Source organism: Phlebotomus papatasi, chromosome 2, assembly GCF_024763615.1.
Source record: "Phlebotomus papatasi isolate M1 chromosome 2, Ppap_2.1, whole genome shotgun sequence".
NCBI lineage: Eukaryota > Metazoa > Arthropoda > Insecta > Diptera > Psychodidae > Phlebotomus > Phlebotomus papatasi.
Window position 1 is genome coordinate 46699414 of NC_077223.1, and position 57946 is coordinate 46757359.

The 57946-nt window shown below is 32.7% G+C and overlaps 2 protein-coding genes across 10 annotated transcripts; one reads left to right on the plus strand and one right to left on the minus strand.

Moving 5' to 3' along the window:
* The first annotated feature begins 2174 nt into the window (after positions 1 to 2174).
* LOC129801332 (SPARC-related modular calcium-binding protein 2) lies at positions 2175 to 34573 on the plus strand. 9 transcript variants are annotated; one of them, XM_055846265.1, is made up of 10 exons: positions 2175 to 2512; positions 11418 to 11574; positions 24462 to 24618; positions 24687 to 25016; positions 26190 to 26414; positions 26831 to 26998; positions 27393 to 27511; positions 30809 to 31218; positions 31284 to 31417; positions 33644 to 34573. In XM_055846265.1, exons 2-10 carry the CDS (start codon positions 11482 to 11484, stop codon positions 33712 to 33714), a joined length of 1707 nt encoding a protein of 568 aa, XP_055702240.1. In that variant the 5' UTR covers positions 2175 to 2512; positions 11418 to 11481; the 3' UTR covers positions 33715 to 34573. The 9 variants fall into 9 exon arrangements, with proteins under 9 accessions (XP_055702240.1, XP_055702236.1, XP_055702237.1 ...); XM_055846261.1 differs by having other exon boundaries at positions 2213 to 2512; positions 26792 to 26998; XM_055846262.1 differs by having other exon boundaries at positions 2213 to 2420; positions 26792 to 26998.
* Positions 34574 to 37998: 3425 nt separating this feature from the next.
* Positions 37999 to 45534, minus strand: LOC129801334 (uncharacterized). The gene is made up of 3 exons (XM_055846269.1): positions 45099 to 45534; positions 42525 to 43349; positions 37999 to 38769 (listed from the first exon to the last, which is right to left on the minus strand). The coding sequence occupies exons 1-3, from the start codon at positions 45509 to 45511 to the stop codon at positions 38364 to 38366; spliced, it is 1644 nt and encodes a 547-aa protein (XP_055702244.1). The 5' UTR covers positions 45512 to 45534; the 3' UTR covers positions 37999 to 38363.
* Positions 45535 to 57946: the final 12412 nt, after the last annotated feature.

Genomic DNA, 57946 nt, shown 5'->3' on the forward strand with positions numbered 1-57946 from the left:
TAAATTTCACGGAGTCTGATTATTTACCTTTAAGTAGAAGGTCCAAACTTCACTCTTTCATAAAAAAATTTCTTTAAATTTTACTTTTAAAGTGATTTAAATCGAAAAAAACTAGGCACTGTTTGTGTTGACATCTGCAAAATTGACTATACACTGATGGTTTAGTAAAAAATGAAATGTGACACGCGTATTTCACGCTTTAAATTAAATAAAATTTCTGTAGTTTTATGCTTATCTGATACATAAATAGCTTAACATTTCATATAGAACTTAAAAATAATTAGAAAACAAATATAATATTTATAGGATTTTTCATGTGTCCTAAAATACCCATATTATGTCCCGAAAAGCACCCTGTCCAGAAATACCACACGTTACCCTAACACACATAATAAAATTAAGGTTGGTATCCTGAATTACTATATAAAAAGAAAAATCGATGTTTTATTACTTAAATCGAATGATAATCTGAGAATACACCATAAAAAATTTAGAAGCTGCTTCAAAGTATTCTTGAAGAGTACTTTGAATAAAGAAATACTTTTATTGATTAATTACTTAAAATCAATTAAGATTTAAAAGGAGTGGCAAAACGTCCCAGTCATTGCGTATGGCTTGCTTTACCTCAAAAGTACTTTCGCATCTTTAATTGTTTACCGGTTCTCAACCGATTTAAACCGATTCATCACACAAAATCACATAAAAGTTCCCACAAAATACAGTTCTGTCTCTCTATATGCACACTCTCTATATGCACAGCTTTTGTGTCGGTTGCATTCAAAATCAATTTGTTTACATTTTGACAAAGTAATAAAGAAAATTATTTTCTTGGTAACTAATTTTTCTCGTTTTTAATTATCTTAATTTTATTTTTTCTGTCTCATATTATAGTTAAAATAACACGGGAAATTCTAGAACAATAAAAAAATAATAATTTATTAAAAGAAGGAGAAAAACCGTTGGGACTTTCAAAAAAAGTTGTGCATATTCAGAGAGAGAACTGTCAAAAAAAGTACCCAAACTGTGCATATAGCGAGACAGCACTGTAGTTTTAAGAGCTTTGATTTTCGGACAAAAATTACTTATCGGTTCATAACTGGTTCATTATACCGGTGCACAACTAATTTGTTTGAATCACTCAAAAGATCGCCTAAAATAACTTACGAGTAATACAATTGATTTTCCGATAAAAGTTGCTCATCGGTTATGAATCGGTTTATTACTGGTTCACAACTGATTAAAATTGGCTCAGGCTTTCAGGAATTCCAAGACCTTTCCAACTAGTCCAAACATAGAGAATTTTTAACATTTGACCTTGAAAAACCGTTATTAGGATATTAGGAATGATTCAACAGTATTTTCGTATAAGGGCGCAGTGTTCTCCTGGATGATCTCTAAGACATAAGCCTGAAGATTATCATATATTTTCTTTATTTTATTAAAAAAAACATAAATTTATAATATTAATTGAGGAGCTCAGAGGAAAAAAACGCTATTTTAATAGGAAAATGCATACGACTTAGAGTTTTTTTGCTCTGAGCGCCTCAATTAGAAAAATGTTTCTTCTGATATTCAATTCAAATGTATTATTATAGAATTTACCAATTGACTCGACTTTTATCATATCTGTAGGGGAATTCTGTAACAGTGTGACAATGTCATATGACAAATTCAAAATTTAATTTTTATTGGGCTTTAGTAAACTTTAGTATTATCCTATTCCGAAATTACCACGAAAATTTGTCATATTATCATATCGTTACAGAATTTTCCAACTGATCAACGTTAAGGTAGCCAAAGGGGCGACATTACCATATTGCAATAACGATCATAATAACCATAATAACCAATGAAATTTTATAGCAAACGTAAATTTAAATTTAAATTTTATAGCAAAAATATTGGGAGAGGGATTTTAAAAAATTGGTATGTTAATCCCTAATAAAATTATGGTAAAATAAATATGTCTATAAACATTCCAATCAAAAGCGAGTAATTCCATTGCTGAGGAATCGAAATAAAATGCTTGTCCTCATCAAATTGAATACTGCGAAGATGTGTTTTTCTGCATGTCAATTTATTTTATTAGCCATGGAGATTCTAGACACTTGGAGGATTATTTGACGCGCTAAATCTCCAAACGAAGCTTGTCACATAAGACAAGTTTATCATTCATTCAACCGGAGATGTGTTCGTCGTTACTCGTCGATTTCTCACTGTCCACTTTGGATGTTGGCGAGGCGTTACACGCGTTGTCGTCAGTTGCTTTCAAGTTGATCTTGTAGTCGCTTGCGGAGTCTCACGGAAAAAAAGAGGTGTCTGTGTCTCTGAGGTGTTGTGAAGAAGAAGTAAAAAGTACTCACAATTCCTATTTGGTGTGTTGGAATAGCAGGGAGTGTGTCTGATTTCATGTGGATGAGGTTGAAAATTTATACAAGACATGCCATTAAAATTGCCCAACAACCCATATTCGTGAATGTGCTTTTCGTGTTAGTGCGAAGAGTCAATTGAAGTACGATTGCATTGAATTTAATTTATTTTATTTTGCATACGAAGGCATCATTTGCCAGTATTAAGCCAAATTAAGAGTGATTCTCTGCAATTTTTCCACCCAAAAAAAAAATGCACAATAGACACATGCAGTGAAGTGCGCTAAAAATCGCAAACTTTTGCCATCTCCTCGTAGCACGCCCAATTGCATTACGAGTTAATGAATTAAAAGGGCAATTTTTTCCTTGTGCCTGCAATTGTGTGCTGTTTCGAGGGATATAAGAATGCTTTTAATTTCACTTGAATGTGAGAATTTAATTGCTTTCTATACAACTCACAGTGTTCTATTTATGATGACTTCAACAAGAAGAGTGGCTAAAACTGCGTAACATTTATTTATTTTTTTTTTTGAGTGAATACACACAAAAAACTATTCCCAAAAAACCTCAATAAAATTCTCAATAAACGCGTCGTTTTGCCGCCCAAGAGCCACTTTCTTTTTTCCACTAAAAAACTTGATTTCTTGGATATTTATTTCCTCAGGTTTAATGATATTTTAACGGCTAAATTGATCTGGGAATTTATACTGTATCATTTCAGCATGCAATTTGAAATAAATGTTGCAATTTTTTGAAGATTTTATTGAAAAAAGACTATAAACAAGATGCAAATGTTATACGATATACATGTTGTACGATATACATTATGTTACATATATTTTTTTTAATTTGATTTAAAAAGCATATTGTTACAAAAGTTATTACCTATAAAAAATCGTGCAAGAATAATCAATTTCAAAGAATAAGATAAAATATCTGAAAAAAATTGGGTAAGTTAGTACGATAGAGAATGTTGACTTGTGGGGGGGTTATCGAAGACCGAAAGTCAATATCTCTTACCGTTTAGCATTCAGGATGGAGCGAAATTGAAAAAAAAACTCGATTATGAAAACTGCTCTCTCTTGAAGTTTGAGCAGTTAAAAGTGAAAAACACGGACAAACTGTTAAAAGCATGAGATAAATTTTAATTGCTAGTCTCAAGTCACGCATTTCCTGAAAAAAATTAGGTAAGAATTATTACCCTAAAAAAAGGTTGTGCGATTAACTTTTCTTCCTCAGAACTTTAACACTTTTAAGGTGTAAAAATATATCAACATTTTTTAATGTTAATTTTACAGCTTTTAAAGGGTAAAATTAACATGAAAAAGGGTTAATTTAACCCCTAATACACCTAAGAAGCATAATATTTACACCGATTTTGGATCAATTCTGCAGGGTAAAATTAACATTTCCGGAATGTTATTTTAACTTTTTCGGATTTCTCTCAGTGTAATAAAATACGGGAAAAATATTAAGTGTTCGAAGCCAGAGTATGTGCGAAGCCTGAAAGCTTTCCCCTACACAAACATAATAACTCATTATGAACACAATTCTTTGAAGAAAATTGTTGCGAAGAGAAAAATACAAATTAAACAAAACCTAAAAAAGTTTATAATGATATTAAGCAGTTGGAAAAGTTGGATTGCAAGTTGTACATAAAATGTTCTGCTATAATTATAAAATATTTTCTATTCATTTTTAAGATAAAGAATAATAATTTAAATAATTATGAGTAATTAATTTAATTATTATGAGTAAAAATTGTGCTGCAGTGTAGAGTTATGCATCAATTTATAGATTTTCAGCCAAAAATTTATGAAATATACATATTCTAAGGCGTACTAATTGTAATTTCTCTAAAGAGAACTTATCCAAAACATGGTTATACAATTTTTCTTTATAGTTTTCGATCTTTTAACATGTATTTATTTAAAAAAATAATCATAAAGAGTTTCTACACTGACTGAGAGAAACTCGAAAAAGTTAAAATAATATTCCGGAAATGTTAATTTTACCCTGCAGTATTGATCCGAAATGGGTGTAAATATCACCCTTTTTAGGTGTATTGGGGGTTAAAGTTAACCGTTTTCATGTTAATTTTACCCTTAAAAAGGTGTAAAATTAACATTAAAAAATGTTGATATATTCATTCTACTTTGTATATTTTATTTAAAAAATTTGAAAAACTAAAAATGTGAATTTTAGAAGCAAAAAGAGTTTCAAAAAATTTTTATATTTTCTCACCTAGCGCCTAAACTAAAAAAAGATAATGAAGAATGGATGGTTTTTTCGACTTAATTGGATCATAATTATCCTAGAAAACATTGTTTTAGAACTTTTTTTCGCATATTAAAGAAAACACCGTTAGAGGGTTAAATTCTATTAATTTCATAGAGTTGAGTATAAAAATAATGCTGGATAGGTTAGTTAGGAATGGTAGGGTGGTTTCATGCAGTTATGTTTGTAGAAAATAGAAAATATCAATTTATATTCTTTAGATTAGATTTTATTTACTTTATCCTCAATTAATTTGTGAATTTTTGTAAATATGGCAGTAGCTACATTATTTAGTCTACACAAATGGGCGAAGTTATGTTTTTTTTTGGACCATAATCATATGTCAACATTATCCAGTCGCAATATCAACAGATATTGTATCTCAAAAAATGTTTTACTAACAACAAAGATGTTAAGTTTTGTGCCAAAAGAGTAGCATTTGCGGGGAGTGCTACTTTAGGAGTTTGATATCAGTAAAAGATCAAGTAAAGCACATCATTTGGCTAAAGAGACCAACAGAGAACATTCATAATCGAAAACCTCCTAAGAGAATCGGTTAAAATATTTCAGAAATAGCATAGAAACATTTCTAAATAGAAATTTAGAAATATAGAAGAGGGCAAAAGGACCAAAAAATAATTGATAGCGCCGATCTGCAAGCATTACTGAGATAAGATGATCAGATTGGCTTCAAGGACATTAAACATGATTCGGAGAGGTATTTTCAAGCGTTTATATGCATAAAGAAAATCAAAATATAGGAAAATCGGTTCAAAAAAAGGAAAAAGAAAAGAAAGAATTTCCAGCATCGAATTGATACAGATGCAATGGTTATGGTCAGAATATATCAAATCAAAAGTAGTATGATAACTTTTATCTGGTAAGGCATCAAAACTGAAAAGACAACCAAATTTCTTGGGGAAACAACAACTAATTAATTTTAACCAGGAATTGCTCGAAAAACGGTTGGAATGGGTCAAGAGAGACGTATGAATAATACAGCAGAGCCTCGCTATAGGCCATATTTGGTTTCAGATTTGACACTTGTGTCGCACTAGTCACTAGTCCATGTCATTTTTTTAAAATTATCAACGACTTTTAGTATTGAAATTGCTCGACGGCTTACACTTTCTTTGCGATTGTGGTACTTGTCCTCGCTCTCTTCATTATGGATCACAATTATCACAACTACTCAATTAAGTTTGCCAAAAATATTAAAATAATTATGACAGCATTGCATGTCGCGTATAAAAAAACATAACCTAACTTAAAATCAGTGTTTTGAAATCAACGGTCGATAAATTGTGGACTATAGGGCGATGGCCTATAGCGGGGTTCCACTGTACTGCAATAAGACAGCGCCTCGTGACATTACAAATGGTACAGATCATCATCAAAACGCTGAATTGGGATGTGCTACCATCCCCGCTGTATTCTCAAGACCTGGCCCCTTCTGATTATAACTTGTTCCGATCGATCGTGCATAGCACTTTTGGGCTACACTTGGCCGATTTCGAAGAAGTGCAAAATTGGGATGAAAAACGGATTCGCTCCAAAGACATAGGGGAAACTGGGGCACCACCAAACACGGGGTACCACCAAACACTAATTTTTATTTCTAAACTACTTGGACTATCTCGATCATTTCTTCAGTGGACAAGGATCCCTATAATGCCTATAAATTTCTGTAAGCCTTGTCCTCTGAAGTCGAATATCCGATTAAAAATTCGCAGTGTTTGGTGGTACCCCGTGTTTGGTGGTGCCCCAGTTTCCCCTATAGTGGATATAGTGTTCATGAATTGTCAGAGGGATGGCAAAAATGTGTGGCTAGCGTGGGCCGATAGTTTGAATAAACTATTTTTTGTATTTCTCTAGAAATTTTCCGCCTTTCGATGAACAAAAATAATTCATAAATTAGTTCAGAACCTTTTTGGAAATTCGTTTCTCTGGAGTATAACACTTAAACCGCTAAAACCCTAAACAAAGACATAGGGCAGTAAAATATTTAGTTCCGTCTGTAATGCCAGGAATGACAGAAAAAAAAATCATGAAATCAAAATTAACATTTTTTTTCTCAAAAACTTGCATTAGGGAGAAGTGGGGTACCTTTTAAAGTGGGGCACCTTTGAAATTAGGATTTTTCACCTATGTTTAAGTGGAACTGATCCATATCATAACGTAATTTAGCTTCTCAATCTGTTTGTGTAGTTAAATTATATCACGATAAGGCTCAATTTTAATAAAAATAAGTGAAAAAATCCCAATTTCAAAGGTGCCCCATTTCCCCTATGTACAACTTCACTTTTTTCACTCAAAATTAGATTAAATTAAATTAAATTTGTTGTGATATTCACAAGTAGAAAAAAAGTGCGAAAGATTCTGATAGACATATGCAATTTTTTAAAAAAAAAAAGGAATATGAATTTAGATTTTATGAAATTTTCCTGAGCTGAAAGGTTTGCTGTGAAAGACACATAATATTTAATTCTAAGCAATTAAATTTGAAATTTTATTGAAATGGATTTAATTTATTTAAATGATTATTAAGATGGATTCATGTAAAGTGAAAACCTTTTTATATTACCTTGGCCAAAACTTACGCAGAAGTTTAACTGTTTTTAAAATTCTAAATTAAATTGCAATAAAATTTGGTTTTTTTGTGATCAAATTTATTTTTTTTACTGATGTTTTGCACAGAACCAAGAAAATTTGAACTGTGTGAAATTGCGTTATATTCTATTTCTAATCTTTCTAATCTCAAAGTTATGGAAATTTCTTAACAATTTTGGCGTCCTATGTTATATGTTAAGTCCAAGATTGTGTAAAAAGTAAGAAATTTACAGAGAATGAAAAAAAAATGTTTAAGAGTCCACAAAAAAATTGAGAGAAAAGTGTGCAAAATCGCTTTAAGAGTGGAATAATAAATCTCGTGGGTTTTCAAACAAATACCCACAAGAGATTTGTTAAATATTTCCCTCTCGAGCCAATAATTGAGGCGCCACTTGTATTTAGCGAAATTATATGCAATTAATGGAGTCGAATAGTCGCGGACTTGACGATTTTTTTTCACAATTTCTTGCCACTTTTTTTGTATCCAATACGAGTCTTTCAAGAGTAAATTCCGTTCTATTTGCCGATTGACGTTCACTCGACGGGCTTCTTGGGATATGTTTATTTTTAATTTCATGTCTATCGTTGTGATACTTTCCATGTTTTGGGCTTCTAATGGCGTGTGTTTTTTAGGAACAATGCATTTATATAGTTTGGTGTTTATTTCACTCTGGAGAGCCAAATGTCTGCCTCAAGAAATCAAACTTGGGTGAACCCTCTGTGGTTTGGCTTTCCCATAAGACTTCAATACAGCCTCCTTCTATGCTGAGAGATGCACACTTTGGCTTGGTTATGTATGTGTGTTGAGGGAATTTGAGTCAAAATGAATAGAAGAAACGACAGACAACCAGACGCCAACTCACAACATTACACCAGTATCTTATCCATTGATAGATTTTCAGACAATTTTACATTACGAAGTTAAGCATTGTACTTATTATGTAAATTAGTCAGAGAAAAGATCAAAAATGAATTACGACCTATGAATATGCAAGAGTTTAAGATAGAAAAGAATATTTTAGAAAATTATATTTCATCCTCGGAAGTATACTTCTTTTAAACCCAAGGGGGACATATCTTGAAAGAATTTATCATAACTTTTGTGGTACTCACGCCACAAGGTGATATCCTTCAATTGTCCAATTCCAGGGAAATGATTAATAATAAATCAATACTATCTGGTAACTATTTATTCCTTGCTCTCGTTCTGTCATATTTATAAAACTCTTCAAATGTTAAATCATATATATATAAACCTGTCAAGGTACCACAACTTTTAAAATTTATCATTAGTTTAGTTATAGGGCGAAGTGGGGGGGCACCTTTGAATTGAAGCAGCTTTAAAATAGAGCATATTTTTGTTTTATTTTTAAATGGAACCGGACCTTACCATGAAATAATTTGACTCCACAATCCAACTGTGACGGTGTATTTTTTGATGTTGAGGTTCAGTTCCATTTGAAAACATGAGAAATGAAAAGCCCAATTTTATAGCTGCCCCAATTCAAAGGTGTCGCACTTCCACCTATGTTAATAATAATGCTGACATATCTCATACTTTTGTTTCCCAAAAGCGGAATTTTTAGACATGCATTATTATTTTTACTATTTGAACTCAAAGAGAGAGCAGTTATATAATCGTCTGTTTTTTTCAACTTGTCACCGGCCTCAAGCTTAAACGGTAAGGGATATCGACTTGCGGTTTTCAATCACGTTTTTTCCATCCGTCACCCCCATCCATTCATCCCCTCCAAAACCATTTTTTTTCAAAATTGGCCCAAGCTTTTTCAATGATTTTCGGATATGTTTTAGAGGTAGTCCAGGCGAACATTTCGTCCAAACATATCTATGACCGGAAAATTCGTTATTTTGAATTATTGAAAGTCAAAGGTCAACCACTTTGGAGAGGGCCCATTTTTCAACTAATTTGATTGAATTTGAGTTTTTTGGAAAGGTATTGAAATTCTGAATCTGGCTGTATCGGCCTTCACCGGTAATGAACCGGTTAAGTACCGTTTCTTTTTTAATTTCAAATCCTTTTGTGATTTATGAATCAATTTGATCTTTAGTAGACCAGTAAGCACCAAAAGATCATGCGAAAAACTAATTCACAGAAAGCTCTATCTCGTGAGTTCGAGAATTCCGCAAAGCTGGGACCCTTTTCCATCTCTTTCTCTTATACAGTGATGAAATTGTCAGTCCTATGCCCCTTGGAATTAAGTAGGGTGAAAGGAACACCTATTGAGTTTTTAAGAATTCGTGTAAGGACTTATTGACACCCTACTCTGTACCATTTGGAATATGAAATTCGAACACTTATCATTATCGAAAAACGCAGAATAATGACAAAACGTTATACTTAGATTTTATTGGATGCATTAAATAAATTTCAACATATTGATAAAAGCGTCAATAGCGGTTCCCTGTCGGAGAGGTGTTCCTTCAACCCTACATTGAAGTTCACTGGATGCAATCCGAATTTCGAACAACTTTAACACCAAAAAATTTCTGGTCACTTTAAAAAGAGATTCTAACCAGGGAAACTTGCATTATTTAGTGAAAACTAGCATTGGACCCATTGAGTGTATCTTTAAATTGAATAGTTAATTATAATTTGTAGAGATTGAAACTTAAATTCAAGTAATGACTGTTTAAATTGAATTTTGATATTTTCTCGCAAATTTGGAAACCAAAAATTCCCATTATACTGCAAAAGTATATTTTCATGTTTTATTTTAAGAGAATTTTAGGAAAAACAAATATTCGAATTTGTGTTAAATAAATATTGTTTAGAAAGAACAACGATGAACGGAATTTAAGGGTGTTAAACATTTGTGTTTATATTAAGAATTTCTTTTTCTGAGTTAGGTAATGATACTTTGAGGCTTAGGAGATGCTGATCCCAACCATTAATATTAAACAAAATTAAAAAAAAAACTTTAATATGTCAATTTCAGTTAAGTTAGTGCCAAGTTTCTTGCGTTTTTCATTAAAAGCTTAAAGAAATTTTACTCTTTAAAGATGTGTTTTTTTGAGTTAATTAAATAATGACTTAAAGATTTATGATTTATCTCAGAATTGAGAAGATTGTTTAATAAAATACATAATTAGGAGTAATGATAATCTTTATAAGAGAAGAAGAATCTTTGTTTTATTTAATGGCCTCTATACACTATAGAAAAATTTATGTATTACACAGTTTTTCCTACACAATCATAAACAATTTGCTTCAATATGGATTTAAATTTCTTTAGCTCGTATAGGGCATAAAAGCTCCTCGTGGAAAATCTTAAGATCCTAAAAATAGTACGCTGCGATTATTTTTCACAATATTGTTTTAATAAATTTTCTGAATTATCTCCTTTGAGTTCTCCAATGTCTCTAATCAAGGAAATTTTATCATTTCAATTAAATATTGTTAAAATGTATAATTAGATATTGACTTATAATTAAACGTAAGTTTTTCTGTAATTTTTCACAATATTTGAAAGGTTTAAGAATTTCCATGACCAGCTGCAAAGTTAAATAGAACCTAAATAATTTCTATATTTTCAATTTCGGTTTAATTACTGTAATGTAGTTTAATTATGTCTTAACTTAGATAAGCGATTAAAGATTAAACGAAATCTTTTTCGGAAATGAATGTAAGCATACAAAGGTAAATGTTGAGCTTAAAAGGTTTGAAAGCTTAAAGGAATTGAAGAGAACTTTTGCAAATATTCAAGAAGAACATACCCAAGCATCCAAGTATTTTCAGAATATTATTTTTCTAGATGTCTCTCCCTTGTCTGATATGCTTCTTCTTTTTTTTTATCTTACCTGTGTTCTTTGGTATTTCTTTCGTACGCTGAAGGAGGATCGTCTCTCATCTATAGGCACGTCTCACACTTTCAACTTCTTTAAGAGCCAATATTTTACCTTCGACTTCATTCTCAATTTGACCTTAGAAGCGTTAACACGGCACACTATCCTCCTTCAGAGAAGCCATTTTCTCAATATCTCTGCCATCGCGCTGCTTTTTTTTTCTTGAATCATTAGTATGTAAATGTGCAAAAATTGTGGAAATGATCTCTATTTTCTCAGTGGTCACATTCTTGTGATATACCCCAAATAGTGCCTTCGACTTGCAAAGTTTAATTAAATGTCTTTTGACAATTGAAGGTGGGTGCATTAAGCAGCATTTGCGATAAACAGTGTGTATAAAAAAAGTGTATGTGAAAGGAAAATGCAGAAAATGCTAGTATCGGTTTGTTTTCTTCTATCAACATTGGTGCACTTGGGAGTAACATCATCCACGCTAAAAGGCACAGAACCAACGGTGAGTTGGGATTTTTGTCTCATTTAAATCCGGAATTTTAATCATAAAGTGGTCGACAAGACTAAAAGAGTGGGAATACGCTTTTACAGCATTTTAAGGCGGAAAATATTTTTTATGCAGACTTTTTACACCGTTAAATATTTAAAACATAGTACTAGTTGGACTGATATATATATCACACTGAAGGAGAAGCATAGATCATCTTGCAATAGATCAGATTTTTTACACGAGACACTTCATTATTTATGCATTATTTAGGAGTTGTAATACTTGGGTTATGCAAACTTTAGACCTGAGGTTTAGCTTTCTGGTTTTAGTTTGACAAATTTAATATAAGGAAAAATGCCCTCAATCGACCAGTTTCCTCGACTCGACCGGTCAATTTTTCAATGTTTGATGGTCAATTTCTATATGAAATTGTCACCGATTCGTATTATTTATGGAATAATTGACCTATTTAATATTAGATTATACGCTAAACATTAGAGCAAATATAAATAAAAATTGGAAAAATAACTCTACCGGTCATGTGAGAGCACTTTACTTAGGCAAGTTTTAAATGAAACTGGTAAAATGAACAATCTATCTCGTAAATTCTTAATAATTAATGATTTTGCTTGTTCTTTAAAAATTAGACACATTCAGAAGCGAGATTAAACCTCAAGTCTTCTGAACATCGACTTACACCAGCGTGTGTTCATACATTTATTGAACTATGTTTTAAATTATGGTTTTAGATTTCAGAATTTTGTCTTGTTTAATTGGACCTAGAAATAGTTATTTATTTATTTATTTTTCTAGTATATTTTTTGTAGCGAAAAAAATAATGAATTAATGCTATTTTTTCACTCTTGAAAATAAACACTTACAGATTTAACAACGAATAAAACCAATTCTTAATATTTTGATAAATAAACCGGACAGAAAGATTTTGTACTTTATCCACTTACAGACTTCATATATAGGTTGAACTTGGGTTAAATAGAGTGGAGTGGTGGAGCGCGTTTGTCTGACAAGACTTAGGGGAAACTGGGGCACCACCGAACATGGGGTAGCATCGAAAACTGGAATTTTTTAATTAGATATTAGACTTCAAGGGACGAAACCTGTATGAATTCATAGATACTAGAGGAATGCTTGTCCATTGAAGAAATGGTTATTATAGTCCAAAATAGTTTAGAAATAAAAATCAATGTTCGGTGGTGCCCCAGTTTTCCCTGTTGAACAAACTCTTTTTTAATTAAATATAAATACATATCAATATTCACTGAAATCAATCCCATACATTTTTTTACGCCAAGAAAAATTTGCTTTAGTCAATATTTACTTTTAATAATGTTGGCATTGAGCTATAATGTTTTTTCCTTAGAGAGAATAGAGATCCTAAGATAGCTACAAAAATTATAATGAAATATTTATTTCGTCTTTCAATATAATTGCAAATACTCTACGAAAAATTTGAGATATAAAGAAGTTGAAAATTTTAAAAGTTTAGATTTATGATTATTAAAATCGTACCTGATTTTAAAATTAGAATCGCGTAAAAAGTTACATCGCGAAAATAGAATCGACTAAAAAAGTTTCCTTATGGCTCGGGCACACCTTTTAGATCAAGAAAATTTCATGAAGTCGAATTTCGTATTCATTTCTTTCTCATGTGTTTTGCATATGTCTATCTCATTCTCTCGCACTCTTCTTCTTCTCTTGAACATCACTCCAAATTCAATTTAGCTCAATAGAATTTGGTATGCGAAAGAATGAGATAGTCATATGCAAAACATGTGAGAAAGAAAAGGTTTCGAATTTCTACTTCATGAAATTTTCCTAATCTAAAAGGTGTGCCGGAGCCATTATGGCTTCGACACACCTTTCTTTCTTAAAAGCTTTGCATATGTCTATCCCTCTCTTCCGCACTCTTCTTCTTCTTTTGAACATCACACCAAATTAGATTTAGTTCAGTCGAATTTCGAGACCGAAAGAGTGGAATAGATTTATGCAAATCTTTTGAGAGATAAAGAGACCCGAATTTTGATTTCATGAAATTAAACCGAGCTAAAAGGTGTGCCATTGGTTTAAAGAATACTTTGTTCTCGAACTTAGATTTTATTCTGAAGCTATGCTAAGCTCAATTGTTTTTATTACATGAAGACTTCTGGACATGATACCGCTAGCGTTTTTCTATTTTTAATTATATTATCTTATTTTGATTTTTCAAGGGGTAAGTCATCCCTATTTTTATGGACAAAGACTTCTCGAGTCTAGCGATGCAATTTTAGGATTTCTCAATATGAGTCACATTTTGTGAATACTCAACAATTTTAAAATAATTAAAAAAAAAACAACTTTTTATAAATATCGGAAAAGATGGATAAGGAAAATATAGATTTCTTTTAATTTTTTTCTGAATAATTAAAAAATCATTTTCTTCTACCAACCAATTGCCGATTAGGTTTCAATATCTTCTTTTTTTGTCTTTGCTGCATAGTCTCTGGGATAAATTCTGCAGGTGCGCAGTTCATGAAGAAATTGTGGTGGAATGGAAGAAGTTAAATGGGTGATTGGTTGTGAGAAAAAAAGGCATGAGAGGAGCAGAAAAAAAGAGATACAAAAAATACCTCTTCATTTGGTTGTGGTCAATTCTTCTTCTCACATAAACACTCTGCGAATATAATAGAAACCTCTTGAAAAATTTGTAGTCACGACGTTCTTCGAGTTCTCGAGCACACCGTATTTAAAGTGTATGGAATTGAGAATATAAAGGACAGAGGAGAGGACGAAGATGAACATCTGGCCGGAGTCAGGCTGTCTACAAAGTTACTTTCGTCTTTCCTCCACCTTCCCAAGAGAGTTTCTTGCCCAAAAGGGATTTCTCCTTGGTCTTTTTTTTCTAGTGTTTGAGGCTGCAGCACTCTCAAAAGATGGGGCGGCATCCTTTGAAGGTGAATTCCCACTCACCTTCAGCTTTGTTCAGAGAGCATTTCGTTGAAAATTCTGGTCAGATGAAGGAACTGGATTTCGTACTCCTTTCGCGATTCTTTTTATTTTTCTATACAGCTTTTTTTCTTCGTCTTTCTTACTCTTCTCTTTTTTTTCCTCTCAAACATCACACCTTTTTGGTGCTAAAGAGGATGAAGAAAAATTGGACATAAACATTGGAGGGAAATTGTTTCTGTGTGCGTGATTAAGAATCAATTTGATTTGTATTTGGAATGAAAAAGTTGAAAAGCTGAAAAAAGATCTAGGTCTTGTTAACATTTTTCTTTAAATGCTCTCATGTGTTAATAAATCTTTCGTGTGAAATAATGAAGAAGGAGAACAGATGACTTCAATCTTCGATGAGGGTTTTTTTTTTGTTCAACAAATACTAGAACACTTGCTGACTTCTGTCAATAAAACAATATTAATTTCACTTTCCACTCTAGGAACATCCAGAATTGAACTCTGCTCCATGCTCGAAACGTTCGAAAACATTGGAATTACCACAAGGAATAGCAATCTCCTATAAAGCTTAATACTTAAGCCAATTTGAATCAGAATCATTTTTTTTTTTCATTTGGGGCACTTGAGTTACTAAGAAAAAATTGTACTGTATTTATTTTATTTCATTTTCAAAAAGAAATGTAAATTGAAACTGAAAAGCTGAAGAATGATTTATGAGAATTTTTGTTTAGAATATCTGTTTATCAAAGTTTATAGTGCGATAGGTAATAAAATTCTTGAGAAAAATGTGTTGAAAATGCGTGAGAATAAGCAGTTTAGTTACATTATTTCATTACAGTTTTGCAAAATCATTACAAAAAAAGTTTTCAGAGTATAGGGTAAAGTGCGTAAAGTGATATAATTTGGAATTAGTGTTACAAGTTGGACAATTCGCCGGTACAAGTTGGACATGGCTTTTTTCTTGATAAATACAGTACAAAATTTGTTTTTAAACACAAGGAACCAAATTATAAAACTAAAGCATTAAAAATATATAAATAAAAATGAAGTACTAAATTTATCAAGACAAAAAGCCCTGTCCAAATTGTACCATTGTCCAACTTATACCACTTTACTCTAAGTTATTCAGTCAGTTAATCAATTTCTAATATAATACAATTAATTAATACAATTAAAATATAGTGACTAGCCCTCATTATTTTGTTGTAAGTGGGATTTTTAACGTTAACAAACACGAAATGTGGGCAAATTTGATTTGGAGTTAAAGTCAGTTATAATATTCCACAAATTTGAGAATAGATGCAATTTGCATGCATCATCCGATGCTAGTCCTCGGCGAGTGGACTTCAAAGTTGAAGCCAATTTGTTACTTTCACATACAAATACGTATGGGAATTTTTTTGCACTCGTGATCGTTATGCTAAATATTTAAAAAGTGAGAAGTTTTTCCGTATTATAAGATACCTTTCCGTATGGAGGGATAAATATACTAAATTTTTGTTTAAATATTTTTTTTTCCTTGGAGCACTGTGAGTTGAGTCCGAGATGAATTTAGGAATTGGCTTCAAATAGCTTCATATAAAAAGGCCAACTCGCCAGCGCTTGATCCGATTTAATGGTAGGGGGAGGTGGACTACTTTTGCTGTGGGGCTCCATTGATATACGAGTTTTTCGCGTATTTATGAAATAAAATAATTGTAAGGCTTGGCTTCATTTACAAATATGCAAAAAAAATTGTATATCAATGTAGCCCCACAACTCAAAATAGCCCCACCTCCCCCTATATGGAATTAAATAACCTAAAAATATAATAGGAAAATCTGGGGAGCGGTAAAAATGGAGTAGGGTAAAATGAGGTAATTTGGAACCATTTACAATTTGGGACATTTGACATTTTTTTCATTATTTCAGATGAGCAAAGAGAGAACAAAGACTGCGAAATAGAAGAAAACGACGATTAAGAAGAAAATGAAGAGCTTTTCTTCCTTTTACAAATATCTAAAACAGTGAAAAAATTTCAAATGTCCCAAATTGTAAATGGTTCCAAATTACCTCATTTTACCTTAGTTCTAATTATCAGGTATCTTTCTAAAGGCCTCAACCGCTTCAACACATTTGGTGCAATTTTCTTCAAAATATGTTTTTTTTCGAAGAAAATCATCTGAACTAGTTTATGGGTTTACATTCAAATCCTATCGAAAACATATTTTTTGACGAAAATTGCTCCCAATGTGTAGTGTAGAAACCTCAACAGATTCCCCTTAGGAGATGTTGGTAGGGAGTGAGTTCGGGTTAGTCAAGAAGCTGGAAGAAGAGATTCAAGCGAACTTTATACATTTTATATACAAATTCCTGTTTATTTGTATAATATCCCAAATTAACAATCAAATTGCTTATGGAAGAGCAAAATTCATTGCTGTCGGTTTCTCTCACACCTGAATAAGTTTTTTTTTTAACAAAAATATACCTTCATTCTCAAATTCATTATGATTCACTAACTAAAATACAAATGGAAAAAGTCACAATAAAACATAAAGGGGGATTATACTAAAATCTGAAAGAGTTCTACTATTATAGAAGGAAACACATCATTTCTCACGAAATTGTGATGTTTTGTGCTGAAAATTATACGGGATGTCCATTTTAGTAAATTTTCTGCTTAGAAATGTTTGCTATTGGCATATTCAATCAAATATTTATCTATTTGTCATAGCACATCAATTACATCATCCTAATTTATGTTTTTTTTTCTACTTGGACTGAAATAAAAATTCATGCTTCTTTTATTTATTAACATTCAATGTGCAAAAATGGTAATTCTAAGATAATATGTCTATTTTCGGGACATTTTATGATATAACATTACAAACACGAATTCTCTTTCACACGAATTTGTATTTAATTTTCTTTACATTTAGTGAGTAAACATCAACATTCTGTGAATTTATACTATGGATATTTCCTGGAAATAATTTATTAAAGTTAAAGAGTTCAACATTGCGAAAGTATAACCTTTTAATTGAAAACTAAATTGTATTACTGTTTAAATGTCAAAAAAAAAAAAATAAAAAAAATCAAATATTTAAAATGTAGCGACAAAACAACTTTTTTTCTTTTTCGGTTTAGATTTTATTTTTTTAAAATTCTTTCTTATCTCCCTACCCAAAGTCATATCTTTCAGAAATTTCTAAATCTTAGTTTCACATTGTTGAACTGTCTGGAATGTAAAGTTGCGTTTAGAAGCCAATGGTCTAATCATCTCTCATTAAGTTTATCCAAGGTCAAATGTTAAACATCCAACTGTAATATTCTAATATTTATTTTAACTGCTCAAACTCCAAGAGAGAGCAGTTTTCATAATCGAGTTTTCTTTCTCAATTTCTCACCATCCTGGCTGCTAAACGGTAAGAGATAGGCTTCCGATCTTCGGAGACCCCCCCACAAGTCAGCATGCTCTAGCGAACTGACTTACCTAATGTACCCCCCACCCCTTTTAACCCCTCCAAAAACATGTTTTTTTGAAATTTCAAAAAATTGGCCCTAGCGATTTCAATGATTTTAGGATATATTTTGTAGTTAGTCGAGCTGAACATTTCGTCCTTAGGCACTTTTCACCGGTTAATTTGCCGTCTTGAATTATTCAAGGTCAAATGTCAACCAACCTGGAGAGCCTAATTTCCAACGGATTTGGTTAAATTTGGACTTTATTGAAAGATCTTTTAATTCTGAACCCGACTGCATCGGTCATAATCGGTGATAGATCGGGAAAGTAACGGTAATAGATTTATTTTGAAAATACTGTTTTTCGCACTTTTTCAGTTTTTTGATCCATATAAAATTTAAACGGTAAGAGATATCAACTTCCAGTCTTCGATTACCCCTCCTCAAATGACGTTGCCTCGAAAGTAATCTCTTTAGTTTTTCCCCCTTCCCCTTCATGCGTCCCCTATCTCCCTAAAATACGTCAAAAATGGGGTTTTTCTAACATTGCAAAAAATTGACTATAAGCGATTTCAATGATTTTCGGATACGTTATGTTAAGATACCTTTCACCGGTTAATTCACCATCTTGAATCATTCAAGGTCAAAGGCCTTATTTTCGCGCGTTGTGCAATTCATTAATTAAAAGGTTAATGATTTTTTGAAACCCTCTTCTTGAACAATTTTCAACTTCAAGCTGGTTTTGAGGTGATTTATAGACAAATTTAATTCGACTATAATTTTATATGCACCAGAAAAATTTGCGAAAAGGAATATAAGGCAGAGCTCTTTCTCAGGAGTTCGAGCAGCTCGCAAAGCCTCGGACGATTTGCTACCCCTTTTTATTGTTTTTCACGTCTATTTTAGTGATTTTAACCCAAGTAAATGTAACGTTAGAGATTAGGAAGGTTTCCGAAATTTTCACTTTCTAAAAAATTATGAAATTTATGTGTCTTTTAATTTTGAAAAATCATATTTTTTTTAATCTATTGAGTTTGGTTAATTTATTGAATTGCAGTCCATAATTAATGATCTGAGCCTAATAATGGACTTCAGACCTGAAAGCCTACACATCGGTAATAGTTTTCGTCAAAAAATGCATTTTTGACAGAATTTTGACGTTTCCACTTACAGCAGTGTTGACGATTTTCTTCAAAAATGCAATTTTTGATGAAAATTGGTTCCAATGTGTAGAGGCCATAAAGCTTAGCCATATGCTTTAACTGCTCATTTTTTTACGAATCAAGATTTTGTGGATTAAATTAATTCAGGACTGAATTATTAAGGGCAAATGTTCTATTAATAATAATAATAATAATACTGGCACAACATTCCATGAAGGAACTAGGCCTTCCCGCAAGGGGATTTCTAGACATGCATTATTATTTTTTCTTGTATGGGATGAGGTTGTTAGTCCCATGCCCGTTTAATCAAGTGCAGTGAAGCTCACTGGATGCAATCCGAACATCTTTAACGCCAGAAAAATTCCTGGTGATCTAAAGGGATTCGAACCCGGGACACTTGCATCATAGAGCGAGTGCTCTACAAATGTTCCATTAAATTCTAAAAGAAAACTAATGAAATTTCTGGCTATTTAAGATTTTGAGAACTTCGGGAACTGGGCTAAACCTTTAGTTTGAAGACTGCTTAACTTATCGTAAATTTTATTGAATTCGTTCAGGAAATCTGTAATGCCAGAAACCCTTAAGATTATTACGTGGGTGAGTATCTTAGCCATCAGATTTCCTTAGAACCCTCAGCATTCCTCTAAGTTCTCTACGATGTTCTCACATGATCTAACTCTTAATACTAAACTTCTTTATCTTTACGATAGTCCTGAAGGAGTAAGTCACAGGCTAAAACTAGGAACGCTCTTAGGAGAAATCGGCGCCATTCCGAGAGACACCTATAATCTAAATTCAAACCTCAAATACCAACGAGGGTTTAACTGTTAGAAAGAAGCTAATGCTAACCATTTTTACCTTTTGAAAATTTGTCTTAAAGATAAAAGTAATTTTCAACTGGATGGAAAGACCTACACTAAATCCTATTTTTTTTAGTTCTTATAATCATGAATAGTTTATTTATACTAATAAATAATTGCAAAGTTGTAAATATTCCATGGGGGAAGAAGTTCCTCTTATGATTTTCAATAAACATAACAGGAGTTTAATTCCAATCTCTAGAGGCGCAAGTATAAAGTTTCGTTGAAAGTGTCTTAAACAAACATTTGGAACAAACGCGCAGAAAAACGAGAAATGGGTGACTCAAATGTTAATTTACTTTTAATTTAATTCACGCAATTTTGGGACGAAGCCTTAACCACCACCTAAACATTTCCTGCTTACGGTTAAATCATCAATCTTGATGCGGAGTTGATCCATTTAGTCCCTTGCACAAGAATGAGTCTGCATCATGGAAAAAAAAGAAGTCAAGAAATCAGAAAGAGTGAGAGTAATTGTCGTGCTTCCGGCGTCTGATTTGCTCGTGGGTGGTTTATTTCCAATTAATTTAATGATTAATTCTCATTTACTTTTATTAAACTCGTCGTGCAAATGTTATGTATGACTGCAATTATAATTTCCATATTTCCATATGCAAAATACCCAAGCGATGGAATTTTTTACACTTATAAATAGATGACTTGTAGATTATAATTTAATTTACTTTTTTTTCGGGATGTTAGTAAATGTTGAATGATTTATGTCTTTTAGTAAAAATAAAAGAGATTGTAAAAAAAAAGCTTGAAAGGAAAAATTTCTTCAGAAAATTAAATGTTTATTTATTATTGGAAATCTTTCACCAAATACAAATCTTGTTACCTGGCGCTTAACATTGCAAATTGTTAAAATTATTATTAGCCTTGTTTACATACTTGGCTTTCCACAGAACTTCTGCCTGAATCACTTTGAAGTCAGGCTTCTGATTAATTTTCAACCGAACTACTTTTTTGAAATTGCCATGAATACAGACGTAGTCACGGGCTGCGTTCTATGAGTACGTTAAGAAATCACTTGGTTTGTGAATATTTCTGATAAAATGTTATACTCATTTCAATAGCCACAGCGAACGATAAGTGACTTTCCCAGTCTTCTGGTTTAACATGTAGACGTCTGGTAGACATGTTGATGGAGGCATTAAATTAAAATTTTTCTCTCTTTTCACTATACGCATAATCCCATGGTAAGATGTTGCTGTACTCACTATGTTAATATTGCAAAATAAGACAAGGCATATAACAAGTCAATCTTTCTTAGGATTTACAGTAGATTTTATGAGCATCTTAAGTTTCCTTCGTCATGAAAAATAATATCTTGTATATCATATTTTCGGTTATCAATATTAAAATCAAAATTGCTGATTAATGTGATTAATAGATATTATCTGAAAAATCTGTGTAGAAGTTAATGAACTCTTTTCAATCGGTTTAGCGAAAAATTAATACAATATTGGTCAAATTTAAGTTGTTAGTACTAAAATGTTTTGCTTCTCTTTATAACCAAAAAAATTTCCAATGAGGTCTTGTCAAAAATATTGGAAAAACTCCACTAGGGGTATTCTGTAACAGAATGACAATGTCATATGACAAATTTCAGTACTAAATTCTGGAGTGGGGCAATATTAAAGCCCACTGAGCCTTTAATGACCAATGTAGGCAGCTCTGTGAAGCTCTCAGTAAGTGATATGAGTCGGATTTTTAATTATTTTTTTTCCGAATTTACCAGATTAAAACTTTCAAATTTGTCATATGACATTGTCATACTATTATACAGAATTCCACTGCAGGTGTTGGCTCTTGAAACAGTATGTAGAGTAAAGTACTCTCCCCTTCGAATGTTCATGCCTTCGAATAATGTGAATTTTCTTTTATTTTTCCCAGAAAATTTACACATTTCTATTCAATATTAGTTAGCATATTATCAATTATTGATAATTATGTAATAAGTATATGTAGGTCTCTTCAGAAAAATAAAAGAAATTCACATAATTCGAAGGCATGAACGTTCGAAGGGAGAGCATTTTCCCTCAACCATATTTTGGTAGTATTCTAACTGTGTTATCACACTTGCACATTAAAATTTTAATATGATTCACATTAATTGTCGCTGGTCAGAGTCCAAATGTGTAATTTGTGTGTTTGAATCATTTTATATTCAAAATTTGACCAATTTGTTGATAAAAAGGTAAATTGATTTATAGCATTAATGCGAAAAATTAATGCGATTTTCTCTTTAATTTTTTAATGTGAAAAATATTTATGCTTTAGGTAAATTTAAACTTATTTTTGCAGGCCAAGTCCACTTCTTTATTAATAAATAGAAAAACTCCAAATATTAAGTGACTCAAAGACACAAATAACATATTTGGACGCTCACAAGTGACAATTAATGTGAATCACATTAAAATTTTAATTTGTGAGTGTGATAACGCCGTAAGAATCATTCTATGTATGATGTAAATGTAAAGGAAAGTCACTATCTAGCCGTTTGACCTCTGGATCTACTAACGGACAGACTGCGTAACAGAATAACGTCAATATTTCCAAATTTCTACCTAAATACGACTCATTGGGAGTAATGAGTCGAAATATACACAACTTAAAATATACCATACTAGTCTCTTGATAAATTGGAGCAATGCAATATGCAGGTTAGTTGAAAGATTAAATTAATTAGTTTGTGTTGATCATATTGAATTGTTCTAGGATGAAATGTAGCCTTAATGAGCGTCCTAAGAGTTTTTAACGTAAAAAAGGCTGGATAAAACATTTTTTTCTCTAAATATTATTTCTTTTTTTAATGAAGTAATAATAATTTATTGATTGATGCCCAGGTTACATAGTATAATGCCCAACGCACAATAAATTTTGTTTGTAAACATGTTTTCAAAATTTCATATGATAGAGAGCGAGATGACTAGATCTCGATTTCATTCACTCTCATTGAAATGTCAAAAACATATTTGCAAAATAAAAGTTATTGTGTATTGGGCTTAATAAGGGTGAGCAGCATAAGAATATTGTTCATACGCAGTAAAGTATATTTTAGGCCTTTCATTATTTCACAATAGGGGAATGTAGGCATGATTCGCACAGAGTGAACCTTCAAACGATGCGAATTTTCTCTTTGTTTGCAAAGAGCTTAATTACCATTTTTCACCCCGTTTCATGAGCTTAATAATTATCTATCTTATGGCTAAGAAATGACGAACTAGCTCTTTGCAAATGAAGAGAAAATTAGCGTTGTTTGAAGGTCCACTCTGTGCGAGCCATGCCAACATCCCCCTATACAAGTTTTTTTAAACGCATTTAATGATGCTATTCAAATTAAAAAAATGAATATCTCTTTCTTTGCACTTTATTGTTCACAAGTGCTTCTGCATTATCGACTATTCTTTGTTCTGGTTCCTATCTCGACTGTTTTCATTTTTAAATTCTCTGGGCCCTTAGCATGTTGTTTAATATTTTACTTGGATAAAATGAGGCAAAGACATTCAGGTTAGATTATTTTTGAATATTTTTCTTGTGTCTAAATAGGAAGGATATTTTTAAGAATTTTTTTTGCATATTCCGGCTGAATTGAAGACATATAATGTTAGAAGATAATTCTCTTCAGTGAATATTTGTATTATAGTTGAATGTCTGTACATTTAATTGTGGCTTTGAACTTTGCATAAAGAAAAGAAAATTTATAGCGAGACTATCTTACGACTTAGCTGAAACCTAATACTTTAATAGCATAAAATGAGCACCGTTTTAATGTTGATTTGAAGCGCGGTGTTTCAGCAAATTTACTAACATCATGTTGAAATTCAAGGTGATTGCGTTACGCTATTTGTGATAATTTATTTAAATTTATTCACCCAATCTTATTCTATTAAAATCATTTGTCTGGTCAGGGAATTGAGAGGAATCTTGGGCATAGTATCGTCAGGCATTTCTATCCCAAGTGTCTTCTTGTAACTTGCATGCACTCCATTGAGTATATTTTCAATGGACATGTGGCTTGAAATGTTAAAACCCACCATTCTACATAATTCTACAAAAATAAACGGTTGAGATGGTTAAAAAAAAGACTATCTCAAACGCTATTAATTAATTATAAAACAGCATTATGATCTCATAAGTGTGATCTATAAGAGAGATGGCGCCAATATTATCGTTTTATTAATGTGTTCGCGCGCGAACGAGTTTTTCTGCATATTTTTTGTGATCATATTAAAGCAAATAATGCATGTAAAAACTAATATGGAATGTGTCTCTTCTTGTTTGATTTTTTTTTATTTCGCGAGAAGTGTTGGATTTTATTACATTTGGAATTCCCCAAAATTTGTAAAATAACCGATGCTGGAGAAGAGTTATTGACATTAAAATTTAACGTTTCATCCACTATTTTCAATATTATGTTTTGTAGACTTTTATGATTCATAATTTTTTAAAAATTTTAATTTCCGTTATGTTATTCTAGATATCAGAATGTGCTGCAAAAGGAGGTGAATGCAATGAGAGCCGAGGAAGGCCTGTTTGTGGAACAGATAATCAAACCTATCCCACTCGATGTCATCTCCTCAGAGCACAATGCAGTGGCCATCAAGTCAGTCTGAAACATCGTGGGAAATGCAAAAGTAATCCCGGTCATAGATTTAGCCAAACAAGAATAACCGTCAATGTTATTTTTTTTTTAAATTTACAGATGAATGTGCTGCATCACGAAACTATGCCCTAGCCCATAGATCAGCTATGAAGTTCGTTCCTAGGTGTCGAGCAGATGGTACCTATGCCGCTGTTCAATGTCTGGAGGATGACTGTTGGTGTGTTACGCCTCAGGGTAAACCTATCCGGAATACAACGGTTAAGGGTGTTAAGCCGATATGTACGAGACCAGCGAAGGTTAATACAAGACGATCACCTGATGTACACTTACGTATGAAGAAGCCCTGCTCAAAGATGGACAAAGTCCAGTTTAACGCAAACCTTGTGAAAATGTTTCACAATGAATTTGTCCGTTATAACAAAACAAGTGGTAAGTTGAAACCGAAACTTTGGAACTTTTTAATCTCAATATTAAGTTTGTTTTCTGTTTGTTTGTCATCAACCTGTTTGTCCTGAACTTATCTACTATGAACTTATCTACTGAAACTTTAAAATGAATTTCTTACCTTTTGGTGTCTTTAAAATAGTATTGTTATAAATTTTTCATTTATTTCTTTATGAATTTTTTAAGGACTTAATGTTATAATGGTAGGGGATACCGGTGTAGATTAGCTACGTATTGCATAAAATAGTTGTATCTTATAGTTTGCCTGCGAAGGAATATGAAGGAAACCACTCTTTATTCTAAATATACTCCCCTTCCTATTCATTGAAATATTTATTAGACTCATACAAACATTTTTTTGTACAAATTATACGCAATGAAAAATTTCATTTGGTGGCTAATTCTACCCCAGTTTCCCCTAATAACGAAGTTTGGTTATACTGTAATTTTTGGTTATTACCGGGGGGACTTTGCCCTGTGCTTTTCGTAAGCTTGGCATCATTTTAAATTATTTACTGGTCATTAATTTTTTTTAAGTAGTTTAGCGATTCAACTTACTGGGTAAAGCTTGACATTCACAAATTTTTCTTGCACTGAATCAGTTTTTGAAGTTCTTGGATGCAAAACCTATTTAAAAAGAATCATAGATCACCTCAGAATTTCTCTAGAATTATTTACAATAATAACAACTGCATATTCGTGAAATATTATTATGGATTTATAATCGATTCATTACCGGTTCAGATATATCGGGAATTTCAATGCCTTTTCAGCGAACCTATATTTACCATTAAGCTGGTGAATTGGTGCTTTAGAGAATTTTTATATTTTGATTCTGAAACACCGTTTTTAAGGATAATTTAATCTTATTTTCGTATATGAACAAAATGTATGCCTAAGATATAAAACAGCCAAAAAGTAAAAAAGGGGAAATATAGCGGAAAAATTAAGGTCACATGCTATTGGTCTTTAAATCGACTTAAGAAGAAGTGTTTTCCTGAAGATTCATTGACAGGAAAACAACGGAAATGACAAAAAAAAAAACTCAAGAGTTTACAAGTCTAAAATAAAAATGCAATATCAAAAATATTTGAAGAAATGCTTAAATCGAGCTTCATTGCAAAATCTAGCACTAATATTGTAGTTTAACTTTTACAGGTGTATCTGACAATAGGGTGTTAGACTGGAAATTCACCACATTGGACCGCAATTTCAATTCTATTTTAGACAAGAATGAGTTCCGTGAACTCAAAAAGTTGGTGAAAAAAATTGTCAAGCCCAAACGGTGTGCTCGAGCTTTTGGCAAATTCTGTGATGAGGATCTCGATGAGAAACTTTCCAAGAGTGAATGGAGCAATTGCTTCACGAAGGATACATCGAACTGTGAGTATCAAAATGTGCCTATGACCTTTCCCAAATGCTCATAAAGACTTTTAGAATAAAAATTCTCAAATTGTTATGATTTACAATATACCTGATAATATGCCAACAGAATATCCTTTGCTTATCTTGGTTTTTTGTGCTTCAAAAAAACAAAAAAAAACACAATATAATATTTCTTATCTATCTTACACATGTACATAAAATATTTCCCATTCAAGTGGTTTAATTAGTGTAATGCTCTAAAGTAGAAAGATCATTTATGAAAGACAGTCATTCATGGTTCATGTTTAATAACTCTAAAACTGAGATATGTTTACTAACTGCACTAAAGTCGGAGCCCATCCGGTGTCCGCGAGATCGCGTGAAAAGTCATTCAGTTTCCCTTGTTTTATTCACCATGCTGACACCGGCATCAGCTGCCAGTGGCCACGCTGGCCCAACAATAGTAGACGCCCAGGAAGGTTCACTGGAAGTCGATGAGGATGATGACTATTACGAGGATGAGTTTCCCGGGTCAATGAATGCCCTAATTGGTGGTGTCACCGACAGGCGCTTGTTCCCCATGAACAAGAAGCCCGGCTTCTGTATGTATCTCTTTACAGCCACAACAATTTACTTTGCCAAAGATGTTTTTGACCCTCCAACAAATATGCCCCAGCAGCACATATACGAAATGGATTGTTTAGGCATTCTTTTTTTTTTGGATTTGGTTAACAAAATAATTTTTTTAGGTTTTGGTTTTAACGACAATTGATCATTTCATTCAAATTCATTTTTTTCGGTCATGTAACAAATTTTCTTAACAAAAACCAAATTTTTGATTGAAAAATACAAAAGAATTTCTTATATGTGTTCATTTGTTACTATCTTTTGGTTTTAATTTACAATTTTGTTGATTTTTCCTATTTCCCTCTACTCTAATGTTTATCCATTTATTTATTTATTTTATTGTGTGTTTTGTGGTGATCTCCCGAACAGTGCTTCAAGGTAAGACGACTCTACAATTATCCGGAGATGGTGATGCTCTCGGAAGAGATGGAGCTGATGGAGAATCCGATTGTTTGGCTGACAGAGCTGCTGCCTTGGACGAACAGAAGGTCTGTCATTCTTAAAAAGATTATTTTATGATTTACAAATTATGATTTATGATGAAAAAGGGGAAACAAAACGTTCCACCTTTGCAGAATGCTCGAACTCATTAGAAATATTCCAAATTTTATTTTCGCAGTGTTTAGTCAATAATATAAGAAAAAGTCTCATATTCATAAATTCTAGCTTTACGTAGAAAGGGTAAAAGTTTTTTCAGGATTTTTCTTTTTTTTTTAGATTTAAACCAAATTCACACCGAAATAACAAGATATAATACATATAACATAATACAACATTTTAATTTAAAGAAAAATCTAATTATTGGTTCTTAACCGGTTCTTTATTGGATTATAATCTTCTCAAACGTAGAGCTTTGTCAGAGAATTCAAAACCTCTCAAACGAAATCAAACTTGTTCTAATCAACAGAAAAATACTGTTTCGGCTCCAAACAGCTGAAAAGCCGAAGCTAGAGGAAAAGAATAATCCGAATCTTGTCAGATTATTCCCTTGCTCTGGAGAGAACTTTCTTGGGAATTCTTCCACTATTTGGACTGACTCTCGACTGTTTTCACGGCCTCTAGCAACGGCTCTTTCGAGCCACTGGGCTTAAGACAGTAATGCCCTAGACACACTTACGACTTAAGCCGAGAGACGACTTAGTGGAAAATGATGGAAATGTAGTTTGACTATTATTTCTAATATATAATTACACTAAGCCGTCTCTCGGCTAATCCTCAGGTCTGTCAAGACCCTAATGCTCCCTTGTGTAGGCTACCCCCGGGGGTGTCTCGAGAGAGTTTTAACCAAGGTTAGAAATAAATTTCCAACCTTGCAGTCCGGCAAATGAATGCCTCTAGGGAAAAATTCCTCCAGAAATATTCTCAAATCCTGCCCTAGGTCTTAAGGCTTCTTGAAGAGAAACCGCTGTTTCCTGGCAGTAGGGAGCCAATTGGCCGCTGGTAATCATTAGGCTATAAGATGCCGCTGGTCTTCGGCCAAAAGGGAGATGCGATTTCTCTGGAACAAGCACTCTCGTGCTGCTGGAAGTGAAACTCAGGAATCTCTATCACAATCTGATTTCTTTAACAAAAATTAACCCTATTTTACAAAATAATTTTTACCCCATTTAATTACTAAGGTGAACTCCGTGAACCCATAATGCGTCATTGTAAAATTGAACATTTTTTATTTTGCTGACGAAAAAATGATGATCAAGAAGTGAATGAACGGGTGTCATTAGCACTAAGCATAATTACCTAATTTCAATAAGATTTTGACAATTTTCAATCTCTAATATCATAGAAACTACTTGTTAGAATGGTAGCAAATTGATATCAGATAGAGTTAAGGATATAGAAAATAGGATGGTATAAGTTTAGGATTGTTTAGCATCCTAGTTTCTTTAATATTTGCCGTTAAAGTGAGGCTTGTTTTGTATACTTCGTGAAATGACTCGAATTAGCCAAAACTAAAATCCGTATATTAGTTAAACTATTCGTCTCTAATTGAAATGACAGGACATTGCTAGTATAGTAAAAGTATCTAAAAATAGTGTAGTAGTCGTTAAGTCCTTTAAGGATAAGTCATTGACTTAAAAAGTAGGGGTAACGAAAACCCTTGTAAAGTCTTGGTGAAACCAAAACTGTCCAACTTTTGTGTTGAATTATTCGTGTCCTTTTTAGGACGTGAGGATTTATGATGAATATCCTGACGATTTAACTTTTCAAAAGTACTCTGATATGAATTAAAACCCATTAATATCCCTCAAAGATTAAAAAATCGTAATTTGATAATTTTTTGTATGAACGTGCATGTTCATCTTGAACAAATACGTTTCCTAGAGTTTTATTACTCTTGAATATTTGACCTTGATATCCCATTATATTAAAGATGATTTCTAGTCCATTTTCGTATGGACAATGTTCACCAAGCACTACGCGTTTTCAAGATACTCATAAGAAACATGTTTTAGAAAAAGGTAAATAAAGGTCATATTAGTGACACGAAGGTTGATATTATGAAAGACCTTTGTGATGATGGTGATCCTTTGTAGATCTCAAGTTGATATCTGAGGCCGTTTGATCCGTTATACCAGCTTCAGACTGGAGGTTTAGTCCAGTTCCTGAAGGCCTCAAAAATCTAAATAACAAACAATTTTGATGATTTTTCAAAATCCAATGGATAATTTGCTCTTATTATCCAATCCGAAACAATGATTTCTTCAAAAATCTCGGCTGATAAGGAATTGGAGGATTTAAGCCATTTAGCTAAGCCTCAAGTCTGAAGCCCGTATGACTCAATGAAACAAAAGTAATAAAAACATTTCTTAGTAGGGGAGACTATGGGGCAAAAAGTCACAAAACGGATATTTTATTTTTTTACAAGCTATTCGAGCGCTTCAAAAATTTCTAATTAGCGCAGTTCTATACGAAATGTACCGCTCTACAACTCTGTGAAAGTAATATTCCTCTATTTTGTAAGGAAATACGTTTATCGGGCCAATTTCTAAAAGGTAATTTTGTGACCATTCTCAAAAATTTTGGAGCAAATAGTATCAGACATGGGGTATTATCATATTTTGATTTGCTTTATTACGGGATTCCGTAAATTTGAAAAAATACCTAGAGGCCATATTTTCATAGAAAATTTATTCATCTACACCTTTGTAAAACACCGTTTTCTCTGCGGGAAAAGTGAAAAAACGTGGCATTGACGTGTCTTTTCGCCGTGAGACATCAGAAATTGCTTCGGTTTTTCTTACTTTTTGCTCCATACCTTTTGTTACTTTTTACCCCAAGTGGCCATTTTTAATAAAAGGATTTCCGAAGAAAAGAACTTTTGTGAAATTCTAAAATAGATAGCATATTTGTATTCAAAGAATCCAAATTATTTAAAAAATATTCACCAGTGCATCAATTTTGGAAAATAAGTAGGTAATTGTTATCTTCTGCAAGGACAATATTTCAAAAATAGGGCTAAAAATTTTGATATTTTTTATTTTCTAAATTCCTTGTTCGAATTCTAAGAAACTTGCGATATTGTAGAATGTCTATGAAGGCTATCTACAGAAAAAAAATTGAGTCGCTATCTTTTTTACCTTGGAAGAATTTTGAATTTTTCGATTTGTGACTTTTTGCCCCAGTCTCCTCAATCATCTGATTTGAAACAAAAAATTTGTCTCCGTGAGTTGAAAGGTTGAAATTTTGGGAGGTCAAAAAAATAAAGATATTTTTATATATATTTTTCCATATATTATATAGTTCGATCAATAAAAAGTAATTCACATTTGATTTTTTTCTTATAGTCTGGAACTACAGCGCTTTACGTACCAGAGTGTACTCCAGATGGTAGATATCAACGAGTCCAGTGCTACAGATCAACTGGATACTGTTGGTGTGTCCATGAAGATACTGGAAAAAATATCCCAGGAACCTCTACAAAGGACAAGAAACCCCAATGTGATGCTATTTACTCACCAACTAGGCCCATGAAGGGATGTCCTGAGGGCAAGAAATTAGATTTTCTCAGAGAACTCAAATTATACCTGAAGGATCAGTTGATAATAACTGCAAATAGTGCCACAAATAACACAAAATGGAACAATGAAGATGAGAAACTTGCCACTCTCAGCTTCGTTATACTGGATAAGAACAAGAACAAAGTTTGGGAACGAAGAGAATGGAAGACATTTAGGGAACTGGTTATGCCTATCAAGTAGATATCTTTGCTATATTTATTAATTATTTAGGAATTGATCTAAAGTGCAAATTCTTTTACAGAGCTCTCCGAAAATGTGGCAAGAAGCTTCCACGGTATTGTGACGTTAACAATGATCGTGAAATCACACTATCCGAGTGGCTGAACTGCCTACAAACTACAAGGACGTCGGTCAGCTTGGGCAGAAGTATTACAAGTAAGAAAATAATTGATCTATTTTATAGTTATACCAAATACATATAGGAAATGAAATCAAGGAAAATATCATTCACTGCGGGGACTAGTTTTTAGCTCCATGAGTTTTTGGGATTAAATGGCTAAATATCTTGTCTTCAACTCAGTTCTGCTCAATCCACTCTCTTTCAACCGGTTAGTGGGGTAGATGTAAAACGATAAGAGATAACTTGCGTTTTTTGTAATTCTGAGTGAAGACAATGATTTTTGAGTCTGGTGAGATTTAGGAATGTTGATATCACTTGGCCTGACTAATGGTTCAATTCCAATGAAAAATAAAAATGGGAAATCTTTTTTCTAAACTTTTATTTTAGTACATGCACTTGAGAGAAATCCGAAAAAGTTAAAATAACATTCCGGAAATGTAAATTTTACCCTGCAGTATTGATCCGAAATCGGTGTAAATATTATGCTTTTTAGGTGTATTACGGGCTAAAGTTACCCTTTTTCATGTTAATTTTACCCTTAAAAAGGCGTAAAATTAACAGTAAAAAATGTTGATATATTTTTACACCTAAAAAAGTGTTAAAGTTATAAGGAAAAAAAGTTAATCGCACACCCGTTTTTTTCTCTGTGTGGCTATACATCTGGTTCTTCGAAATCTTCTTTATGTTTGCTCGTGTCACGACTATTTGGTGGTTTTTAAATACAACGAGATCTAAGGAAATGAGTCATGACAGGAACCAATGTAAAGAAAATTTGATTATTCAGAAGCACATGAAACCATTATATACTAAAATGGATTGTGAAAACTGCTTTCTCTTGGAGTTCGAGCAGTTAAAAATGTTTAGGAATAGGATTTCCCCTTTTCATTTTTCAATGGAGTAGCACCTGTATAACTCTCTGTACTCTGTACACAAATTCAATAATTTTTGATCTTATGTTGATAATCTAGTCAAAAACAGCCTAATTCAGAACATGTAACAAATGAGAATTGTTTTTTGGGTGGGGTAATTTGGAATCGCATCTACATTGGAATCTTGGCATTTCCTCAGTGTTACTGCTCGTCTCGTACTCCTCAGAGACAGCAGTATATTATAATCTCCAGTATATGATTCCTCAAGGGGTTATATTGATAAAATATTGGAAATCTGCAATTTCGAGTTTTTCTTTATGTCACGCTGTTTGTCCGCCTGCAAGTCTGTCCGTTTGTTCGTCTATCTGGCCGTGCGCTCTAGAAGATAAACGATTAGAGACTTGGGAACTTCAAGGGACCCCCATGAGTTGGTTTAAGGACTGTTAACATATCCCTCATTTTCACTCAGTCCTCTTCTTCCTATCCAAAACCATGTTTTTTCTTATGCAAATTCTTGATTACAGTATTACCTTATCTTATACTCGGTGGCACTAGGTGAAAATAATATAAGAAAATTGAAGAAATAAAATGAAAATGCGATAAACGGTGAGCAAAAAAAAATCTGTAAGGAGAAATTAATCGTACAGTCTTTTTTGCTCACCGTTTATCGCATTTTCGTTTTATTTCTTCAATTTATTATAATTATTTTCACCTAGTGCCACCGAGTATGAGATAAGGTAATACCGTAATCGAGAATTTGCGTATGAATTTGCAATGAAAATGCGTAAATTAACGAAATACGGTGAGGCTACGGCGAGCAATTTATTGCCAGTGTGATTTTGCCCCAATACAATGTGTATAATATTTTACTACACAGAAAAAAATATTTTGTAAAATTGTTCGTGAATGTTTGTGAAATCCTATGGCAAACTTACAAAATGCTCGTGAATTATATAACCCACAAACAAGTTCGTAATTTTTTTTTTACTTTTTTCACAAACATTGTTCGTAAAATGATCATTTGACGAACATTTTTTGTACTTTTACAAACATTTGTTTGTAAATGTTAGTAAACACACAAAAAATGTTCGTAAAATTTTGTCATTTGTTTTGTCACAAACAAGTACGAACAAATGACAAAATTATGTATGTGTTTACGAAGATGTTTTATGTGTTTATGAAGATTTACGAACAAATGTTTGTAAAAGTACAAAAAATGTTCGTCAAATGCTCATTTTACGAACAATGTTTGTGGAAAAAGTACAAAATTTAACGAACTTGTTTGTGGGTTATACGATTCACGAGCATTTCGTAAGTCCCCAATAGGAATTCACAAACAATTTTACAAAATTTTTTTTTCTGTGTATTAATTTCGCAATTTCTTTCTTTCAGATGACTCAAAACCACTGCAATCAAAGTTTCGAGGTCCAAATCCACTAGAATCCTATCTAAAAAGTGACTAAACTCCCACTTTGCATCTTCCTGCTGCACTATTTATAAATTCTCAGTGCCATTTTTTATACATAATTATAAAGTACCAGTGATTGTAATTGCGATTTGTATACATATATTATAAAACCTGCATACTCTTCCATAATCTCATAAAACAAAAGTTGTCAGGTAAAAAAGAAGAAATTATTGTGTGCCAATAATTATTTTTTTTATTTATTTATAAGTCCCTAAAATACATTTCACTTGTTTTTGTCATAAAATTGCAAAAATTAGAATCACGTTCTGTTTTTTTTTTAATGTTTTCACACTTTTCTTCTTATTATTTTTCTATTATAAAAGATGGTTCATACTTCAGGAAGAAGAACAAGTGTGTGTGATAAAAGTGATAAAGTATTATCAATTTTTATAAGTATGTATTTTAAAGAAAATCAAATTATTTGATTGCAATCGACAATCAATGTATAATTAAAAATATGGATAAATTCTTCTATTTTGGGATATATATATATCTTATATATCTTTTTCATTCTTTGTTTATTATAAAGGAAAGTAACATTTTTTTTTTAAAAATCTTCTCAACATACATTAGCGAAGAAAAGATTATATATTTTGTGTAATTATGAAAATTATTGTGTTTTAGTACTTTCTTCACGATGTTCCTCAATACAAAATTGTCTGTACTAAGTTTGAAGTAAAGAAACTTATTTAGTATGGTCCCGTACAATAACATTTACCAATTGTCTGCAATAAGCTCTTGGCAGTGTCCTAGAAGCTACAAACAACTTTTATGAGACTTCCTAAATGGTTTAAAGATGGACATTAAATGGTGAAATATTTTGCGGTATAAAATAAATTTCTTTCACAGCAAAACAGTATTTATTCAAAGATTCTACGCACAACTTTGTTTTCTTGAATGTGAAAAAAATATATGTTTTTTTCAGTTTAACAATAAATAGACTAATAAAATCTAGCAACAACAAATATGCGGTACACACAGTTACTTTTATTTTGTAAACATGGTTTTATAATAAAATATGAATAATAATAAATACCCCTACTTTTGGCTTTGCAAACATGTTTCTAACGTTATGTATGCGAAGATCTGTAATAACTAAAACTTAGATCCCACTCTTTCTTCTGAACATGTTTGCAAAATTAAAGTAATTGAATATCTTCAATTTGCGTTGCAGGGTAGGGTCAAGATGTTTCAAGTATAAGATGGGCCAAATCGAACTGCCAGTGACGTAGATACTTTTACCCGACTGGTACAATATTGATAACTCAGATTTGTGAAATATTTATAATAGAAAAATAGGGATCTAATAATTTTGCAAAGATTAATTAATTCTATTCACAAATGATAATATATTAACTGTTCCTAAATTTAAAATAAGTATAATTTGATAAATTTTGATTAAAAAAAAAACATCTTTTTACCAATACGACCACATTGGGTATGTTATTAAAATGGTATAAGTTCTAGGACAAAATATCGTCCATTATGCCATTGAACTCAATAATTTCCTTAAATCGATTTTCCATTGTTAAATTTTAAATTTAATCTTATTTTTCAGCTAATATGTTTAAAGATTGCATTAAAGTCATTGTCTTTGCCTTTTGTTTTTGTCTTTTTCCAAAAGACAATGATTAAAGTACAAAATCATAAAGCATTTCAAATTGTACACTTCTTAATCAATTTTCAATTTTATTATGATTTTCTGAAAAATTATAGACCACACGGAAAAAAATCACAGCGTTCTAGGCAAGGCTAACCTTCCTGGCCAATCCAATATATGGCATTGTGAAGCACAACCTTTCTCTTTTTACGTCGCATTTTAGAGTTTTCATATCGATAAAATGGGTTTTCCAACAATTTTATTTCCAAAGAAAAAGCAACTCGTCAGAAAAATTGAAAAAAAAAATTTGATAGCTTGTTTCACTACAATGATTCTTTCAATGAGTGTATTAGGCCTCAGGCTAGTAAATAATACCTCATTTGATGTTCCAACAGCAATATTTTCAGAGCCTATTCTAAATTCAGAGGCATGTACCTTCACATTTGAAGGCAAAATTTGTACCATATGCCTTGTAACAAATCGATATTGCATTTTTGTTTGTTTTGTAAGAAAAAACTAAGAACTTCTGAATACTAAATGAGGTAAGAGTTGGATCTTAATGAATTACAGATTTTTTTAATGTAGTAAAAATTAAAATTTATTTTCGATTTTCTCAGAAAATGATGGCAGTCTGAACTGCTGAGAGCACTTCTCCACAGTAATTAACTTTCTCTGTGAAAAAATTAGTTGATAACATTTTTGTGATTTAAATTTTAAAAAATAAACCACAAATCAGAATATTGGGATATAATTTCAAAGTGCGGTAAAGTGTCATATCTTTTACATAGAGTATAACATCATAAATGAATGAAAAATTGAATGGGTTTTACCACAATTAAGATTACAATTATCAAAAAATGTCATGTTTTAATCCTGAATAGAAATTATGCGAATAACGCAATTGATTCTCAAAAATTCTGAATATCGCAAATACTTATCTCTCAAATATTGCAATATTAAAAAAAAAACCTCGCTAAAGACGAGAAAATGTCAATTTTATTTAAATGCATTCTCTTCGTTGGCCAAACTTCATCGGGTAATGACACAATGAAATTAAAAAAAAAAACACAAAATGCTTGTAAAAGTGAAAATAATTGATAAAAATTATGTCATGTAAGATCCAAAATAGTTGTAAAATTGTACTGAAAGAACCACAAGTTGAGAATTCAAGTGTCACCTTAAATTTATTTTCTGAATTCCTCTTGAAAGTTAAATAAAATTTTGTAAAAAGGACTCATACCTAATATATACGTAAATTTGTCAATTTTAGAGGAAAGTATATTGATATGGATGATAAAATTCTTGCTAAAGTGTTGGAAAAAAATTAATTAATAAATTAGCTTTTTGTTAATGAAATCTATGAAAACTCATTTTAACATTTTTTGTGTTTTTTTTTCTTAATTTAACAAAACGCAATGTGCAAATCTTAATGGGGAAATGGATTTTTGAGTCCTTAGAACTATTGTAGAAGTCTTACGAAATTAAGGAAAATAAATATTTGCTTTTTATTGAGAATGTCTGAACTCGGCATTTTATATCAATTTAGAATTCTACGTGATTTTTATGCTTTAAATTCTATGTTATTTTACTTAATCTGAGTTTTTCCAAAGAACATTTATATGAGTATTGAATGTTCTGACACATTTGTGATTTGCTTATATATCGCTCCTTGGAAATTACAAGGGGCCAACTCACTTTTTGACGATTTTGAGATTTTAACGCACTAAGAAAGAGAATTTAATAAATTTTCAGATGATATAAATCATTAAATTTCGTTATTAGAAATATTTTTCAAAATTTTACTATTTCTGATTGCTTGCGCAATTTTGTTTGAAGTAAAGGGGCACAAAATAGGTAAATTGTTCAAATTTTTGTGAAACAAGGGACTAATCTTAGCAAGTTAATCCCTTATCATTCTAATTTCAGGAAAATTTGGATATCATTTAGAATGACAAAGAGTTAACTCATAAAAAACATTATTTTGAAATGAAAAAATATGAAAATTTCTATGTTTATATTAATGCTCATACAAATAGAGAACAAATAAATTGCTTTTGTTGAGTCATTAAATTAAGATAATTATTTACAACAAATTGAATCTTTCATGTTGTCTCCTGAAAAATGGCTCAGATTGAGATGGCCCCTTGTAATTTCCAAGGAGCGATATGGTGTATGGTCTGTCGGGTTTCGTGGAAATAATTTTTGCCAAGTGGAATTTTGTGGCAAAAAAGTATGAGTAAAACAGAAACAACATCAAATATTAGTTTAATTGATAAACATAGTCATTACTGTTAACAATTAAACTAATAATTTTGATATATTCCCAACATTTTATAGAAAAGTATTTGCATGATATTTTGGCGCGAGTCACGAACAGATGATTTTTGACATAACCTCCAAAAAGTATCTACGTCATCACCAGCCCGATATGGCCTACTTTATTATTTTGTTATTTGTTTTTATTCATCTTGGGATAGGGTGGGTAGTTTCACGGGAATCCGATATTTTTTTTTAGAATAATCAATTAATATTATATATAAAAATATTTATAATTATTTTCAAATAATATATAAGTGAAACTAAGGGCATAGTTTGCTTGAATGCAGGCTGTTTCGATTTAGCAAAATAGTTAGGAAAAAATGTGGTTTGCATGAAACTGCCCCATCCTAGAACATGTTTACAAAACAAAACGATTTCTGTGTTGAGCGTAAAATTAATCAAATCAACAATGATACAGTATGCTGTAAAGTGTACAATGTTTTTTGACAATTTTCAAGAATATTTTTTACTATATTTTTTAGTTTTATTTTTTAAAGATTATTTAATGATTATTTTTTAGAGATTATAGAGAAAATTAAAAAAAAAATACAATAATAAATAATACAATGCCCCTTGCTCAATATCAGGGATTTGGATTTTCAAAATGACTTTAAACGGCGTTTTTCTGATTTTTAATATATTTTTTAAACAATAAAGAATTTCGGAGTTGCCTAAACCTTGAACATTTTGCATCATACTGTATTCACAATTCACAACAAAGCTCACTATTTACTAATATTCTTAATTTTATCACGATTCTGTGTTGATGATAATGATGCTCCAATTGCCGATCCCGAAGATGAGGTTTTATTGGGAGCTTGAGATTCTTCCATGGAATTCCTTTTGGCATTTTCCAGTTCTTGCTTTTTCTGGATCATACGGAGCTCCGTGGGAGTTAACATGCCCCGAAGAATTGTGTCATAGGACACCGAAATGCCTCTATTTGTCATCTTTTGAAAGAGTTTCCAGCACTCACGTTCTTTAGCTGTCTTCAAGTTATCAGGACTATCGTCTTCAGTATCGATGCTATTGCACTTGTCTTCAATGATGGCCTTCGAAGTCACTTTTGTAAAGGTGTTCTTGGCCGTATTCACTGGTTGTTTCTTTAAGGACATTGCATCGTCTCCACATCTAATAGCAAAAGACACAGAAGGCCAAAAGCAAAATTAACATTAAATATTTTGCTGAATTATTCACTAAACAATTTAGCTTTTCCATGAACAATCTCCGTCTGCCACTTGCACATCTCAAGACTTGTGTATTCTATTTTCAATGTCACCAAGTATCGGAACAAATACCGATGAGACCCTTCGATGGGTTTTCTTTCTTTTTCCAAAACACCCTCTTAACTTTTTTGCCAGATATATTTGGAATCAATCGCCCGATTAGGACGATAAATATTTACATGTTCTGATAGGTATAGAGCAATTTTATTGAATCTCTCTTCTTTGATTTTCAGAGGGTAAATTCGACTTTGCGTGCTTTTGAAGGATATTCGTTACATGCAGAAGAATATTATTGTGTCACCAAAAGTCGCAGAGATTAACTTTCATATTTTTTTCTTTCATTCGCAACTTGCGTCAATCTCTTCCAATAAAATAAATTTCTTCAATAAATTTTCTTCACGGGTATAAATTGGTATTGATCTCGACATGTTGCGAAAAGTTAATTGAAAAGAATAGAAATAAATAAGAAAAAAATGCAAAAAAATAGCTTTGCAATTTTTATTAGTTGTTCAAAATCTAATTGATTATTTTTCAAACTTATTTGATATATGTATAAATATAATTTTAAATTATGAGGGTAACTTCAAAATAATAAAGAGGTACTATTAAAAGTATTATTTGCGTGATTTTTTTTTTAAATTTCTCCTCTGTGGGTTCTTTGTTAAAATCAATTATTTAAAATAAAATTTGATAAAATAGTAGAAAAAAGAAAAAAAAATCCTTTTTTTTTATATTGTTCTTAATGAAAACGGTAAAACCCATCTTCCTATTCTTAATATTAGATGAGATCATATATTCTGTCAGTAGAAGAGGTAAAAAGTTTGGAGTGGTATATCTCAGCTCCTGATGAACATAATTGGATGAGTGAACTATTTTTGGAAAGCTTGGTTCATTAGCTTTCAGAATCTGGTATATGTAATTGGCTATGGGTAAATCATGGTCATCCAGAACCATTTATGTCGAAGAAGACACTTTTTGCAGCGTCATTTTTGACCATCTACTGCTGGGACCAGGAGTGACCCACAATTCTCGCACTTGGACTGTTCGTTAGAGGAACTCAAAGGGTATAATTTGTAGAAGAAACTTTTTTTTGGACATCTTACTTTTTTTTATTCATCGACTTTTGCAAGAATTTTAACATTTTACACGCAAGGAAAAAATTCCAAAAATCCTAAAAGAGTGGTTTCTGGAGGGGAAGGATAGACGTGGGGATGAAATTGATGTGATATTTGGATTCCTTGGATCAACTTATGGGGGAGTACTTAGAACATTCCAAGTCGATATCTTCATTAGTTTGTCCAGAAAATGAGATAGAAGGATTTCTGTCATTTTTTTCTATGCGTATAAAATGTTAAAATTCTTGCAAAAGTCGATGAATAAAAAAAAGTAAGATGTCCAAAAAAAAAGTTTCTTCCACAAATTATACCTTTTGAGTTCCTCTAACAAATAGTCCTTGTGCGATAATCGTGGGTCACTCCTGGTCCCAGCAGTGGATGGTCAAAAAAGACGCTGCAAAAAGTGTCTTCTTCAACATAAATGGTTCTGGATGACCATGATTTACTCATAGCAGATTACATATACCAGATTCTGAAAGCTAATGAACCAAGCTTTCCAACAATAGTTCACGCATCCAATTTTGTTCATCAGGAGCTGAGATATACCACTCCAAACTTTCGACCTCTTCTACTGACAGAATATATGAACTTATCCAATATACTAATTTTTTCTGCGCAATCTTTTTTTCTTTTTTAAAGTGCTTGTGCGTTTTATTGAATTTTGACAGCATTAAATAATATTTGAAAAGCACATAAATTAAATTTGACTGCCTCAAGTCCTACCTCTGTGAATCATCAAACTGTAAAAAGCGTTAAAATACTAGATTTAACCACTGGTAAAAGCTTGAGTTCTGACTGAGCCGAAAGCTTTGGGAAAAATCAGAATCTTCTAATCTGCGCTTTTCTATTCCCCATTTCTCATCGGTTATATTTCTCATCGGTTCATCGGGATCAATTTAATTGGATCTTAGATAAGATTTATTTCAATTCTCTTTATTTCTCTATTTTCCGTTTTACTTTTGAGTATCTCTTAAATGCATAATTCTTCAAAGTAATTCAATTTATTTAATTTTTTTCAATATCAGTAGAAAGATAGAGTTTATAGAATTCTGTATAGTTCAATTTGGAAGTTTAAACTTTCATAGTCTAATCTATGATTTGGAACTAATTTTATGCAATTCTAGAGTAATTTAAAGTTGATTAATTATTTATTCGATTTTTGATTTTTAGTACTGTACAAATGAGCAGTAAAAAATTAAATATGTTCACAAAAAATCGAATTTTGATCCGTAACTAATTTAAAACTTTACAGGTTAGTGAAATTTTTATGCAAGTTTCGGTAAATAAAAAATAAAGAAGTTCTTATTAAACGTGCTAGTTATTTATAAAAATTTGACCCATTTTTGTAAAGATTTAGAATTTTTACTGAGAAAAATTTGATACTTTATATTGATTGAATTAAATTTTTATGCTCATTTTTTTGTTATTTTTTTCGAACTGAAAATTCAGTTAGGGTAAGTGTGCCAAATTCCGGCCAGCTTGCAATTTCGGCCACATTTTTTGTTCCTCGAATTTCCATGAACTTTTAGATTTTACGTACTCTAGAGATTATACAATGCAAAAGAATAACAAAAAATGTAGCTTCCACAAACGAGATGACGTGAAAAAGATGTTAGAAGAATTCCCGAAGGGCAAGGAACTATGAGAATGAAGGTGGCCGAAATAAGGTACCAAAGCTAAGTCTACATTTTTATTCATTTTAAAATGTATTAAGAATGATTTTAAAGTAAATAAAGACGATAAACTCTTTACAAGGTTCCATGCAACACTCTTTCAGAAGAAAGAATAAAAAAATCAATTTGAATTTAAAATATTGCATTTCAAACTTGAGACTTTGACGCTTGCATGCAACTATGCCGAAATATGGCATACTTACCCTATTTGTCTGAATTTCATAATTTTGCCCTACAGTTACTTTTGATAGCCAGAAAATGGTAGAAAAGATGGACGGAATGTGTGCCAAATGACAAATAATTGCACAATGTAATAAAAATTTGAAAATGCTCAGATAAAAATAGTAAATTTCAGTGAAAAAAATATTCTGCTCTAAAATAGTTGATAAAACAGGGCATTTGACCGCACTTAATACTTAAAACATTTTAAAATGTTGAGCTGTATGTCTGAATAAATTAAAAAAAAACATTGATTTTTTTTGAAAAGCGTTTAAGGCCAAAGAGAAGCATAAAATTAGGACAATTTTCTAATGAGTTTTTTTTTACAAAAGGAAGCAATATTATTGTCTATAGAATCTAATGTATTTTTCTGACATAGACAATGATACAAATTCAAACACTTTGCAATTTACCAAGAGACTCGTGCTTAGACATTTTTATTGGATATCGGATTCTACAGTGTTGTAGGTGGGAAATTGATAATAGCGTTTTATGGTGCAATTTTGCAAACAAAGTACATTGAACCACAAATGGATTTTCTGCTATTTCGCTATGTGCTTAAATGGGATGATTGATTACATAGTCGATAGACAAAGAGAATTGTAGTTAAATAAGCGTGAATTGGAAATGAACTTCTAGCTTTTAGGCCTCACCCTTTGTCATAATCAGTAATGAAGATGGATCCTGGTGGAGCCGTGGGAGGACGATTGGATCGAATACGAGCAGCTAAAGGAGCCACAGACCCACGACGAAACATTGTGGAGAAGTCCTTTGAGGGAGGAGGAAAGGTTGAAGTGTCATTGTCCTGGAAGGATACGGATTTGCCTGTCTTCTTCAATGACGGTGGCCTAACAACGCTCTTTTCTGGTTTCCCAGTAGTTGGTTGACCATTGTCCTCTCGTTCAGAATCGCTTCCACCAGAGCTAAGAAGCGACACCAATGTGACAATATCACATCCAATGGCTGATCTTGTTCCACCTGAAATACCAGACGATCCCTTACGTTCGCAACTCTTGGTGCTCCTGGATGGAGATGTGTCACTAGTTATTGCATCTTGCCGTTCGAGGCTCTTGCGGGAAGACATTAGCAAATTCTCTTCTCTGTCCCTTCCAAATTTACGCCTTCGGGGATTTTTTCTTCGATTTTGTGCTGGATCAGCTGTTGTCCGGATGGGAGCAGACATAGCTCTTACGAGAGGGGGACGTTGGCCACGGCCTAGTGGTCTAGCTGCATTTTGCTTCAGGACACCTTTTGTCTCTCCAGGAGACATTTCCTGAACTTCTTTGGATGCCTTCGAATCAACTGATGCCTGCACCAATTCATTCGACTGACTCTCTGAATCACTGGCATTGATGGCTTCCGGTTCAGGGATATTGGATACTTGGGTAAGGACAATATTAAGATTTATACGATTGTCCCGACGATTTAGAGCTTTTTTCAATCGCTCGGATAAATCGGTATTGTTGACTTGATGTTGCCTATCAAAGAAAAATAAATTTATTAAAATTCATGAATGTAACAATAGACGTGGAAACGATAAATTTATCAAAAAAAAAAGAAATTAGAAAAGTAGATTTTGCAGATATTATGAGATATCTGTCACATCACAGATGAAAAATTAATAATAAGTTTAATAAGGCTTAGTTAAGTGTAATAAGTCAGAAGAGAAATCAATTTGATCAGTAAAAAAAATTCTATTTAGGTCAGTAAAAATTAATTAAAAATGATCACAAATTCTTTTAAACAGGTGGTGTATAATTTCTTAATTATTGTCCCTTTGCCAAAAATATTTCACTATTTTTATATATTTGCATTTTTAGGTGCGATTTCTTCTAATTACACCTATTGTAATCCTCGTATTTTCTCAAAGTGCTCCGATCGAGCTGAAATTCACAGGGTATATGTTTTGAACATCCCTGATGCCGAAAATCGTAAGCCGGCAATTTCGGATCCGACTGCCGTCCGGCCGGCCGTCCGGCCGTCCGTAGTACGCAATATCTCTGGTTTGGAAAGAGCTATCTTCATAAATTTTTATTTTAAAATATATCTACTCGCGCGTACGACGATTTCTGTGCTATTAGTTTTTTGAAAAACCGGTTCTAAACCAGTTAAAAATCATATATATTCGAAGATTTGTAAGGTGACATATACAATTTACGATCCGCGATGTCTTTCGCGGATTTTCGCTGGGCGCGAATTTTTTCGCGGATCTTCTCGAGGCGCGTAATTTTTCGCGGAGTTTCGCGGGTCGCATATTTTTTCGAGAATTTTCGCGGGGCGCGAATTTTTTCGCGGATTTTCGCGGGCCGCGAATTTTTTCGCGGATTTTCGCGGGGCGCGTATTTTTCGTGGGTTATGAATATCTTCCCGAATTCTCACGGGTCGCTGACAGAGGTTACAAACTTATGTAGAGTTGAGGCCTCTATCTCTCATAGTTTCCGAGATAATCAACTTTAAAGTTTTTTAGATACTTTCATAACGATAATACGTTATTATATAGTTTAAGAATAATTAAACGAAATTTGCATTATTTATGTATAAATATCGTTCGAGTTTGCCATAATCCAAATTTGTAATGAAGGAATCGCACCTCTATAAGCTTTTCTAGGCTTATCACTGGCTTTGTTTGTGTTTTCAGTTTTCACTTCTTCTGTCCATTTTTACCAAAATAATTATCCAATCTGCTGCATCTTTCGGTTTCAAATGTGTACAAAAGAATTTCTTCGATAATATACTCTAAAATTATTTCTGAAATAAGAATTCTGAATATGTCATATAATCCATATAATACAATGTCCTATGCATGTATGATTATCCATTAAATATGGTATAAATTTATTCATATATTTTATCTTTTAGCAATTTTCTTTTTCTTCCGCTTTATCATTAATTGCTTCATTTATGTTTGTGATGAAAACATTAGATTGCAGTTCAAAAGAGTTCATTTAGTAAATATTTTCCACGAAAACTTTTGCACATCAAGTTAAAAGTTGCAAAAACTTGCGAACTTTGTGGAATTTTTACACGACACAATTTATGAATGAAAGCCGTGCATTTATATGTAGAAAACTTTTCTCGCGTCCCCTTCCGTATATTATTTGGTGTATATATAGGTAAATGAAATTTCTTTTTCCCTCACAATATAGCTATTTTCTTTTGGGGAACTTTTTGTTAAGACGTTTCGATTTTTTTTTTCGGTGGAAGTGTTGCAAATGAGGAAAACTCACTCGTATTTCGGGACATTTTCAGGATTTGTAGTGGATTGGCGTTTTTTATTGCGAAAATTGGCTTCTGTATTTCGTGAATCGTCCCTGATGCTGTTCGACTGACAATGCCTCATGTCTTGATCCACGGAAAACTGTCTCTGCAGAAGATTTGAGGACTTTTCAGAACGACCTCGCACTGTGGCTGCCAGAAGAAATCCATCTACACAGGATTTTTGCCTCCTGAGCGTCCCACTGGGCCAGGGAGCACGATTTCCACCAGTCATAGTGCCACCAAAATCACACTGCCACCCGAATGTCTCAGAAAGACAAGCTGTATCGGCCACGGTTCGAATGCGACTGAAAGCAAGGATTTCTTCCACAAGGCGCCAAACCTGTGCAGAGAAGGCGATCAGCCAACAGTCACATGGCTTCATGCCTGGCAGCGATATTTTGCTGAAACATTAATCAAACTACCAGGGGTGGTACTCACGAGTGGGAGTTGCTATACGTTAACAAAAAAAAACTACCCCTCAGGTTAAATTTTCAAACTTTTCTGTTTCATTGACCTAATATTTAGCAAAAAGATTTAATTTGACAATAATATCTTTTTATAGTACCTACCTCTCTACTACTTTAATAAGATCCTAATCTTAATAATCCTTCGTTGATCGTAATTTTTAGATTTTAGTCACAACATTGTTACAAAAAACGTTAATTTACCTTAAATAAAAAAAATACGGAATATACGGAATTCCACCCTGGTTGTTACCATGAAAGTGGAACTAGAGTATATGGGTAGTGAAGGAGGTATAGAAGCATGTTATTTACCCACCCCACGATACTGGTTTTGTGTTGTTTATTGAATGGAAATTGGGAAAATCCAATGATATGCACAAATTTGACGAAATCAGACCTTATGTACTAGGTGAAGAAGTAATCTCAGCTGTGATTATTACAAATTAATCCACTCAATATAGCTCTAACTTTAATTCACCTGTCACATTAACCCCATGTAGGGGTACCGTGTGTCCTTGCACTGAAGCTGAAGTTCACATTCCATATTAATTACATGTGAATAGTTTACCAGGAAGTATTTGCACGATTTGCATATCATGATACCTTAAGAATTTATGTACTACCAGGGGGTATTGAGTTTAGCTAAATAGTTTCTATATGCTTAAATCATCTACCTCAATGGTAACGCCCAACGCCTTAAAAAAGTTCACTTTATTGCATATACTCAGAATGGAAATATTGTGTGCCAATGACTCCATTATCGAGTTACTATAAAATATTGAAAAGTAATATAAAATATTTTTTTTTAGAGCAACGGAATACATTGTATTTGGCTATTTCCATAGTAACTTATCCACTAGAAATTCTCTTCATACCATCAATGTAGGGGAGAGGTGGGTTCTACAAATTAATTATATTACTCTGATAAAAATGCTTTGTAAAAATTTAGTTGCAGGAAAGTTAAAAGATCTTTGGTTAAAACTTTGTTGCTTTTTTGTTTATACCGGATCCACCAAAACTTTTACACTTATTATGTATGGTTTTGTCAAACTTCTGTTTTTTATCTACACAGAAAAAAATATTTTGTAAAAATGTTCGTAAATGTTTGTGAATTCCTATTGGGAACTTACAAAATGCTCGTGAATCGTATAACCCACAAACAACTTCGTAAAATTTTGTACTTTTTTCACAAACATTGTTCGTAACATGATTATTTGACGAACATATTTTGTACTTTCACAAACATTTGTTCGTAAATGTTCGTAAACACATAAAAAATGTTCGTAAAATTTTGTTATTTGTTTGTAAATGTTCGTAAAATGTTCGACAGGAAAACAAACATTTACGAACAAATGACAAAATTTTACGAACATTTTTTGTGTGTTTACAAATATTTACGAACAAATGTTTGTAAAAGTAAAAAAAATGCTCGTTATGTGATCATGTCACGAACAATGTTTGTGAAAAAAGTACAAACTTTTATGAACATATTTGTTGATTATACGATTCACGAGCATTTCGTAACTGCCCCATAGGAATTCACAAACATTTACGAACATTTTTACAAAATATTTTTTTTCTGTGTACTAAAAAAGACCAATTTTTTGGTCGGAAATGGTCCCCAAACTCTAAAATCTGACAATTTCCAAAAAATATTATATCGGCACATAATTACTATAATATAATATTGTAATATATAATATTACATAGAGATGAAAATCGTTATTATTATTTTCACAAAATTGATTATTATGCCCAGCGCACAATAACTTTTGTTTGTAAACATGTTTTCATAATTCCTTATGAGAGAGAGCGAGATGACTAGATCTACGTTTCATTCACTTTCACTAAAATGCCAAAAACATGTTTACAAAACAAAAGTTATTGTGCGTTGGGCATTAATGTCAAAAAAAAAGTCTTCTAAGTTCATTTTGAGAAAAAGAGATAAAAATAAAGATAAAACTGTCTATTTTACAGAGCTATCTGTTGAAAACTTCAATAAAAATCGTATTTAAGGAAAACTTTTACAAGATTCTTGTGTAATAATCTTAATGGATTTGGTTTTAACAAGATGATCTTGTTGATGATAACAAATATTTTACAAAAACCCGTATGGTACTTAAGATTGGTAGTAGCTAGACATATTGTTACTTTTCTATATAAATCAATTTATTTTACAAGATTTTTAAAATTTATTTTATCAGAGTACCGTCGTTGAGGGTGACTTTGTACTCTGCTGTCCGTAAGACTATCATTAATTCTAGGACACATTGATGATCTTCACCGATCCGGTCTACCATGTCAAAGTATATAGGGATATGTTATGTACCAAGTAGAGGACAAGGATTCTCAAAAGGATACTTGTAGTTTCCGCAATAATCAATAAAATGCAAGTAGAATTTGAAAGTCTAATAATTCCAAAAGCGGTTTTAGGGTAGTAAATTACCTAAATCTATTCTAAATTGTAGACCTTGAGTGGTCGAATCAATTAGGAACTTCCAGAGTTTTGTCTCTCAATCTGTCTAGGGAAGGTACAGGGCATAACAGAGGATGTGGGAGCACTCTACTAACAAAAACAATTCAATTTTTCTTTTAAACAATTTGGCACAAATTTAAAATTTTTCAACTTCCTCTGCTCTGGCAGAGGACTGACTTCTTTGTTCACACACAAAGAACAAAGAATAATGAAGTTTTTGTATCTTATTATTTTATTTAACTCAGACAGACTTAAAAAAAGACTTTCTAAATATTCAATTCAATTCAATTTTATTGCAATTAACTGCACTGCGTCTGCCGAGCGACTTCACAACTGGTCTCCCCAGGTAAACGGCAGAAACCATTGGTTCACAGACCAGTAAAAAGATCTAACAGCTGAATCTCAGGATGTATATCACTTTATAACAATAATTATTACTTCACTGAGAAAAAAGGGGGCGCGATTAACTTTTTTCGTCATAACTTTAACACTTTTTAGGTGTAAAAATATATCAACATTTTTATTGTTAATTTTACACCTTTTTAAGTTAACATGAAAATTAACATGAAAAAGGGTAACTTTAACCCATAATACACCTAAAAAGCATAATATTTACACCGATTTCGGATTAATAATGCAGGGTAAAATTGACATTTCCGGAATGTTATTTTAACTTTTTCGGATTTCTCTCACAGTGTTCTTATTATATGAAAGCATAGTCTGAAGGCCAAAGCCCAAATAGACCGAAGTCGATCCTCGAAGCCTCTGAAATTTAGTGGTAAAGTATTAGGTAAAAGAAAATGTTGTATAAGACCTCTAATAATCAATTGGTCTAACTGATTTAAACAGTTCACTTTGCCATCCAAATTCCAGGATCCCTTTAAGCTCATCATCAATTTATTTTAGTTTACACAACGCATATTTACTAAATAGATTATAATATGGAATAACACGATCGAGATTTAGCTTTGTTATTCAATTAACAAAAAGAACTTTTTCAACTACGATACCTTCACTAAGTCGTTTTTGATTTCCACAAGTTTTATCACAATAAGATGGACACACATTCTAAATTGAAAGCCTTCAAAATCAATTAATGAAATATTTTTTGTAAAGATATCCTAGAATTATTCTCTTGCCCGAGTTTACCCTAAAAGATATCAAACAACAATTTCATTGCACACCCATTTCCCTCAACTACAGAATTATAATTTCAAAAACCGCAACTTCCTCCCAACAATATGCAGAAGATTTATTACTAAAATTTGTCGATGATTGTAGTGAAGTATATTTATATTATGATTGCGACATTTGATAAACTTCCGAGTAAGCTATCGATAAACCATTATTTATCAGTACATCGTGCTTTCTTGATGTCTTCGACACAAAAGATAATTGACTATAGGGAAAAATGTTTGAATTTGTCAGAAAAAGATATGCAAGAATTTTATTATAAATCCAAATGGTAAATGACTGTATAGGTAGAGGACCTTCCTCTGGAAATTGGTTAGAATTTTATTGGAAGGCAGAGAGTGCGGAATGGGTGAATTTCCGTCAATATGCTTTGTTGATCAAGGATGGCCCTAAAACCCAAATATTGATGTCAATCGTTCTAAACAAAAATTTATTAAAACACGCAAGCTCTCAACATTCCATCACAATTCAAAGTATGTTGAGCTTCTTGTTTGTTTGACGGAGAGACATTTTGGAAAATCGAATCACTTCAAATACTTTCACTATCTCGACGGTATCATGGAACTCACACTTGTACCTTGTGCTCCACTTTAATAAAGAAGAAAGGAGGCAGAAAACGATTTATTTCTCAAAGTAATAAACGAATTGTTATTGTGTTTTACATACTTTATTATATATATTATAAAATTGAGAGATGACAATTGGGAAAAATGCAAGAGAAATAAATATAAATCATTAATTATACTTAATTAGTGAAATAAAATCTTAGAAAAAAAAAAAAACATTATTTGAAAAAAATAAATAATTTCAAGGCTTATCGTTGAGCAACAGCAGTGTGATTATAGGTAAAAAGCTATAACGAATTATCACGTTCCATTTGTAAAAGTGAAATATTTTATTTATATCATAGAAAGATTAGATTAAATTTAACTTCATCGGGGATTCACCGAATTGTATGACCATTTGTATAAGCAATATATTATTCCATAGTTTTATTCCCTAGCCGCATGAAAATCATGTCAAAAAAAGGATGACGAAGAGTTCTAGTTTTACAGAATATTCGATACAAAATTTAAATTCTATATCCCCAAATAGTATCATAGTAGTATTTTTTAGATAAATAAAGTTCTATAGAGATTCTCTTTATGAAAAAAGATTGGAAGGGATAGTTTTCATTAGTTATAGTATTTCGTTGCTTCTATACATATTCTTCTTTCGTTTTTCAACTTATAAATGATTTAGACTGCTTAATAAGACCGTCTAAAAAACAATGCCTAAAATTGACCATCCAAATGTGAAGCTAAATTGCAGTATTGTAAGGCTCAGTTTCATTTAAAAAGGGACAGATAATCCTAACCGGCTTATCTAGGTGAGATTCTTAACGTGAGCTAACTCGGAGTGCATGCAAATTCGATTTGATGCTGAAGTAGGGAGACGCCATTCAGTTATCTTGAATCAAATTCGTGAAATTATACAAGTTTTGTATTTGAACCAAAATGTCAAGGATTTGGATGAACTGACAGAAAAGTGCTATATGGGTGAAATGTAGACCAGAATGTTCTCTATAATTTTCCCATAGAACATGATCTCATCGATTACTCAGAAGCCAAGATAAGCGAGGTTTTTTGTTTCTTAACTCGTTTTTTCATCCAGAGTTCCCCAAGTAGTAATTTGTTGAACTTCAACTATATCAAAGAATTGTTGTCTTTTGTGGGACTTTCCATTTAAAACCCTATTTTAAGTGTCTTGGTGGAGTAGAGGCAGTCAAATTGGCATCTGAGTGATTTCAAAGCGTTATTATGGCAAAAATCAATTTTTTCACACTTAAACGGCAAAATCGGAGTGATAGCGTAGTCTGAGTGGAAAATGATGTATGGACGAAATGTAGAGACAAATGTGCTCTACAATTATGTTGAAGTAATCATCAAAATCGGTTCAGCGACAGTCGAGATAATTGAGGTTATGTGATATTGAAATTGGTTTTTCGACTGTGGCGCCCCTGGTGTTGGTCCCACGAAGTTCAAATATTCTAGAAAGTTGTAGCATTTGGTGAGATCTTTCGTTTAAGCCCTCATTCATCAAAATCGGTCATATAAAACCGGAGATATGATTGTGACTTTGAATTTCGATGAATTTTGACGCTATCACAGCGCCACCTATGGTGACTTTTTGAACTTCCATCTGAAAGTGCTCATCGAGACGAAACCAAAAAGGTAAAATTTAGGTCGCTATGTTAATTAGAACCGGAGATAGAGGCCGGTCAATGTTCGAACTTTGACCCCTTATAGCTCGGGTCTGGGGTTATGGATCGACTTAAGGTTTTTTTTTGTTTGATAGGTATAATCAACGGCTACAACATACTAAATTTTCAGCCCGATGCACAATGGAATTTTTGAGTTATTTAACTTTTAAGATTTAAAAATTTTCTTTTTAAAAAAAGCGCCCCTAGCGGTGGTTTTATGAACTAGCGATGTTAGAAGGAGAAGTGGCATTTCACGAGAGCTTTTCAAAAAGCCCTCACTTTTTAAATTCTGACAATTAGAACCGGAGTTATGGCCATTTTAAGAAATTATTTTTGGACCCTTATAGCTTGGGTCAGGGGGGTCGGGGGACCTTAAGTTTGGTATTGATGGAAAGCTCTAAGGCCCAGCTATAACATACTAAAATTTGAGTCCGCTGAATGCCATAGGGGCGGAGCTATTGAGAAAACAAAAAAAGGGGGGTCTTCAAAATGGCGGAAGGAGGGGTGGGGGGTGGGGGGTCAATGCACCAAGTTGCAATTTTCACCCGATATATAACCTTTGCCGAAAACCGCAAGTCGATATCGTTTTTAGTTTAGGAGCTATTAAGCTCCAAAGAGCGGCCGGCCGGCCGGGAACGTAACTTAGCCACATATATATTCGGAATCAGGAAGTGGCGAAACACATTTTGGCCAAGTTTGACGTCGATCGGACGACATGAAATTTTGTTAGGATTATAGTAGGTGAGATTGTTAAGAATCTCACCTAATAGGACAAAAAAGTCTTATTGCAATGGTGTCCCACTTCCACCAATATTTTTTTTTATCATTTCCGCCAATTCGACAAAATCTTAAAAATGAGAAATCGAGAAGAGGTCCTTCATAGCTTTCCATGTTCCCTCGTAAGGTTCGCTTTAGTCTCTGTCTTTCTCGAAAACACTTTGAATTGACTTCTAAAATTTTCATGTTATACAGACTTCGGACTTAAGGCTAAGATTTAACTTCTCTAAAAATACTTTGCAGTCGAAAATTTTTGGAAAATTTTGACTTAGAAATTGACTAATATAAGGGGAATTAATCTATTTGAATCAAAAGAAGAAATTATATTGGTTGCTATTTAGGATTTTGAGAACTTCGGAATCTGCTAAACCTTTTAGTCTGAAGACGGTCTTACACTCTAAGAGTACTTAAATTTCAATTTAGGCACTGAATTTTTTTTCTTTTGTAATTCAGACAATCTCCTTAAGGATTACAACTCCTTGGCCATGTTCAAACATGTGAGAAATGAGTTTCTGAGAGCTATTACAACTTTGCTTATAAATTGTTAGAGAGTATAATTCAAAATTCAAGGTATTTCCCTTACATGGTAGAGTGGGCACGCAAAACCTTTAAAATATATCGGAAAATTAAAAAAAGAAGGCAATCTCGATATTATCCAAAAGGACATTTTTTGTGTCTTGGAAATAATAATAGACATCCTCCATATAATTACAACCCTTTCTGGGAATTTCAACATCGGGATTTTGACTTTCGGGATTTTGGCTGTTTCAACTACTAAATATACATATTCTTATGGAGAAATAAAACTTTTTGGCCATTTTTCAGACACCCAAAAAATTCAATTTCTATTTTCTCGCACAATTTTATAGGTAGACAGAGACAGCTGTAACTTGGGGGTGTTCATTAAAATGTTGAAGGGCATAAATACACCAAATGTGGTGGAGAAGATCGTACGTAGGGTGTTGGCAGGAAGACAGTGGTCCATCTCTCCCACTGTTCCATCTCTCCTCGAATTACTTATGTTACGGCTGAATCTCATACCCCTCATACCTATCAAACAAAAAAGAAAACTTGATCGTCTTAAATAAAGCTGTGGTCGTTTCCATAATTTTCAATAAACAGTTCTTGGAATACCTGTATGTCAAAGTGCTCATAACTTGGAATACAAATTCGTTTATAAATTGAATTTTGAAGACAAAGATTACGCTGCGCAAATTATATTCTTATCAAATTAACTCGATACAATTCGCAACAGAATTTATGTATTTCGATTCGGGTCTCTCAGTATTTGCCTGAAAAAAGTCTGAACTATACCATTAACTTTCATGAACTCGTTAAGGCCTCTTCATTATAAAGAAAAGGGACAGATAATCCTAACCGGCTTATGTAGGTGAGATTCTTAACGTGAGCTAACTCGGAGTGCATGCAAATTCGATTTAGAGCTGAAGTTGGGAGACGCCATTCAGTTATCTTGAATCAAATTCGTGAAATTATACAAATTTTGTATTTAAACCAAAATATCAAGGATTTGGATGAACTGATAGAAAAGTGATATATGGATGAAATGTAGACCAGAATGTTCTCTATAATTTTCCCATAAAACATGATGTCATCGATTACTCAGAAGCCAAGATAAGCGAGGTTTTTTGTTTCTTAACTCGTTTTTTCATCCAGAGTGCCCCAAGTAGTCATTTGTTGAGCTTCAACTATTTCAAAGAATTGTTGTATTTTGTGGGACTTTCCATTTAAAACCCTATTTTAAGTGTCTTGGTGGAGTAGAGGCAGTCAAATTGGCATCTGAGTGATTTCAAAGCGTTTTTATGGGAAAAATCATTTTTTTCACACTTAAACGGCAAAATCGGAGTGATAGCGTAGTCTGAGCGGAAAATGATGTATGGACGAAATGTAGAGACAAATGTGTTCTACAATTGTGTCGAAGTAATCATCAAAATCGGTTTAGCGACAGTCGAGATAATTGAGGTTATGTGATATTGAAATTGGTTTTTCGACTGTGGCGCCCCTGGTGTTGGTCCCACAAAGTTCAAATGTTCTAGAAAGTTGTAGCATTTGGTGAGATCTTTCGTTTAAGCCCTCACTCATCAAAATCGGTCACATAGAACCGGAGATATGATTTTTTGAATTTCGTGAACTTTGACCCCTCATATCTCCGGTTCTATTGAAACCACAGCGCGCATACGCACCATTTTGGAAACGTCCTAGACTGGACTACAACATACTAAAATTTCATTAACTTGCACAATGCCGTTTTTGAGAAAAGTGACTTTGAATTTCGATGAATTTTGACGCTATCACAGCGCCACCTGTGGTGACTTTTTGAACTTCCATCTGAACGTGCTCATCGAGACGAAACCAAAAAGGTAAAATTTAGGTCGCTATGTTAATTAGAACCGGAGATAGAGGCCGGTCAATGTTCGAACTTTGACCCCTTATAGCTCGGGTCAGGGGTTATGGATCGACTTAAGGTTTTTTTTGTTTGATAGGTATAATCAACGGCTACAACATACTAAATTTTCAGCCCGATGCACAATGGAATTTTTGAGTTATTTAACTTTTAAAATTTAAAAATTTTCATTTTAAAAAAAGCGCCCCTAGCGGTGGTTTTATGAACTTGCGATGTTAGAAGGGGAAGTGGAATTTCACGAGAGCTTTCCAAAAAGCCCTCACTTTTTAAATTCTGACAATTAGAACCGGAGTTATGGCCATTTTAAGAAATTTTTTTTGGACCCTTATAGCTCGGGTCAGGGGGGTCGGGGGACCTTAAGTTTGGTATTGATGGAAAGCTCTAAGGCCCAGCTATAACATACTAAAATTTGAGTCCGCTCGATGCCATAGGGGCGGAGCTATTGAGAAAACAAAAAAAGGGGGGTCTTCAAAATGGCGGAAGGAGGGGTGGGGGGTGGGGGGTCAATGCACCAAGTTGCAATTTTCATGCGATATATAACCTTTGCCGAAAACCGCAAGTCGATATCTTTTTTAGTTTAGGAGCTATTAAGCTCCAAAGAGCGGCCGGCCGGCCGGCCGGCCGGCCGGCCAGCCGGCCGGCCGGGAACGTAACTTAGCCACATATATATTCGGAATCAGGAAGTGGCGAAACACATTTTGGCCAAATTTGAGGTCGATCGGACGACATGAAATTTTGTTAGGATTATAGTAGGTGAGATTTTGTTAAGAATCTCACCTAATATAGAGAATCTTGAGTTGAAACGAAACCCATAATATGTCATTATATGTTTATGTTTCCCAGCTTCACTTATCCATGATTTGTTTAAAAATTCTTATATTGAATGAGTTATGTTTATTTGACTTATTTCGATATAATATGCCTTTTGCAAGATCTTCGGAGAACATTGTATTTGATGATTCATATGTAGAGTTCATTCCAAAATGTTTGGATGCAATTCAACTAAAACTATTTACAAAATAAAAAAGTGTTTTTTAGGTTGTTATGTCCAACGCACAATAACTTTTGTTTTGTAAACATGTTTTTGACATTTCAATGAGAGTAAATGAAACAGAAATCTAGTTATCTCGTTTTCTCTCATAGGAAATTTTAAAAACATATTTACAAACAAAAGTTATTGTGCGTTGGGCATTAAAAGTAAGCTATTGGATTTCCTCTTTATGATATACAATTTTCTATTCAAAAGATAAAAAAAAATTATTGCCGCAGATGTATAGAATACAATAGGAAGAATACACCAAAAAATGCATAAAATATATCATAGAAACAGATTAACATGATGCAATTTTTGTCAATGTTGATGTAACATTGCTATAATAATATTAAAATTTACAGCATGTGCCGGCATGTAAATGTGTTAGTGAGGTAAATGCAAAATTTTCTTTAAATGTTTACAAAGAAAAGCAAAAGAAAAAGAAATACAGTGGGTGACAAAACTGTCTTAATTTTTTTTTGGAATTTTAAATGAGCTCTCTAAAAGAAAAAAAAGTTGAGGTCGATGTTGTTTTATCATAATTTGATTGACTGAAATATTCCAAAAGAGCTCCATTTTGTGATTCCGCATAATTTCTATTCCCACCAGGGGAGTATGTTACATTTCTTCCAAATACGAAACTAATAGTCTTGGATTGTCTCTAATAACGATTTTCAAGGTAAAGGTTAAATGACCAGTGATAAGCCCAGATAAGCTTATGGTAGTTGAGATTCTTTGCAGGTGACCTCGATATGCGTGCAACTCGGGGTGCTTGCAACTCGGAATGCGTGAATTGAATTTTGGGGGTAAAGAATCGCGTTGAGCAAACTGTTTTCGGCGGTCGAAATGGATCAAATTGGCTCGACGCGATTCTTTACCCCCAAAATTCAATTCACGCATTCCGAGTTGCAAACACCCCGAGTTGCACGCATATCTAGGTCACCTGTAAAGAATCTCAGCTACCATAAGCTTATCTGGGCTTATCACTGGTCATTTTCTATTTTAAATAGTCTGAGTGGGGAAGACCAACAAAAGAAAAAAAGTTCATTGAAATCGGTTAATAAACATTAGAGATAGAGTCCGTTCCATATGGATATAGTAAGGGTCAGGGTACAGTGGGTTGGGGTAGAGACGGATGGGACTCATTATTAGAGAGATCTTGCTCTCACTCAGATACAGTATATGCTAAAATTTCATCGAAATCCCTTCATAAACACAAAAATGCAGTCAGGTCATGACATTTTTGGTTATAACTCGGGTCAGGGAACATCGAGGAAGGAGTTCGACTCATCGTTGGAAATGTCTCGGCTCAACCTCAGCTACAACATATTAAAATTTAAAGAAAAAGCAGTCTAGTTTTTGATATATATAGACGAGGGTTTGGGGAATACTGAACTGAACTTTATTGAACCACAGCCTTTTTATACGTACAGAGTTGAGATCTGCAGTCCCGTAATCCCTTTGTGGATTTGTATAATTGGGATCCATTTCAATACATATCAGTTTTCAAAATATTTGAGATCGATCGGACATTCGATTAAATCGGATGAAATTGGGGTGTTACAAAAATTGTAGTACTCCACAAGAGCTTTCCAAAACACCAAATTTTTTCAAATTCTGATAATTAGAAGCGGAGATATGGCCATATGAAAATTGAATTTTTGACCGCCCCATAGCTCGGGTCAGGGGGGTCGGGGGGGGGTTAAGTTTGGTATCGATCAAAAGCTCTTAGGCTCAGCTATAACACACTAAAATTTGATATTGATTCATGCTATATGGGCTGAATTGTTGAGAAAACAAAATTTGATGGTGTTTCAATATGGCGGAAGAAGGGGGTGGGGGGGGGGGGTGGATCTGGAATTACCTACTTCTAGCCGCCCATCGACATTTAACCTTTGCCGAAAACCGCTTGTCGATATCTCTTTCCGTTCTCTCTCCAGAATCGTTTGTACTCCGGACGGGATGGACGGGATGTCCACGAAAATCGATTTTTAGCACACATGATTTTCAGATTGTAAAGAATCTCATCTAATAAATGTAGCGTATTTCTCAATCTATATCGTAGCAAGTTCGGGTTCGATGAAAGGGCCTTGGAATTCCCAACAAATCTGGAGTGATTCTGGTCGGTTATGAACAGATATTTAATTTTTATCCGAAACTAATTTATTTGTAAATAAATTCAAAATGGTTGTGAGCAAGTAAACTTTAA

Bases quoted from the DNA above. Each gene is read 5' to 3' on its own strand.
- LOC129801332 (XM_055846261.1), top strand. From the start codon at position 11,482: ATGCAGAAAATGCTAGTATCGGTTTGTTTTCTTCTATCAACATTGGTG. The intron at 25,017-26,189 runs GTAAGTTGAAAC...TAACTTTTACAG, and splicing joins CCGTTATAACAAAACAAGTG to GTGTATCTGACAATAGGGTG. The intron at 26,999-27,392 runs GTATGTATCTCT...TCTCCCGAACAG, and splicing joins GAACAAGAAGCCCGGCTTCT to TGCTTCAAGGTAAGACGACT.
- LOC129801334 (XM_055846269.1), bottom strand. From the start codon at position 45,511: ATGAAGCCATGTGACTGTTGGCTGATCGCCTTCTCTGCACAGGTTTGG. The intron at 43,350-45,098 runs GTGAGTTTTCCT...TTTCTTTGATAG, and splicing joins GAAAATGTCCCGAAATACGA to GCAACATCAAGTCAACAATA. The intron at 38,770-42,524 runs GTGAGGCCTAAA...TTTTGCTATTAG, and splicing joins ATTACTGATTATGACAAAGG to ATGTGGAGACGATGCAATGT.